The following is a 72,089-nucleotide window of genomic DNA, read 5'->3' as shown; positions in this document are numbered from 1 at the left end:
TTCAGTTCCAACGCCATAGCCGATTTGTAGAATTTCCATCTCCATTCAATAAGGGAAAAGGATATAATCATAGAATATGTGCCAATGCTTTCAATCATGGCAGAGATGCCTCATTGAGCATCACCAGAAGCAGGTTCATCATATCTCCACTTCGATTGCCAACAGGAAGTCTCTCCCAGGCATGGTCCAAAGGCTGAACCTTCATTAGCCAGTTTTCAATTACATAAAAATGACAAATCATGGACTCATCAATGTACAAATTCAGGAAATGCAAATGAATCATATTGTTTTGTTAATATTAATGATCAGAGCACCTACTAACTTTCATCTCTACACTAGATGCACCAGGTAATTCATCTTGTTCTTGACTATGCTATAGTCAGTATAATAACTTAGAATTGCCTCAAGTTAGGTTAGAGCATTTTGTCTGTTTCTTTTCAGAGCAATGAATTCATCAGTTCTCTATGATCATTATTTTTGGTAAAGGAGTTGCAATTGGCCTCATCAACATTACCAAACTCACCAAACCATAAAGTAGGTAGTCTTGAAGTAAGAAAACTTTAAAGTAAAATGTACTTGTACAAGTACCTTTGTAATCATAGGTTCCCTTACATTTCTGTGTTTCCTCAAAACCACATTAATGTTGAAATTAAAGCCTTTCTGGAAAAAGTATTTGCCTAAAATTTCAGTGGCTCAAACTTCATAATCTCCCTTTCATATAAAACCAAGAGATCATGTCATTTTCAATTTGTCACTTTGGTGTTGTCCATAGGGTTTTCTTGACAAAGATACTAGACTGCTTAGCCAATTCCTTCTCCAGTGAATCACCTTTTCTCAGAACTCTCCACTATGACTTGTCCGTCTTGGGCAACTGTGTATGGCATAACTCATAGATTCATTGTGAGCAATGGTCAATAGAATTCCTCAGAATTTCAAAGACGTTCATGTCATCAAAATGTTAATAATTCCTCCTCTACGATCTGAGGAGTCATTGGCCAACCCTCTCCCCATCTCATAGCATTTATTTTGCTTCTCATTTCCCAGAGGTAAACGATGTGACTGTTGATAGGCCAGGGGAAGTGATAGTGGTGAAACTTCACTGACAAACTGGATTAGAGATGGAAGTTTTCTTAATAAAATAGGAAAGTTGAAAGTCATGCTTGTTGTTGCATCCCCATGAGTCTATCAGAGAAATATTGTTTTAATATGATGAAAAACTGAGAGAGATCAATACCAGACAGAATGTCATTGCCTCATGTATTTAATATTGCTTTCTAATATGCTATTCACAGATTCATAAAACTTCAAAATTGAAAAGAACCTCAGACATGATCCAGTCCAAGGAGTAACTGAATTAGAATGCAGAAGATATTAGCCACATAATCAATACCATTATAAATAACAGATTTTTTTTCTCCAAGCCATCAAAACATTTACTATCTTCTGAAATAGGCAAAAGATGATTCAAGGTGACCAGCATGACCCTGTATTATGAAAACATATACAAAAAGAGTGTATGGCTCCATAAAAGCCTATTCCATTCAATTCAATAAATTTATTAACCCTTTATGGAATGCAAGGCTCTGTGCTGAGTGCTGGGGAATATGCCAAGACTCAGTAGTATGAGTGAGCAAATTAAGGTGGCATACCTTCTATTGCTGAGAAATTCCTTTTTAAAATCATTTTCCATAAGCCCTCTATAGATTAATCAATCCACCCATCAATAAAAAATTTATTTATTTTTTTTGTTTTTTTTTCCTTTTTTTCTTTTTCTTGAATTAATTTTTATTTTTAGTTTACAACAGTTGGTTCTACATAATTTTGAGTTCCAGATTTTCTCCCCTCCCTCCACCCTTCCTCCCCAAGATGGCATGGAATCTCGTGTAACTACCATGAATGACTTCACATTGAATTAATTTATACACTAGTCAAGTTGCGGAGAAGAATTATGACCAATGGAATGAATAATGAGAAAGAAGAAACAGAACCCCCCCCTCAAAAAAACCCAAAAACAAAAGAGAAGAGAAAAAGGCGAACATGAAGTGTGCCTCAATCTGCATTCAAACTTCATAGTTCTTTCTCTGGATGTAGATAGCATTCTCCATCATGAGTCCTTTGGAGTTGTGCCTGCACCTTGTGTTACTGAGAGGAGTGAAGTCTGTCAGGGTTGGTCCTCACAGAATCCAAATATCTGTGGTTGTGTACAGTGTTCTCCTGGTTCTGCTCCACTCACTCAGTAGTATGTCGTGTAGGTTTTTCCAGGTTGTTATGAAGTCCATATCATCCCCAATTCTTATGGCACAATAGTATTCCATTACCTTCATATACCATAGCTTGTTCAGCCATTCCCCAATTGATGGGCATCCCTTTGATTTCCAATTCTTGCCTACCACAAAAAGAGCCGCTATAAATGTCCTTGTACATATGGGTCCTTTTCCCACTTGTGTGATTTCTTTGGGATACAACCCTAGAAGTGGTATTGCTGGATCAAAGGGTATGAACATTCTTTTTTTAACTTATTTAACATATTTAGTTTTCGGCATTGATTTTCACAAGAGTTTGAATTACAAATTTTCTTCCCATTTCTACCCTTCCCCCCACTCCAAGATGGCGTAAATTTTTCTCGCCCTTTTCCCCAATCAGTCCTCCCCTCTGTCACCCCACTCCCCTCCCATGCCTTTTTACCTTCCTTTCTTGTAGGGCAAGATAAATTTCTACACCCCATTGCCTGGGTATCTTATTTTCTAGTTGCATGCAAAAACTATTTTTTTGTTTTTGAACATATGTTTTTAAAATTTTGAGTTCCAAATTCTCTCCCCTCTTCCCTTCCCACCCACCCTCCCTAAGAAGTCAAGCAATTCAACATAGGCCACATGTGTATCATTATGTATAATCCTTCCACAATACTCATGTTGTGAAAGACTAACTATATTTTGCTCCTTCCCAACCCATCCCTCTTTATTGAATTTTCTCCCTTGACCCTGTCCCCTTTCGATGGTATTTGTTTTTGACTACCTCCACCCCCATCAGCCCTCCCCTCTATCATCCCCCCCTTTTTTATCTTCTTCCTTCTTCTTTCCTGTGGGGTAAGATTCCCAATTGGGTATGTATGGTATTCCCTCCTTAGGCCAAATCTGATGAGAGCAAGGTTCACTCATTCCCTCCTCACCTGCCCTCTCCCCTCCTCCCACAGAACTGCTTCCTCTTGCCACCTTTACGCGAGATAATCCACCCCATTCTATCTCTCCTTATCTCCCTCTCTCAGTGTGTTCCTCTCTCATCTCTTAGTTTGATTTTATTTCTTTTAGATATCTTTCCTTCGTCTTCAACTCACCCTGTGTCCTCTCTCTCTCTCTCTCTCTCTCTCTCTCTCTCTCTCTCTCTCTCTCTCTTTCTCTCTCTCTCTCCCTCCCTCCCTTATATGTGTGCATATTCCCTTCAGCTACCCTAATACTGAGGTCTCATGAATCATACATGTCATCTTTCCATGTAGGAATGTCAACAAAACAGTTCATCTTTAGTAAGTCCCTTGCAATTTCTTTTTCTTGTTCTTTTTCTTGATTACCTTTTCATGCTTCTCTTGATTCTTGTGTTTGAAAGTCAAATTTTCTATTCAGTTCTGGTCTTTTCGTTGAGAAAGCTTGAAATTCCTCTATTTTATTGAAAGTCCATATTTTGCCTTGGAGCATGATACTCAGTTTTGCTGTGTAGGTGATTCTAGGTTTTAATCCTATCTCCATTGACCTCCAGAATATCGCATTCCAAGCCCTTCGATCTCTTAATGTAGAGGCTGCCAGATCTTGGATTATTCTGATTGTGTTTCCACAATACTCAAATTGTTTCTTTCTGGCTGCTTGCAATATTTTCTCCTTGATCTGGGAGCTCTGGAATTTGGCGACAATATTCCTGGGAGATTTCTTTTTGGGACCTATTTGAGGAGGCAATTGATGGATTCTTTCAATTTCTATTTTGCCCTGTTGCTCTAGCATATTAGGGCAGTTCTCCTTGATAATTTCTTGAAAGATGATATCTAGGCTCTTTTTTTGAACATGGCTTTCAGGTAGTCCAATAATTTTTAAATTATCTCTCCTGGATCTCTTTTCCAGGTAAGTGGTTTTTCCAATGAGATATTTGACATTGTCTTCCATTTTTTCATTCCTTTGGTTCTGTTTTATACTATCTTGATTTCTCACAAAGTCACTAGCTTCCACTTGCTCTAATCTAATTTTTAAAGTAGTATTTTCTTCAGTGGTCTTTTGGACCTCCTTTTCCATTTGGCTAATTCTGGCTTTCTTATTCTGGGGGTTGTGAGTCTAGAATTATAGCCTTCAATTTCCTGAGTTGTGGGGGAGTGGTCTGGCTCCCTGACGTCTCACTTCCTATGGTTACTCTCCAGCAATGTTGCTCTTCATCAATGGTCTCAGCTGTTTGTTGTTTGGGCTGATGTCTGGCACTTCCCCTGGGGGAGCAAGTTTATGTCTGGGATCCTGGCATTGACCCCTGTCGACTCTGCCCGTCTGGGACTAATGAACTTCTACTATTTGACCACTGACGCCTCACTACTTTCTGCTCAGTTCCAGCGTTCTTTTTTTTTCTCCCCAGGAATTCTCAGGGTGGGGAGGGGAGGGATTAGAGCCGTTTACCCCGCCATTATGTCTCCCGGAAGTTCAAGAAACCGAGTTTCTGGGCTGCAAGCATCAGGAGTTGGTATTTCTCGGCTGGTGGCATTGCGCTGCCTCTTGTCGCTTCCACAGACTGCCGTCCTGTGTCCTGTGTTGGGAGACCTGGGGATCTCCGCTGGTTTCAGGCGCCCAGCTTTCTCCCAGCCTGTCTCCCATGTGGATTTCCCGGCCGACCGTTTCCGCTTTGGTCTGGAGCAGCTTCACAGCCGAGTGCTATCCAAGCCTACAGATTCGTGCCTTCAGTCTTTCAGACTCTCCCGGCTTGGAAATTTGCCCCACTCAGACTACTCCCGGTTTCTAACTCTCTCAAATCTGCTCAAATTCAATTTTTTTTATAGGAATCTGACAGACCTTGTGAGAGAGCTCCGGTAAGACGCTGCCTTCATGCGGGCATCTTGGCTCCGCCCCCTCAAAAAATTTTATTAAGTGTGCCAGTCTGTATGATAAGTTCCGGAAATACAAAGAGAGTCAAAAGACAGCCCTTCCCCTCAAGACGCTTATAATCTAACAGAGATTGAGGGTGTGTGCTAGAAGTGTTCCTGTAGGTCTCTTTGAATTTCACAGATTCCCATACAGAACTCAGGTCAACTGATAAATGTATTTATCTTAGTAGACCTTATTTTGACCATCAAAAAAAAAAAATGAATGAGTTGGACAACATGGTCTCTGAGTTTCGTCCTCAATGGAAATCTGTGATCCTACAATCACTTGTTTTTAGCTTCTACTTCAGTATAAATCATTCTCTTCTGATTGTGCTTTTCTTTGATGATATGCCCTTTCCCATTTTTTTTTTAATTTAGGTTTTCAATGGAAATCTATTTAAGACTTCTGGTGCCCCATTACAATTCTCTATAATTTCCTGGGATACCAGAAAATTTTATTTTTAGGAAATTGTGATTTTCCTACATTTAACACATAGTTTATCATTAAAATATTAACACAAAGGACTCATTGGTCAAGAGAACTGGAGATACAGGAAAAAAAAAACGCATACATGCAAAATCCCAGACCTCAAGAGACTTACAGTCTGAAAGGAGCGAATACACAGGGTACACAAACAAAGTTGCTACAAGGTAAAGTATTAAGGGGGAAAGATCCAGACAAACCATTCTAGGAAAACTTGCAGAGTGAAAAGAAATTAGCTGAGGGACCAGGGAAGCGATTATGGAATAAGAAACATCTGAAGTGACCTTTGAAGGCAATTAAAGATACTTGTTGGTAGAGAAATTTGAGATGATTGAATTCCAACTACATGAAATCGCTTGTGCAACTGTATGGTACTGGAAGATCACAGACTGAGATCAGGAAATAGCTAAAAGTGGAATTTACCTGGAGTGTAGAGAAAGAAGGGCATTAATATTCAAGAAAGCTAAAAAAGGTAGATTGCATCTCATTTGTTGTATGTCAGGTCCAGGAAGCATGACATTGAATGTCTAGATTTTACAAGGAGAGTGCATGATGATAACAATGATTCAATGACCTGCAATTTCATCTATGTGGGTGGCCCCTATGCTGCTGATGGTTGCATCCCATCTACGGTATAAGTAATAAAAAATTGTTGCAATAGTAATGACAATGAAAAATCAATCATCAATCAGTCGAGGTCTCTCCAAACATTGGTGAGCTAATCTTCAGACGACAAATAGACAGTGAGTCACTAGACGCAGCCTTTCTAGCTATGTGAAATTGTCCAAAATCTACCTTACTCTCTTTTATTATTTGAAAATCTAAAATTACTTCCATACTACAACAAGACATCATGGTAGGACTACAATGGAGCAATAATAATATGTCACAGTTATTTTACACTTTATAGTTTTTACGTATTCATTAAACAAAAACCACCTTCGGTGGCAGGTCATGAAAATACGATTTCCATTTTATAGATGAGTAAATAGATGCTGAGAGATTAAGTACATTTCCAAATGCCATAAAGTTGATATTTGAATAGGGATTCAAATCCAATGATAACTACTCTAAGCAAGTCCCGTATCTATCAGTGCCTCACTTTTTTGCCTGTAAAAAGAGGGTGTTGAACTTGTGACCTCCAAGGTCTGTTAGCATTCTAAAACCATGATCTATGGCTCTCATTCTTGCACTCTTCCACAACACCAGAATAGCCCCAATAAGATAACAAATGGCAGGTAAAACCACCATGAGAGCAAAAGGATAGATCAGAAATCAAACGAGGTGGTATGAATCAAAATGATGTAAACTTAGAATACAAGGCAGAATACGTTAAGAGCCAGAAGAGAAGAGGAACCAAATCAGTTTCATTAATTTCTAGTTGAGGACAACAATGAAACATTCTTAGATGAATGGACATCAACCAATTCTTGATAGATGGGTAAAGTTTTGATAGGCATAGATAGGAGGCATAAGGGCAAAATGAAAGAAGGGTAGGGAGCAGTGAGTGTGCATTACAGGAAGATAAAATATAATAAGCAATGATGTAAATGCTTAAAACTGTCCATAGAATGTTTGTTTACGATCAAATTGATTATCCTCTTTGACTAGTGTCCAGAGTGGGCATAAGAAATGATAGTTTTAGAAAGGCACCCTAGAAAGATATGTGTACCAAAGAGATGGCACAGCTCAATTAATTTTTGTACCAGATTGTAAAAGGTCTTTTAATGTGAAAAAAAAAGTATTCAGATTTTGATCTCATAATTTCCTAGACCGTTGGACATTCAGGTCAGCTGGTCCAACCTCATCTTACAGATGAGGACGCAGGATTTGAAAGCTTAAGTGCTTTGTCCAAGCTCATATAGTGAATACCTTGAAGGCCTAGGTCTGGGATTTGAGCCTAGGTCATTTGTCTTCCAGTTCAGGGATTTTCGTCCCCTTCCCTCATGCATTGTACCATGTGGAACTTTCTACTGATTCAGACAATGGAGATCCAAGAGTACCTTCAGGGAATCTTTCTTCTCAACGTTAATATAAACAAGGATATTCAAAAAGGAAAAGCATACTTTGAACAAAATATGAGCTATTTTCTTTGTTTCCAATTAACATGTCATCTCTTAGCTCTGGAAAAACTCTAATTGATTCTTCGGAGAATGAAGTATGGATTTCTGAGAGATTATGTAGGAGAGTTCCCAAAGGAAGCAATAAGAGATATGCCTGAGTCCAACAGAATGCATCTCAGAGCTGAAGAGCAAGAAACAAACTGACTTTGCCCACAAGCTGTCCATTGCCAGCCTGAAGGTTAGTGGCTGGGACTAGAAATTGCTATGTTGGCACAATGTGAACGGTATCTAATTTATCAAAGATTTTAGAGTAGGAAAGAACTTTGAGATGATGTTGTCTTACATTTTACTTGAGAGAGGAGGAAACTGAATATCAGAGAGATTAGGAAGGACCTTTCTCAAGACTACATGAGTAGTAAATAGCACAACCAGGGTTCATAGTATAATAAGATCATCAGTTAATCAATGGCAAAGAACTTAGAGGTTGTTCATTCCTACCTCTTCATTTTACAGTTAAGGAATGAGTCCCAAAGATGTTAAATAACATATCCTAACTCCCCCTGGAAGTAGCAAGGTCAGGATTTAAACCCAGGTCTCATCCCTTCAAATGAAATGCTCTTTCTACTACAGTAGACTGCATCTTTAACAATAATAGACTGTTCCTGTATTATGCGATGATGGTAACTAACATTTTTCAGCTTTCCTTTCTTACAAATGGGAATACTAATTCTAGCCCTACCTTTTCTGACAGGATTATGAAGAAAAGTGCTTTCCCAACCTTAAATTGTTATTTACACACTACAATTTTTTAAATCACTTAATATCAATTTTCTCAATTATCGCAATATTGGTGGTGTTGTTCCCCTAAGCGGTTGTCCTGATTCGTGTCTCTCAATCGTCACCCTCTCAGATCCATCTTCCATAATGTTGCTAAAGTGTTTGTCCTAACACTTTGGTTTGATCATGTCAATAGCTTACTTAACCAACCCCAATGCCTTCCAACTACTTCTAAGATCCAGTATAACGTCTTCTGCATTGAATTAAAAGCACTTCATAATGTAGCCTATTATTATCTTTTCAGTCCCTTAGCACATTGATCCCACATAGTCTAAAACCTAGCCATCTTGGCATACTTTTTACTCCCTTGTCTTCCACCTTTTTGTTTCTTTCACTCTCTGTCCCCCTTATCTGCAGTGTACTTTCTCTCCTCAATTCCAGGTCTTAAGGGAAAAAAAAAGAGTTTCTTTCAATACTTAGCTGAAATACTCCCTTCTGCATGAGTTTTCTCAGTCCTTTTAGCAAACACTGACTTTTCTTCCAAATCTACTTTACATCTGCTCTGTATTTCTTTTGTGTGGATGAATTTTTCTGTTACTTCTCCCATTAGCAATGTAAGCAAGTCAGGGCAAAAACTAGGTTTTTATTTCGCTTTTACTCTGTACCTCCATCATGTAAGACAGCCCCAGTCATGTAATTAGCAATTGAAAAATGTTTGTAGAATAATTGATTAAGTAATTGATTAATTAAATGACTAATTGGCACTAAGACCATCATTTCTCCTCACTGTATCTTCAGTATATTCTGTATGCCAGAGTGCAAAAGACACTGGCTCCAGATTCACAGAATCTGACATCATATCTCATCCTTAATGCTTAGTACTACTAGTGTATAGGACCACAAAAAAGTTGTTTTAACTTTCTGGGCCATAGTTTTCTCATCTATGAAATGAGAGAGTTAGAAATGAAGAGAACCATTAAAAAGACTTTAACATCAAATGAAAGAGGTTGAGGAAAAATTAAAAAAAATAAGAACAATCCAAGAAAAAACAAGAAAAGTGTGAAAAAGAAAGTCAACCAATTCGAAAAGGAGGTCTAGAATCCTTAGGAATAAAATAATTCCTTGGAAATCAGAATTAGATAATGCGAAGGCAATGAAATTATATTAGATCAGGGAACAATAAAACAAAATAAAAGGAATAAAAATAGAACACAATGTGAAACGTCTCAAAAGAAAAAGAAGTGATGTGGAGAACAGATCAAGAGGAGAAAAAGACTGGAGAATACCAGAGGTAAAACCATGTAGGAACAGCTAAAAAGAGTATATTTGTCTTATACAAATGAAAGGTGAGAGGACAATCGAACAGAGGAATTAGCAGGGGGAGGAAGAATGGTAGTTTTGGAAACCTACTTTCACCAGGAATACGTGTGTGTGTGTGTGTGTGTGTGTGTGTGTGTGTGTGTGTGTATAGGAAAAAGTAAAACATTAAGGGGACGGGGAGTGGGGGAGAGGACAAAACAAGGATCTTTAAATGGGAGGATGAAGGAAGTGGCTAACGGGGGAATGGATGGGTATTTTGATTAGTGAGAATAAGAGAATAACGAGGGATACTGGGGGTAGCTTAAGGAATGTGAGGGCGTGGTAGGGGATAGAGGTAAAGTAGAAGAATCAGAGAGAGAGAAAATAAGAGATATGCACAAACATAAAATAAGTATCAGGAGTAGAATTTGTCAGGGGAAAAAGAGCCCGTGTGTTAATGATGATCTTGGACAAAGTAAAAGCTAAACAGATTTAACCCAAAGAGAAAAATAGGGAAGCTACAAAATGTGTCAGCCATATTTATCAACATTGTTTTATAGTATTTGAAACAACTAGACAGTGTAAGGTCAGAATATTGCTTTGATGTAGGAAATAATGAGTTGGTAGACTTGGAAAAATATGGAGAGACATGGAATTATGAAGTAAGAGATTATCCACTCTCAGAGAAATGGAGAATAAATAAGTGTAGTATGGTCTTATATAGATGAATATGAATGTATATGTTTATATATGACTATGGTTATCAATATTTAAGCATGTGTATGTATAAGTGTAGGAATGGATATATGCGTGTTATATGCATATACTTGTATCTTTGGGTGCACATGTGTATTATGAGTATACATGCACACCTATGTATGGATATGCATATATGTATGTGTATGAACTTGTGTACATATATGCACTTGTGCACATGCACATATAAAATGCATCTATTTTCACCACACATATATACATATACATAAGTATGCATATGTATGGGCATGTGTATACACGTAGATACATATATGCACATGAGCATACAGACATAAATTATATACAAACCTACACATTTGAGCCACACACATATACCTATACATATACACGCATATATCCATTCATACGCTTATACATGCACATACTTAATTACCGCTAACCATAGTCATATATGGACATATACGTTCATGTACATCTACGTAAGACCATACTGCACTTATTTATTCTCCATTTCTCTGAGGGTGCATAATCTCTTCCTTCATATATAGATACACACATACGTGTGTGCGTGCGTGCGCGCGTGTGTGTGTGAAAGTGTATCCCTGTGTTCAATTATACCTTGTGGGTAGGGGGAAGAAGAGGAGATAAGAACAAATTCAAACATGCACAGCAGAGAGGAAAAGAAAACTTACAAGGAAGAAAAGAAAGGATAGAGAGCTGAACACAGTGTTTAGTATTTACTATATTGGCTTTCTTGAAATGGAAATTTATTTCTGTATAGTTTGAATCCACTCTCATGTTCTGCTTTCACATCATAATGGTTTTATTTCTTTAATTATTTTGTGTTATTTTAGTATTTAATTTTGTTTGTTTTGCTTTTCTTATTTTGTATACGATTTTAAGATGAAAAAATACAAAAATAGGAAAGAAATGAACAGATTTTTAAGGGCCTTTCCAGCTCTTCAACCATGATTCTATGATGTATAAAATGAGAAAGTTTGAATACATGATGTCTAAGCTTCTACATCTGTCTGGCATTCTGTGTTATACTCTAAAGCCTTTTCTAACTCAGACACTCAATATTCCATACATAGATCTAATAGCCTGTGTTCTATATTCTAAGTGTCTTCAAGATCTGAAATTTTAGGATATTCCAGTTCCCCCTCCGTGAAATGATGGGAAAAACCTAGACAGTAGTTAGATGCCATTTATATGTTGCTTTCAGTTTCATGGTACCTTTCCATACACTATCTCATCTGAGTCACACAATAATCTTATGAGATGGGTGCTGTTATTACGCTGTTTTTACAGATGAGGAATCTGAGGAACAGAGAGGTTAAGTGATGTGCCCGGAGTCACACAGATGAGAAGCACCTAAGGCAGAATGTGAATTCAGTTCTTTGTAGCTTCTAGTATAAAGGTCTATACTCTGTGCCAGCCATCTGCCTCCTGGGGTCACTCCAGATCTAAATCGCGTGAACTAATCAATTCTATATCTCTATTTGATGGTTCTAGTACTCTATCAGGTTGCCACCACTATGTCTGTGGAACTGGGGAATCAGACCACCTTGACTGAATTCATCTTAATTGGCTTCTCAGCTGACCCACAGATGCAACTGGTAATCTTCACAGCTTTTCTGGCTCTTTATTTGGTAACATTGGCAGGGAACATGACTCTAATTATCTTAATCAGAATTGACTCCCGTTTGCATACACCAATGTATTTTTTCATTGCATGTCTGTCATTCTTAGATTTCTGGTATACATCTGTGTACACCCCCAAAATCCTGGCCATCTGCATTTCACAGGACAACCGTATATCCTTAGCAGGCTGTGGTGCCCAATTATACTTTTCCTGTGCTATGGCTTATAGTGAGTGTCACCTCCTTGCTTCTATGGCCTATGACCGTTATGTAGCAATCTGCAACCCCTTCTCTATGCAGCTGCCATGTCCAGGTCTCTCTGCGTTGGGCTGGTTGCTGGGTCCTATCTAGCTGGGATCTTGAATGCCACAGCCCACACTGCTAACACATTTCGCTTAAAATTTTGTGGGAAAAACATTATTGACCACTTCCTCTGTGATGCACTGCCCCTGGCAAAGATGTCCTGCACTGATACACAGGTCTATGAGAAGGTGCTCCTGGGAATGAATGGTTTCACAGTTTTGGCTAACATACTAGCCATCCTGATTTCCTACTTCAATATCCTCCGGGCCATCCTTCGGATCCGCTCAGCTTCAGGGAGGCGGAAGGCTTTCTCCACCTGTGCTTCCCACATGATCTCTGTCATGCTTTTCTATGGCTCCCTCCTCTTCATGTACTCAAGACCCAGCTCCACCTATTCCCGGGAGAAGGACAAGTTCGTTGAACTGTTCTACACAGTGGTGAATCCCTTGCTCAATCCCATGTTCTATAGTTTTAGGAACAAGGATGTGAAGGAGGCTTTCAGGAAAGCAATACAGAGAATAAAAGTACCCAGGTGATTTTTATTAATGTCCAAGATATTGTTTATCACATCCCTAAAATACGGGACAAATAAATCATGGGTTTCTGTGTATTTTGTTACAAATAATAAAATATGATGTTTCATTACATTAATTTAAGAACTGGTTGGAAGAGGCAAAGAGGCCACAAAGTATCTTCTGAAGAATCATTTACTGTAAGACATGAGAATAGAGTTCTACTCTGTATGCTACTATCAGTTCCCTGAGTATTCAAGGAAAAGGAATATAACTTTATTAGCCTTAATTTATGTATATATGAAGTGGGTATTAAAATAAATTCTGAAGTCTTGCTAAGTTCCCAAACTTAATATCATAATTCAGTTCACCTGCAAAAGTATTTATTAAAGCAGTGACAAAGTTTAGATATAACACGGTGTTTGTGAAAGTCTTCTTCTTGATGTTTTCTTCTTTCACACATGTTCAAAATTTTATGAGCCATGTGCACACCATACTAGCCAAGGCAGCAGTGCGTTATGGTAGATTGTGCCCAGATTTTCCCATGAAGACAGATCTTTGTGTACATGTGACCCTGACAAGTAAACAAGTAACCTAACTTCTGAATGCCGTTGGAAACTCTGTGACGTTTGACATATATATATACATATACATACATATATATATATATACACACATACATATATATATGCACAGACACACACACACACATATATATATACAAATATAAACATACACACACACATATATATATGCACACACACTTATACAAATATAAACACACACATATATAAACACTCACATATACATATACATACATATATACATATACATACATATACGTACACACATGCATATATGTGTGTGCATATGTATGTATGTATGTATGTATGTATGTTAAAGGTGTCCTTCAATGGTAGAGTTATGAACTTAGCTTAAAAAGGTCAAGGTCTTCCACTGCATCCTAAGACATCTCTAATTGTCCTGATCTACAGGTATATGTATAGATATACCTGGCCACTAGACCCAGATGACTCTGGAGGAATAAGCATGGCTGGTGACTTTGCACAGCTAGCCCACATTCAAATCTAATTCACTTGCAAGTCATAGTATCATCTTCCTGATCTCATGGTGTTCTTTGATGATGAAGGAGAAACAGTAATGAGGAAATATCCTCAAGAAGGAGTTCTCTGAAATAATGATATTGAAATTCTAATTCTTATTCTAGTTACATGAAAATAAAACAGAGGAAATTTTTCATACCTTTTAGTGGTAAATCATCCATCCCAAAGTCAGGCAGAGAAAATACATGGAAGGAGTGGAGATTGGGGGGTCTAAGATTTATGAGTGGAGAGAAGAGAGAGAGAGAGAGAGAGAGAGAGAGAGAGAGAGAGAGAGAGAGAGAGAGAGAGAGAGAGAGAGAGAGAGAGAGAGAGACTATTGAGAATACTGGGAACAGAGGTGGATGGTGCATTTTAAAATATAAATAATTTCGAGAAAAGGCAAACCTTTTAATGAATTGATTTGGTCAAGTGGCTGAGATCATTTGTGCCTAATAAAATTCTTTTTTAAAAATGAACGTTTTAGAAGACCTCTTCTTGAAACCCCCTAGGTGGAAACCTCAATGACAATGATTTCATTTATTCTCCAATATAAGAAACTGTCACTATAGAACTAACTTCCTAATAAAACTGAATGTCATGGTAGTGTGGACAAATAAAAAGTGAAATACTATGTACTGACCATTTCTGCATAAATGTGAGACTTATTTATGTCTAAAATTTCCATTGCTTAAAAAAATCAACATATATTCTAATCTATTCTGAGGCTCCAGTCCTTGTCAAGATAGCCAAAGAGAAGCAGAGAGGGACTGTTGTTTAGGACATCTGGGAAAGTTTGGTGGTAGCGGAGTGAAATGGAAATTGAACATTTCCCTTTAAATTAATAAGATCATTCAAATAAATAGGTTCAGTTCAATTCTCGGCCATAACCATTCCATAACCCCTGAGTGTTCTTGGCTTAGTATTCCAGGAACTAGCCATTCCTAGGTCACGTTGACCCGCAGGGTTGGCTTCCCTCCCTGTGAAACGTGATGTTATTAAAGAAAATAAATACCAAGCCTCAGGCGGATGGGACACGGCTGGGCCAGATGTGTATTGGACAAACCATGAATAAGCGCAGGCGCCAAAAACCTCTTGGCTCTAAGCCGTCTTTGTTTAGAACAGTATAAAAAAATTTACGTCCTGTAAGCCGGCTGAGCCTCACCCTCGGGAAGGACGCTTCGCCCAGGAAAACACTTTACACAATTCAAGTCTGCATGGGCTGTAACGGGGCTCCCAGCCGCTGATCTACTCTGGAGGTTCCCTTGAATTGGCGATGTGTTCTCTTCCTTTACCGATTATCTTGATTGGTGTTATGTTATTGGTTATTCTCATTATTGTATGTTTTCTATGCAAATTTAAGCTATCTTTGCCTTGCCTTTTCTAATAAATTTCTATTTTCTATTTTCCTGGTGCGTTGGGGAGTGACATTTATAGGAGCGAATCCGAACCTCATTAAATCGTATTAACACACGGAGGAAGAAGCAAACATTGTGATTTTACCAAATGAAGAAGGTCTCTAAGGAATTACAGAAACCTTGGGCTAATGGTAAAGTCTTTTCCATGAAGAATGTCACACACAGAGTTGACTATAACACTTCACTGAGGAAAACCATCTTTCAAACTACAATTAAGTATTAAACAAAGTTTTAAGGGGGAGAGATCCAGACAAACCATTCTAGGAAAACTTGCAGAGTGAAAAGAAATTAGCTGAGGGACCAGGGAAGCGATTATGGAATAAGAAACATCTGAAGTGACCTTTGAAGGCAATTAAAGATTCTCATTGGTAGAGAAATTTGAGATGAGTGAATTCTAACTACATGAAATCACTTGTGCAACTGTATGGTATTGGAAGATCACAGACTGAGATCAGGAAATAGCTAAAAGTGGAATTTACCTGGAGTGTAGAGAAAGAAGGGCATTAATATTCAAGAAAGCTAAAAAAGGTAGATTGCATCTCATTTGTTGGATGTCTGGTCCAGGAAGCATGACATTGAATGTCTAGATTTTACAAGGAGAGTGCATGATGATAACAATGATTCAATGACCTGCAATTTCATCTATGTGGGTGGCCCCTACGCTGCTGATGGTTGCATCCCATCTATGGTATAAGAAATAAAAAATTGTTGCAATAGTAATGATGATGAAAAATCAATCATCAATCAGTCAAGGTCTCTCCAAACATTGGTGAGCTAATCTTCAGACGACAAATAGACAGTGAGTCACTAGACGCAGCCTTTCTAGCTATGTGAAATTGTCCAAAATCTACCTTACTCTCTTTTATTATTTGAAAATCTAAAATTACTTCCATACTACAACAAGACATCATGGTAGGACTACAATGGAGCAATAATAATATGTCACAGTTATTTTACACTTTATAGTTTTTACGTATTCATTAAACAAAAACCAAATTCGGTGGCAGGTCATGAAAATACGATTTCCATTTTATAGATGAGTAAATAGATGCTGAGAGATTAAGTACATTTCCAAATGCCATAGAGTTGATGTTTGAATAGGGATTCAAATCAAATGATACCAACTCTAAGCAAGTCCCTTATCTATCAATGCCTCACTTTCCTTGCCTGTTAAATGAGGGTGTTGAACTTGTGACCTCCAAGGTCTGTTAGCATTCTAAAACCATGATCCTATGGCTCTCATTCTTGCACTCTTCCACAACACCAGAATAGCCCCAATATGATAACAAATGGCAGGTAAAACCACCATGAGAGCAAAAGGACAGATCAGAAATCAAACGAGGTGGTATGAATCAAAATGATGTAAACCTTAGAATACAAGGCAGAATAGGATAAGAGCCAGAAAAGAAGAGGAACCAAATCAGTTTCATTAATTTCTAGTTGAGGACAACAATGAAGCATTCTTAGATGAATGGACATCAACCAATTCTTGATAGATGGGTAAAGTTTTGATAGGCATAGATAGGAGGCATAAAGGCAAAATGAAAGAAGGGTAGGGAGCAGTGAATGTGCATTACAGGAAGATAAAATATAATAAGCAATGATGTAAATGCTTAAAACTGTCCATAGAACGTTTGTTTACGATCAAATTGATTATCCTCTTTGAGTAGTGTCCAGAGTGGGCATGAGGAATGATAGTTTTAGAAAGGCACCCTAGAAAGATATGTGTGCCAAAGAGATGGCACAGCTCAATTAATTTTTGTAACAGATTGTAAAAGGTCTTTCAATGTGAAAAAAAAAGTATTCAGATTTTGATCTCATAATTTCCTAGACTGTGGGACATTCAGGTCAGCTGGTTCAACCTCATCTTACAGATGAAGACGCAGGATTTGAGAGCTTAAGTGCTTTGTCCAAGCTCACATAGTGAATACCTTGAAGGCCTAGGTCTGGGATTTGAGCGTAGGTCATTTGTCTTCCAATTCAGGGATTTTCATCCCCTTCCCTCATGCACTGTACCATGTGGAACTTTCTACTGATTCAGACAATGGAGATCCAAGAGTACCTTCAGGGAATCTTTCTTCTCAACGTTAATATAAACAAGGATATTCACAAAGGAAAAGCATACATTGAACAAAATATGACCTATTTTCTTTGTTTCCAATTAACATGTCATCCCTTAACTCTGGAAAAACTCTAATTGATTCCCTGGAGAGTGAAGTATGGAATTCTGAGAGATTATGTAGGAGAGGTCCCAAAGGAAGCAATAAGAGATATGCCTGAGTCCAACAGAATGTGTCTCAGAGCTGAAGAGCAAGAAACAAACTGACTTTGCCCACAAGCTGTCCATTGTCAGCCTGAAGGTTAGTGGCTGGGACTAGAAATTGCTATGTTGGCACAATGTGAACGGTATCTAATTTATCAAAGATTTTAGAGTAGGAAAGAACTTTGAGATGATGTTGTCTTACATTTTACTTGAGAGAGGAAGAAAGTGAATGTCAGAGAGATTAGGAAGGACCTTTCTCAAGACTCCACGAGTAGTAAATAGCACAACCAGGGTTCATAGTATAATAAGATCATCAGTTAATCAATGGCAAAGAACTTAGAGGTTGTTCATTCCTACCTCTTCATTTTACAGTTAAGGAATGAGTCCCAAAGGTGTTAAATAACATATCCTAACTCACCTTGGAAGTAGCAGGGTCAGGATTTAAACCCAGGTCTCATCCCTTCAAATCAAATGCTCTTTCTACTACAGTAGACTGCATCTTTAACAATAATAGACTGTTCCTGTATTATGCGATGATGGTAACTAACATTTTTCAGCTTTCCTTTCTTACAAATTGGAATACTAATTCTAGCCCTACCTTTCTGATAGGATTATGAAGAAAAGTGCTTTCCCAACCTTAAATTGTTATTTACACACTACAATTTTTTTTTTAATTTATTTTTTATTTATTTTTAGTTTACCACACACGGTTCTACATAGTTTTGAGTTCCAGTTTTTCTCCCTTCCCTCCCCCCTCCCTCCCCAAGACGGCATGAAGTCTCATATAACTGTCATGTATAACTTCGCATTGAATTAATTTATGCTCTAGTCAAGTCGTGGAGAAGAATTTTGACCAATGGAATGAATCCTGAGAAAGAAGAAACAGAACCAAAAAAAAAAAAAAACAAAAAAAAAACCCCAAAACCAAAAACAAAAGAGAAGCAGAAAAGGCGAGCATGTAGTAGTGTGCCTCAGTCTGTATTCAAACTTCGCAGTTCTTTCTCTGAATGAAGATAGCATTCTCCATGGTGAGTCCCCTGGAGTTGTCCTTGCCCCTTTAGGTTGCTGAGAGAAGCGCAGTATGTCAGGGTTGGTCCTCAAGGAATCCACATATCTGTGGCTGTGCACAACGTTCTCCTGGCTCTGCTCCGCTCACTCAGCATTATGTCGTGTAGGTTTTTCCAGGTTGTTATGAAGTCTGCATCATCCCCATTTCTTATGGCACAATAGTATTCCATCACCTTCATATACCACAGCTTGTTCAGCCATTCCCCAATTGATGGGCATCCCTTTGCTTTCCAATTCTTGGCTACCACAAAGAGAGCTGCTATAAATATTCTTGTACATATGGGTCCTTTTCCCGCTTGCGTGATTTCTTTGGGATACAACCCTAGAAGTGGTATTACTGGGTCAAAGGGTATGAACATTTCTATAGCCCTTAGGGCAAGATCTGAGATCTTCCTGATCTCATGGTGTTCTTTGATGATGAAGGAGAAACAATGATGAGGAAATATCCTCAAGAAGGAGTTCTCTGAAATAATAATATTGAAATTCTAATTCTTATTCTGGTTACATGAAAATAAAACAGAGGAAATTTTTCATACCTTATAGTGGTAAATCATCCATCCCAAAGTCAGGCAGAGAAAATACATGGAAGGAGTGGAGATTGGGGGGTCTAAGATTTATGAGTGGAGAGAAGAGAGAGAGAGAGAGAGAGAGAGAGAGAGAGAGAGAGAGAGAGAGAGAGGGAGAGAGAGAGAGACTATTGAGAATACTGGGAACAGAAGTGGATGGTGCATTTTAAAATAGAAAGAATTTCAGAAAAGGCAAACCTTTTAATGAATTGATTTGGTCAAGTGCTTGAGATCATTTGTGCCTAATAATTTTTTTTAAAAAATGAACTTTTTAGAAGATGACTTCTTGAAACCCCCAGGTGGAACACACAATGACAATGATTTCATTTATTCTCCAATATAAGAAGATATCAGTATAGATCTAACTTCCTAATAAAACTGAATCTCATGGTAGTATGGACAAATAAAAAGTGAAATACTATGTACTGACCATTTCTGCATAAATGTGAGACTTATTCATTTCTAAAATTTCCATTGCTTAAAAAAATCAACATATATTCTAATCTATTCTGAGGTTCCAGTTCCTGTCAAGATAGCCACAGAGAGAAGCAGAAAGACTGCACTTTAGGAAATCTTGGAAGGTTGGGTGGTAAGGGAGGAAGAAGCAAACATTGAAATTTCACCAATTGAAGAAGGTCTCTAAGCAATTTCAGAAAACTTGGCCTCATGGTAAAGTCTTTTCCATGAAAAGTGTCACACATAGAGTTGACTATAATACTTCACTGAGGAAAACCATTTTTCAAACTATTGAGAATACATACAATTCTATTTTTCGTTCCCTCATAAAATATTTCAAAATATAGCATGAAGGTATTTGGGGACCCTAATTATGGGGAAAATTAGATTTCTGTTTTCTATTTAGGTCTTGAATTTAATTGGTAGGATTTTAAAAGTGAATGCCATATACTAACAGGCCCTCATCAGGGCACCAGGGCTCAGAAGTAAAAGAAAAATTTAAACCTATGAGTTTTCAATTTTAGGTCTATTAATCATCAGCGAATAAGCAGATTTAACCTGTGTTAGAAAATGTAAATTCAACACAGATGGGTTCTGGTAATACTCTAACAATTCAACCTCAGATAAACAGGTTGAATCGCTCGACAAAAGAGTAATTCTCCTCCCCATTATGGTTCTAGGATCAATGCAAGAGGCTAGAGGGTCTTTCTGCTACCATCGCATATGAATCCCCAATCTGATATACTTTCCTTTATATAATTCCCCCTGTTATTTTCTTTTCAATATCAACTAACAAGTAATTATTACCCCCAATGTCAATTTAAGGGATCAATATCAATTAGCTTTTATCAAGTGATATTTAATGAGAGGACACACTAAAGACTAGGGTATAAGAATACTGCCCCACCCCACAACAGGGCATTCTCTCTATATTCCTCAATAATGAGGTAGATATTTTCAGAGTATATTAAATTAAAATGTAAAATGGTTGTAATAAAATATGCTCCCCAGAAAATCAAGGTCATTTGTTACCACCTGGGCCCCAGGGGAGTGTAGGGTCAAACCTAAAGTAGTAGCTTCAAAGCATTTCTTTCACCCATTTCATTCTTTTAATATGGCATAACTGATAGGCCAGTCACTCCATTGCTGGCAGGTTATTGAGCATTAGCTGTCAAGTCAAGTCATTGCTGTGATGGGCTGAGCAGGTAACTCCTTGAGTATGTGCTCACTCCATGGGCTAGGCTGCTGTGAACCCTAAAATCTCTGCTATAAACTTCCATCATAGGGTTTTTCAGAGGTCATAATATTGTTTTATCTCCAAATCATACCAAGCAAAGACCAGGAAAGAATAAACACAACAGAAAAAAAGGAAAAAGTATGGTCAAACCACATGATATTCAGTTCCCTTAACTGCAGTTTCATGTTTCTCCTTCTTCAGGCAAAATCAAGCATGGAGAGGAAGAGAGATTTCGTCCATTTGTACTTTTTGTATTCATATTCAGTTCCAATGCAATAGCCGATTTGCAGAATTTCCATCTCCATTCAATAAGGGAAAAGGATATAATCATAGAAAATGTGCCAATGCTTTCAGTCATGGCAGAGAGGTCTCATTGCGCATCATCAGAAGCAGGTTCATCATATCTCCATTTAGATTGCCAACAGGAAGACTTTCCCAGGCATGCTCCAAATGCGGAACCTTCATTAGTCAGTTTCTAATTACATACAAATGACAAATCATGGACTCATCAATGTACAAATTCAGGAAATGCAAATGAATTATATTGTTTTGTTAATATTAATGATCAGAGCCCCTACTAACTTTCATCTCTACACTAGATGCACCAGGTAATTCATCTTGTTCTTGACTATGCTATAGTCAGTATAATAATTTAGAATAGCCTCAAATTAGGTTAGAGTATTTTGTCTCTTTCTTTTCAGGGCAATGAATTCATTAGTTCTCTATGATCATTATTTTGGGTAAAGGAGTTGCAATTGGCATCATTAACATTGCCAAACTCACCAAACCATAAAGTAGGAAGTCTTGAAGTAAGAAAACTTTAAAGTAAAATCTACTTGTAGAAATACCTTTGTAATCATAGGTTCCCTTACATTTATGTGTTTCCTCAAAACCATATTAACTTTGAAATTAAAGCCTTTCTGGAAAAGGTATTTGCCTAAAAATTCAATGGCTCAAACTTCATAATCTCCCTTTCATATAAAACAAAGAGATCATGTCATTTTCAATTTATCACTTTGGTATTGTCTATAGGGTTTTCTTGACAAAATACTAGAGTGCTTAGCCAGTTCCTTCTCCAGTGAACCAACTTTTGTCAGAACTCTCCACTATGTCTTGTCCGCCTTGGGCAACTGTGTATGGCAAGGCTCACAGATTCATTGTAAGAAATGGTCAATAGAATTGCTCAGAATTTCAAAGACGTTCATGTCATCAAAATGTTAATAATTCCTCCTCTAAGATCTGAGGTGTCATTGGCCAAGCCTCTGCCCCTCCCATAGCATTTATTTGGCTTCTCATTTCCCAGAGGTAAGCAATGTGGCTGTTGATAGTGCAGGGGAAGTGATAGTGGTGAAACTTCACTGACAAATCAGGTTAGAGATGGAGGTTTTCTTAATAAAAACCAACAAACCAAGAAAACTATTGAATTAATAAATAAAACAAAGAGCTGGTTTTATGAAAAAACCAATAAAATTGATAAAACTTTGCTCAATTTAATTAAAAAAAAGAAAGAAGAAAATCAAATTACCAGTATCAAAAATGAAAAGGGTGAGCTCACCTCTAATGAAGAGGAAATCAAAACAATAATTAGGAAGTATTTTGCCCAATTGCATTCCCATAAATGTGACAACCTTAGAGATATGAATGAATATCTACAAAAACATAAACTGCCCAGGTTCACAGAAAAAGAAGTAAAATTTCTAAATAACGCCATCTCAGAAAAAGAAATTCAGCATGCCATCAATGAACTCCCTAGGAAAAAATCTCAGGGCCAGATTGTTTTACATGTGAATTCTATCAAACATTTAAAGAACAACTAATTCCAATACTTTGTAGACTATATGGGAAAATAGGGGAAGAAGGAGTCCTATCAAATTCTTTTTATGACACAAATATGCTACTAATACCCAAACGAGGTAGAGTCAAAACAGAGAAAGAAAATTATAAACCAATTTCCCTAATGGGTATTGCTGCTAAAATTTTAAATAAAATATTAGCAAAAAGACTGCAGCAACTCATCACTAGAATAATACATTATGACCAGGTAGGATTTATTCCAGGAATGCAAGACTGGTTCAATATTAGGAAAACTATTAGCATAATTGACCATATCAACAACAAAACTAGCAGAAACCATATGATCATCTTAATAGATGCAGAAAAAGCCTTTGACAAAATACAACACCCATTCCTATTAAAAACACTAGAAAGCGTAGGAATAAATGGAGCCTTCCATAAAATTATAAATAGCATCTACCTAAAACCATCAACAAGCATTATTTGTAATGGGGATAAGCTAGATGCATGCCCAATAAGATCAGGGGTGAAACAAGGATGTCCATTATCACCCTTATTATTCAATTTGGTACTAGAAATGTTACCTGTAGCAATAAGAGAAGAAAAAGAAATTGAAGGAATTAGATTAGGAAAAGAAGAAACTAAATTATCACTTTTTGCAGATGAGATGATGATTTATTTAAAGAATCCTAGAGAACCAAGCAAGAAACTACCTGAAATAATAAACAACTTTAGCAAAGTTGCAGGATATAAAATAAACCCACATAAATCCTCAGCATTCCTATACATTGCTGACAAAGCCCAACAGCAAGTGATAGAAAGAGAAATTCCATTCAAAGTTACTGTAGACACTATAAAATATTTGGGAGTCTATTTGCCAAGAAAAACCCAGGGCCTATATGAACATAACTATGAAACACTTTTCACGCGAATAAAGTCAGATCTGAATAAATGGAAAAATATCAGTTGCTCATGGTTAGGCCGAGCTAATGTAATAAAAATATCAATTTTACCTAAAGTAATCTATCTATTCAGTGCCATACCAAATGAACTACCAAAAAATTATTTTACTGAACTGGACAAAATTATAACAAAATTCATCTGGAAAAACAAGAGGTCTAGAATATCTAGGGTATTAATGAAAAGATGTGCTAGAGAAGGTGGCCTAGGCATATCAGATATTAAACTGTACTACAGAGCAGCAGTCATCAAAACTACCTGGTACTGGCTAAGAAACAGGGGTGTGGATCAGTGGAATAGGATAGGAAGGCAAGATGGAGAAGTCAACAACTATAGCAGTCTACTCTTTGATAAACCCAAAGAGGCCAGCTTCTGGGCTAATAATTCACTATTTCACAAAAACTGTTGGGAAAATTGGAAAATGGTAGGACAGAAACTGGGCATAGACCAATATCTTACACCATATACCAAAATAAAGTCAAAATGGGTTCATGATTTAGGAGTAAAAGCTGATACTATAAGTAATTTGGGAGAGCAAGGAATAGTTTACTTATCAGATTTATGGAAAAGAAAAGAATTCATGACCCAACAAGAGACAGAGAGCATTACAAAATGCAAAATGGATAATTTTGATTATGTGAAATTGAAAGGTTTTTGTACAAAAAGCCAATGCAAAAAAAGATTAGGAGGGAAGCAGAAAACTGGGAGAAAATCTTTGCAACTAATGTCTCTGATGAAGGCCTCATTTCTAAAATATACAGGGAACTGAGCCAAACATATAGGAATACAAGCCATTCCCCAATTGAGAAATGGTCAAAGGATATGAACAGGCAGTTTTCAGAGGAAGAAATTAAAGCTATCTATAGGCATATGAAAAAATGCTCTGAATCACTACTGATTAGAGAAATGCAAATCAAAACAAGTCTTAGATATCACATCTCTCCTATCAGATTGGCTAAAATAACCAAACAGGAAAATGATAAATGCTGGAAAGGATGTGGGGAAATTGGAACATTTTTACATTGCTGGTGGAGTTGTGAGCTGATCCAGCCATTTTGGAGAGCAATTTGGAACTATGCCCAAATGGCTATAAAAATGTTCATACCCTTTGACCCAGCAATACCACTTCTAGGGTTTTGCTTCTCATTTCCCTGAGGGAAAGGATATGACTGTTGATAGTCCAGGGGAAGGGATAGTGGTGAAACTTCACTGACAAACCAGGTTAGAGATGGGAATTTTCTTAATAAAAAAAGAAAGTTGAAAGTCATCATTGTTGCTGAGTCCCCATGAGTCTACCAGAGAAATATTGTTCTAAAATGATGAAAAACTGAGAGAGATCAATACCAGACAGAATGTCATTATCTCATGTATTTAATATTGCTTTCTAATATGCTATTCACAGAATCATAGAAGTTCAAAATTCAAAAGAACCTCAGACAAAATCTAGTCCAAAGAGTAACTGAATTAGAATGCAGAAGTCAATTATCCTGATAATAAATACCCTTATAAATAACAATTTTTTTTTCTCTAAGCCATCAAAACATTTGCTATCTTCTGAAATAGGCAAAAGATGATTCAAGGTGACCAGCATGACCCTGTATTATGAAAACATATACAAAAAGAGTGTATGGCTCCATAAAAGCCTATTCCATTCAATTCAATAAATTTATTAACCCTTTATGGAATGCAAGGCTCTGTGCTGAGTGCTGGGGAATATGCCAAGACTCAGTAGTATGAGTGAGCAAATTAAGGTGGCATACCTTCTATTGCTGAGAAATACCTTTTTAAAATCATTTTCCATAAGTCCTCTATAGATTAATCAATCTACTTGTCAAGAAAAATTTATTAAGTGTGCCAGTCGGTATGATAACTTCTGGAAATACAAAGAGATTCAAAAGACAGCATTTCCACTCAAGACGCTTATAATCTGAGATTGAATGTGTGTGCTAGAAGTGTTTCTCAAGGTCTCCTTGAATTTCCTGGGTTCCCATGAAGAACTCAGGTCAACTGATAAATGTCTTTATCTTATTAGACGTTAATTTGCCCATCAAAAAAAATGAGCAGGACAACATGGCCTCTGAGGTTCCCTCTCAATGGAAATCTATGATCCTACAATTAGTCATTTTTAGCTATTACTTCAGTATAAATCATTCTCTTCTGATTGTGGTTTTCTTTGATTATATGCCCTTTCCCATTTATTTTTTCATTTAGGTTTTCAATGGCAATATAATTAAGACTTCTGGTTCCCACATTACAATTCTCCATTATATCCTGGGATATTTGAAAATTTTATTTTTAGGAAACTGTGATTTTCCAACATTTAACCCATAGTTTATCAATAACATATTAACTCAAAGGACTGAACATTCTGCATGAGAACTGGGGATACAGGAACAAAAAACACATACATGCAAAATCCCTGACCTCAAGAGACTTACAGTCTAAAAGGAGTGAATACACAGGGTACACAAATAAAGTTGCTACAAGGTAAAGTACTAAGGGGGAAAGATCCAGACAAACCTTTCTGGGAAAATTTGAAGACTGAAAAGAAATCAGCTGAGGGACCAGGGAAGAGATTATGGAATAGGAACATGTGAAGTGACCTTTGAAGTAAATTAAAGATTCTTGGTGGTAGAGAAATTTGAGATGAGTAAATTCCAACTACATGGAATAACTTCTGCAAGTATATGGTATTGGAAGATCACACACCCTGATGAGGAAATAGCTAAAGCTGTAATTTAGCTGGAATATAGAGAAAGAAGGGTATTAATGTTCACGAAAGCTAAAAAGGTAGATTGCATCTCATTTGTTGGACGTCAGGTTCAGGGAGCATGGCACTGAATGCCAAGATTTTCACAAGGAGAGTGCATAATGGCAATAAAGATTCAATGTCCTGCAGTTTCATCCACGCGGGTGGCCCCTACACTGCTGATGGTTGCATCCCATCTATGGTATAGAAAATCAAAAATTGTTGCAATAGTAATGATGATGAAAAATCAATCACCAATCAGTCGAGGTCTCTCAAAACATTGGTGAGCTAATCTTCAGATGACAGATAGACAGTGAGTCACCAGACCCAGCCTTTCTAGCTCTGTGAAATTGGCCAAAATCTACCTTACTCTCTTTTATTATTTGAAAATCTAAAATTACTTCCATACTACAACAAGACATCATGGTAGGACTACAATGGAGCAATAATAATATGTCACATTTATTTTACACTTTATAGTTTTTACGTATTCATTACACAAAAACAACCTTCGGTGGCAGGTCATGAAAATACCATTTCTATTTTGTAGAGGAGTAAATAGATGTTGAGAGATTAAGTACATTTCCAAATGCCATAAAATTAATGTTTGAATGGGGATTCACATCCAATGATACCAACTCTAAGCAAGTCCCTTATGTATCAGTGCCTCAGTTTCCTTACCTGTAAAATGAGGGTGTTGAATATGGTGACCTCCAAGGTCCATTACCATTCTAAAACCGTAATCCTTTGGCTCTCAGGTTTGCACTCTTACACAACACCAGAAGAGCCCCAATATCATGACAAATGGCAGGTAAAACCACCATAAGAGCAAAAGGACAGGTTAGAATTCAAATGGTGGTATGAATCAAAATGATGTAAAGCTCAGAATACAGGGCAGAATAGACTAAGAGCCAGAAAAGAAGAGGAACCAAATCAGTTTAATTAATTTCTAGTTGAGGACAACAATGAAGCAGTCTTGGATGAATGGACATCAACCAATTCTTGATAGGTAAAGTTTTGACAGGCATAGAGAGGATGCACAAGGGCAAAAAGAAAGAAGGGTAGGGAGCAGTGGGTGTGCATTACATGAAGATAAAATATAATAAGCAATGATATAAATTCTAAAAACTGTCCTTAGAGTGTTTGGGTTCAAATTGATTATCCTGTTTAACTAGAGTCCAGAGAGGGCATTATGAATGATAGCTTTAGAAAGGCACCCTAGAAAGGTATGTGTGCCAAACAGTTGGCACAGTTCAATTTATTTGTGTACCAGAGTTTAAAAGTTCTTTCAATGTTAAAAAAAAAGAATTCAGGTTTAGGCCTCATAATTTCCTAGACTGTGGGACATTCAGGTAAGCTGGTCCTATCTCATCTTACAGATGAGGAAACAGGATTTGAAAGCTTAAGTGCTTTGTCCAGGGGCTTCTCTTTCTTCCATCTCATACACTGTGCCATGTGGAGCTTTCTACTGAATCAAATAATGGAGATCCAGGAGTACCTTTGGGGAACCATTTTTCACAACATTAATAGAAACCAGGATATTCACAAAGGAAAATCATAATTTTAACAAAATGTGACATATTTTCTTTGTTCTCAATTAACATGTCATCCTTTAACTCTGGAAAAAAAAAACTCTAATTGATTCTTTGGAGATATGAAATGTGGATTCCTGAGAGATGATGTAGGAGAGGTCCCAAAGGAAACAATAAGAGATATACCTGAGTCCAACAGAAGGTATGCCAGAGCTGAAGAGCAAGAAACAAACTGTCTTGTCCCAGAAGCTGTCCATTACCAGACTGAAGGTAAGTGGCTGAGACTAAAAATTGGTATGTTGGCACAAAGTGAGCAGTGTCTAATTCATCAAAGATTTCAAAGCAGGAAAGAGGAACTTTGAAATTATGTTGCCTTACATTTTACTTTAGAGATGAAGAAACTGAATGTCAGAGAGGTTAGAAAGGACCTTTCTCAAGACTACACGAGTAGTAAATAGCAGAACCAGGGTTCATAGTATAATAAGATCATCAGTTAATCAATGGCAGGGAACTTAGAGGTTGTTCAGTCCTACCTCTTCATTTTACAGTTAAAGAATGAGTCCCAAAGATGTTAAATAATATATCCTAACTCACCTTGGTAGTAGCGGAGTCAGGATTTAAACCCAGGTCTCATCCCTTCAAATCAAGTGCTCTTTCTACTACAGTAGACTGCATCTTTAACAATAGTAGACTGTTCCTGTATTATGTTATGATGGTAACGAACATTTTTCAACTTCCCTGTCTTAAAACTGGGAATACTAATTCTAGCCCTACCTGTTCTGACAGGATTATGAAGAAAAGTGCTTTCCCAACTTCAAATTGTTATTTACATACTATAATTATTTAAATCATTTAAAATCAATTTTCTCATTTATGTAATCTAGATGTTGTTATTCCCCTAACTGGTTGTCCTGATTCATGTCTCTCAATCGTCACCCTCTCAGATCCATCTTCTATACTGTTGCTAAAGTGTTTGTCCTAACAGTCAGGTTTGATCATGTCAATACCTTACTCAACAAACCCTAATGCCTTCCTATTACTTCCTGGATCAAATATAAAGTCTTCTGTATGGAATTTAAATCACTTCATAATGTGGCCTATTATTATCTTTCCAATCCCTTAGCACATTGATCCCACATAATCTAAAACCTAGCCATCTTCGCATACTTTCTACTCCTCGTATACGATTCTCTGTCTTCCACTTTTTTGTTTCTTTTACTCTGTCTCCCATATCTGCAGTGGACATTCTCTCCTCACTTCCAGCTCTTAATGAAAAAAAGAGCGTCTTTTAAAACTCGGCTCAAATACTCTCTCCTGCATGAGCTTTCTCAGTCCTTTTAACTAACACTGACTTTTCTGGCAAGTCTACTTTGCTCCTGTTCTGTATTTATTTTTTATGGATGATTTTTTATTTTTGTTATTTCTCCCATTAGGAATGTAAGCAAGTCAGGGCAAAAACTAGGTTTTTATTTGTTTTTATTTTGCTTTTACTCTGTAGCTCCAGCATGTAGGACAGCACCTGGCATGTAATTAGCAATTGAAAAAGTTTATTGATTAATTGATTGATTAAGTAATTGATTAATTAAATGATTAATTGACACTAAGACAGTCATTTCTCCTCACTGTATCTTCAGTATATTCTGTATGCCAAAGTGGAAAAGACACTGGCTCTAGATTCACAGAATCTGACATCGTATCTCATCCTTGATGCTTACTGCTACTAACCTATACAACCACAAAAATGTAATTTCCTCTTTCTGGGCCATAGTTTTCTCATCTATGAAATGAGACAGTTAGAAATGAAGAGACCCCTTAAAAAGACTTTAAAATCAAATGAGATAGGGTGAGGAAAAACTCAAATAAAATAAGTACAATCCAAGAAAAAACAAGAAAAGTATGAAAAGAAAGTCAACCAATTAGAAAAGATGATCTAGAATCATAAAGAAGAAAATAACTCCTTGGAAATCAGAATTTGACAAGGGAAAGCTGGTGAAGTTATAAGAGATCAAGAAACAATAAAACAAAATATAAAGAATGAAAATAGAATACAATGTGAAACGTCTCATAAGAAAAACAACTTATCTGGAGAACAGATCAAGAAGAGAAAAGACTGGAGTATACCTGAGGTAAAACCATTTAGGAACAGCTAAAAATAGTGTACTTATCTTGCAGAAATGAGAGGTGAGAGGAAAAACCAACACAGGAATCAGTAGGGGGAAGAAGACTGGTAGTTTTGGAAATCTACTTTCATCAGGAATGGGTGTGTGTGTATGTAAATTTGGAAGGAAATGAAACATTAAGGGGATAGGGAGGGGGGAGAGGATGAGTAGGATCTTTAGATGGGAGGGTGAGGGAAGTGGCTAAAGGGGGCATAGATGGCTGCTTAGGTTAAAAAGAATGGGATAATAAAGAGGGATGGGGGGTAGGTTAAGGAATGGGAGGGCAAGGTCATGGATAGAAGTAATCAGGAGAGATAGATAATAAGAGATATGCACAAACATAAAATAAAGATCAGGATTAGAATTTTTTAGGGAAAAAAGAACAAGGGTGGTAATCATGATCTTGGACAAAGTTAAAGCTAGACAGATATAATCAAAAATAGGGAAACTACAATAAGTGTCAGCCATATTTATCAATGTTGTTTTGGAGTATTTGAAACAACTAGACAGTATAAGGTCAGAATATTGCTATGATATAGGAAAAAATGAGTTAGTAGACTTGGAAAAATATGGAAAAACTTGGAATTATGAAGGAAGAGTTTGTACACCCTCAGGCAAAAAAAGGATAAGTAAGTATAGTATAGTCTTACATAGATGCATATCAATGCATCAGTCTATATATGACTATGGTTATTGACATTTAAGTATGTGTATGTGTAAGTGTATGGATGGATATATGCTTGTATGTGCATATATGTGTATCTTTGTGTGCACATGTGTATTATGAGTATATATGCATACATATGTATGTATATGCATATATGTGTGTGTATATACATAAGTACACATGCACATATATATGAATACGTGTGTCTGTGTGTGTATCTCTGTGATTAAATATAAGCTTCTGGGGAGAGGAAGTGGGGAAAGAACAAAGTTAAAAGTGCACAGCAGAGAAAAGAATAAAACTTACAAGGAAGCAAATAAAAGCTAGACAGATAAACACAATGTGTAGCATTTATTATATAGGCTTTCTTGAAATTGAAATTTATTTCTGCATATTTGGAATCCCCTTTCATGCTCTGCTCTTCACATAGTAATGCTTTTTTATTCTTTACTTATTTTGTATTGTTTTCATTTTAAAATTTGTTTTCTTTTTACCTTTTCTCATTTCGTGTATAACTTTGAGATAAAAAAGACAAAAAAAAGAAAGAAATGAAAAGATTTTAAGGGCTTTTCCAGCTCTTCAACCATGATTCTATGATGTATAAAATGAGATAGCTTGAATGCATGATGTCCAAGCTCCTACATCTCTCTGGCATTCTTTGTTATACTCTAAAGCCCTTTCTAATTCAGACACTCAATATTCTATACAAAGATCTAATACTCTGTGTTCCATATTATAAGTCTCTTCAAGATTTTGAAATTTTAGGATATCCAGGTTTCTCTTCCCTGAAATGATGGGAAAAACCTAGAGAGTAGTTTGATAGCATTTATATTTTGCTTTCAGTTTTGTAAAGAACTTTACATACATCATCTCATCTGAGCTACATAATAACCCTGTGAGATAGGTGTTACTATACTGTTTTTACAGACGAGGAATGTGAGGGACCTAGAGGTTAAGTGATGTGCCCAGAGTCACACAGACAAGAAACACCTGAGCCAGAATGTGAACTCAGGTCTTCGTGGCCCCTAGTGTAAAGCTCTATCCTCCGTGCCACCCATCAGCTCCCTGGGTTCACTCAAGATCCAAATCAATTGAACTAATTAATTCTATATCTCTCTTTGATGCTTCTTGGATTCTATCAGGTTGCCACCACTATGTCTGTGGAAGTGGGGAATCGGACCACCTTGAGTGAATTCATCTTAATTGGCTTCTCAACTGACCCCCAGATGCAACTGGTCTTCTTCACAGCCTTTTTGGTTCTTTATTTGGTAACATTGGCAGGGAACATGACTCTAATTATCTTAATCAAAATTGACTCCAGTTTGCATATCCCAATGTATTTTTTCATTGGGTGTCTGTCATTCTTAGATTTCTGGTATACATCTGTATACACCCCCAAAATCCTGGCCACCTGCATTTCAGAAGACAAACGTATATCCTTAGCAGGCTGTGGTGCCCAATTTTTCTTTTCCTGTGTTGTGGCCTACACTGAGTGTTACCTCCTTGCTGCTATGGCCTATGACCGTTATGTAGCAATCTGCAACCCCCTCCTCTACTCAGCTGCTATGTCCAGGCCTCTTTGTGTTGGGCTGGTTGCTGGATCCTATATGGGTGGGTTCCTGAATGCCATAGCCCACACTGCTAACACATTTCGCTTGAAATTTTGTGGGAAAAACATTATTGAGCACTTCTTCTGTGATGTACAACCCCTGGTAAAGATGTCCTGCACTGATACACAGGTCTATGAGAAGGTGCTCCTGGGAATGGTGGGTTTCACAGTTTTGTCTACCATACTAGCCATCCTAATATCCTACTTCAATATTGTCCTGGCCATCCTTCGGATCCACTCAGCCTCAGGGAGGCAGAAGGCTTTCTCCACCTGTGCTTCCCACATGATCTCTGTTATGCTCTTCTATGGGTCCATTCTCTTCATGTACTCAAGACCCAGCTCCACCTATTCCCTGGAGAAGGACAAGTTGGCTTCCCTGTTCTACACAGTGGTGAATCCCTTACTCAATCCCATGATCTATAGCATCAGGAACAAGGATGTGAAGGAGGCTTTCAGGAAAGCAATACAGAGAATCAAACCACACAGGTGATTTTTATTAATGTCCAAGATATTTTTATCACATCCCTAAAATAAGGGACAAATAAATAATGTGGTTTCTGTACATTTTTATTACAATTAATTCAAATATGAAAATTAATTATATTAATTTAGGAAATGGTTGCAAGAGGCAAAGAGGCAGCAAAGTTTCTAGTGAAGAATCATTTACTAGAAGACAAGAGAATAGAGCTCCATTTTATATACTACCATCAGTTCCCTGGATATTCTAGGACAAGTAATATGATTTTATTAGCCTCAATTTCTTTATCTATAAAGTGCGGTGTCAAAGTGAATAACAAAATCCTGATGAGTTCAAAAACTTAATATTATAATTCAGTTCAATTAGAAAAATATTTATTAAAGCAGTAACAAAGTGTAGGTATAACATAGAGTTTGTGAAAGTCTTCTTCTTGATGTTTTCTTCTTTTACACACCTTCAAAAATTTATGAGCACCAGGAACTCCATGCTATCCATGGCAGCAATGTGTTATGGTAGATTTTGCCCAGATTTTCACATGAAGACAAATCTTTCCGTATATGTAACCCTGGCAAGTAACTTAACCTCTGAATGATCTTGGAAACTATGTAAGATTTTATATCTATATCTATATCTATCTATCTATATCTATCTATCTATCTATCTATCTATCTATCTATATATATATATATACATATATTCCTTAATTATAGGTACATCTATAGATATATCTGGCTACTGGACCCAGATGGCTCTGGAGGAATAAGTGAGGGTGGTGACTTTGCACAGCCATCCCTCCATCAAATCTAATTGAATTGCAATTCAAGGCATTATCTTCATGATGTCATGGTGTTCTTGGAGAATGAAGGAAAACAATAATAAGGAAATATCCTCAAGAAAGAGTTCTCTAAAATAATTAAATTGAAGTTCCAATCCTTATTCTGATCACATGAAATTAAAATGTACCCTGATCTTACTGGGTAAATATTATCTTACACATATTTTCAAATCAATTTAAAATCAAAATAAAAGTTAGCCTGATAGCTTTATTATAATTAGGAATTTGCATTAGGAACTTTTCATAGCTTGTAGTGGTAAATCATTCATACCATAGTCAGACAGGGAAGACACATGGAAGGAAGGGAGATTGAGGGGACTACTAAGGTTGATGAGGGGAGAGAGAGAGAGAGAGAGAGAGAGAGAGAGAGAGAGAGAGAGAGAGAGAGACTAATAAGAATATTGTGAACAGAGGTACCGAAGTGGATGGTGCATTTTGAAATATAAATAACTTCAGAAAAGACAAAACAATTAATGAATTGATTTGGTCAAGTGTTTAACAGCATTTGTGCCTTATGAAATTCTTTTTAAAAATGAACTTTTTAGAAGACCTACTTCTTTAAACTGCTGTGTTGAACCTTCTATGACAATGATTTCATTTGCTCTACAATATAAGAAGCTATCAGTATAGATCTAACTTCCTAATAAAACTCAATGTTGTGGTAGTGTGGATACGTAAAGGGTAAAATTCTATGTCCCCATCATTTCTACATAAATGTGAGACTTGTTCATTTCTAAAATTTCCATTGCTTAAAAAATCAAGACATATTCTAATCTATTCTGGGGCTCCAACCCTTGTCAAGATAGCCAAAGGGGAGCAGAGAGTCTATTCTTTAGGAAATGTGGGAAAGTTAGGTGGTAAGGGAGGAACAAGTAACCATTGTAATTTTACGAAATGAAGATGATCTCTAAGCAATTACAGAAACCTCATCCTTATGGTAAAGTCTTTTTCAAGAAGAATGTCACACATAGGGCCGACTCTAACCCTTCACTGATGAAAATCATCTTTCATGCTCTTGAGAATACATACAGTTCTATTTTTCATTCCGTTATTTAATGGTTCATAACACAGCACGAAATTATTTGGTGACCCTAACTATATGGAAAATTAGATTTCTGTTTTCTATTTAGGTCTTGAATTTAATTTATGGGATTTTAAAGTTGCATGTCATGTACTAACAGACCCGCATCAGGGCAACAGGACTCAGAAGTAAAAAAAAAAAAAATGGATGCTCTAAGGTTGCAATTTTAGGTCTATGAATCATCAGCAAATAAACAGACTGAAGCTGTGTTAGAAGATTCAAGTGTAACACAGATAGGCTCTGGAACTACTCTAAGAATTCATTGTCAGATAAGCAGGTTGGTTCCCTAGAAAAAAGACTAATTCTCCTGCCCATTATGGTTCTAGGATAAATGCAAGAGGGTAAAGGGTCTTTCTAGTACCATCGCACATGATTGCCCCATCTGATACACTTTCCTTTATATAATCCACCCTGTTATTTTCTTTTCAATATCATCTAATAAATATTATCCCCAATGTCAATTTAACTGATTAATATCAATTAGCTTTTACAAAGTGATAGTTAATGAGAAGACACATCAAAGACTAGAGTATAAGAATATTGCCCCACCCCACAATGGGACATTCTCTCTATATGCCTCAATAAGGAGGTAGGCATAATCAGAGTATATTGGACGAAAATGTAAAGTGGTTGTAATAAAATATCCCCCCCCAAAAAAAACAAGGTAATTTTTTTACCACTTGGGCCCCTGAGGGAGAGTAGGGTCAAACTTAAATTAGTAGCTACAAAATATTCCTTTCACCAAGTTCACTTTTGAATATGGCATAACTGATGGGCAAGTCACTCCATTGCTGGCAGGTTATTGGGTGTCAGCTCTCAGGTCAACTCATTACTGTGATGGGCTAAACAGGTTACTCCTTTGATATGTGCTCACTCCATGGGCTTGGCTGCTGTGAGTAATAAAGTCTCTGCTATGAACTCCCATCACCATCACCGGATCTTTCAAAGATCATAAATGTGTTCTATCTCCAAATCTTACCGAAAATCAGGAAAGAACAAATACAATGGAAAAAGAAGGAAAAAGTGTTTTCAAATCACATGACATTCAGCTTCCTTAGCAGAAGGTTTGTGATTCTCCTTCTTCTGCACTCAAAAGCTACCAGGGAGAGAAAGAGAGTTCATCAATTTGCTCTTTCTGTATTCATATGCAGTTCCAACTCAATAACTGATTTACAGAATTTTCATCGCCATGCAATAAGGCAAAAGGATATAATCATAGACTATGTCCCCATGCTTTCAATCATGGCAGAGATCCCTCATTGTGCATCACCAGAAGCAGGTTCACCATGTTTTCATTTAGACTGACAACGAGAAGACTATCCCAGGCATGCTCCAAAGGCTGAACCTTCATTAGCCAGTTTCCAGTTACATAAAAATGACAAATCAAGGACTCATCAATGTACAAATGCAGGAATGCAAATGAATGTTATTGTTTTGTTAATATGAATTATCAGAGTCCCTATTAAGGTTCATCTCTACTCTAGAAGCATCAGCTAATTCATGTTTCTCTTGATTATGCTGTAGTAAATATAATCAAATAGAATTGCCTAAAATTAGGCTAGAGCACTTGTCTGTTTCTTTGTTTTTTGTAACTGAAAACTTAAGAGTCCTCTTCTGGCATCTCAGTGCCTTAAAGATAACCCTTAGGTCTCTGAAGGACAAATTTTAACAAGTCTTACCAAGTTGTAACAAACCCTAATGTAAGCCCTAACATAAATTGCAAATAGATTTTCTTAGAACAAGCCTATCAACATTTGGAGAGAATCAACATCAATTTCTTTTCAGAGCAATGAATTATTCATCAATTCTCAATTTTTGTTGCAAAGGGGTTGCAATCAGCATCATCAACATTGCCAATCTCACCAAACATAAAGAAGCCATGAAGTAAGAAAATTTTAAAGTGAAAAGTACTTGTACAAGTACGTCTATCTTGTTAAGTAATATTTCTGTGTTTCCTTAAAACCATTTTAATGTTGAAATTTAAAGTCTTTCTGGAAAAGGTATTTGCCTAAAACTTAAATGACTCAAACTCTATTATCTTCATTCCATATACAACAAAATGATGATGTCATTTTCAATTTTTTTTTGAACAGTAAGCACTTCCCAGGATAACAATGACTTCGGGTGTAAATCATAGCAAAAATATAGAAAGATTTACATAAAGGACCTATGATTTTGTCAGCATTAAGAACTTATTAAATGACAGATAATTATTACCCATATATTACTTAGTAGATGACATAGAGAAGGCACTGGCAAACCACTCTAGGATCTTTGCAAAGAAAAAACTCAAATGGGGTCACAAAGAGTTGGATATAATTGAAACAACTCAACAACAGCAAGAAAAAAGGTAAGTCCCAAAGAGTTGCCTTAGAGTGCTCAAGTGAGTTTTCCAAAGCATGTCACTTCACCTCCTCAAAAACACTCCAATGACTCAATTATTACCAAAGCAAAATTTAAAGTCCTCTGTTTGGTATTTAAAGTCCTTCAAAATGGGCCTCTTTTCTACCTTTCCATTCTTTTTTATAACTTGCTCTTCTCCACATACTTTAAATTTCTGACAGACTGGAATTCTCTCTGTTACTTACACTTCATTTTCTGTATTTGTGTCTATGTACTAGCTTTCCCCCATGCCTGGAATAATTCCCCCCCCATCCTCACCTCCTACTTTCCCTGCCTCCCTTCAAGATTTGGTTCAAATCCTACCAATGGCAAAATGACAGTTAACCAAACTACTAGTGCCCTCCCCACTATGGTTACTTTCCTTATACTATGTATGTACTTATTTATTATATTATACTTATTATTATATATAATTATACTTATTATATATTATACTTATTATTTTATACTACATATATACATGCATATGTGTATATATATATATATATATATATATATATATATATATATGAAACATACATATATTCAAATGTTTTCACTGCCATTAAAATGTAACATCCTTGAGGGCAGGGAGTATTTTTACGTTTCTTCATATCTTTAGCACTTAGTTCAGTACTGGGGTACATAGTAAGACATTAATAAATGCTCACTGGCTGGAGGACTGAATGACTGTTTGAAATACATGTAGCACATTTTCACATATTGCCAGAAATAGGATCTGAACACAGATCTCCCTCATTACAAATATAGAAAAAAGTCCCTAGAACCAACTCTGCCTCTACTATGAATTAAACAATCAAAAGCATTTGATTCTACCATCATACTTTTCTTCAAATATTAATCCAAATTTGCTCTGGTAGAACTAGGATTTTATGGCACAACCTAAAATGGCTCACTTCTTATTAGTCTATTCAATACCTAAAAAAGAAAATGCATTAGAGATCAATTTTAATAGAAAATATTTGAGGGAACTCTGAGTGTTAGATGACAGTCACATCAAATATATGTATGAAGTTTTTTGGGGAAAAACCACAATGTTTTCTTCAAATTCAGGAAGTAGTCATTTTATAGACGTTCTTCAGGGCTTCTTTCACATCCTTATTCCTCATGCTGTAGATCATGGGGTTCAACATGAGGAAAACCACTGTGTAAAATGTGGAGATAATTTTGTCCCGCTCCAGGGCATAGCTGGAACTTGGGCGAGAATAAATGTAGAAAATAGAGCCATAGTATAAGGTAACAGAAATCAAGTGAGAAGAACAGGTAGAAAAGGCTTTGAGTTGGCCCTGGGCAGAGCGAATCCTCAAGATGGCAGCAATGATGAAGAGGTAGGAGGCCAGGATTAGTAGAGTAGGAGTGATGACATTGGAGGCCAAGAGGAAATAGAGCACCTCCTGGTAACTGTCTTTCACATTACATGCCAGCTTCACCAAGGGTGAGACATCACGGAAGAAGTCATCAATGATATTATCCCCACAGAAGTTCAGAGTAAATGTATTGCTAGTAAGTATGATAGCATTAACAAAACCACAGATGTAGGAGATGCCAACCAGACATATACACAACCATCGAGACATGGCCTGAGCATAGAACAGTGGATTGGAGATAACTATGTAATGGTCATATGTCATGGCAGCCAACAGGTAGCATTCACTATATGCTAGTCCAGCTGAGAAGAAGAACTGAGACACACATCCAGCAAAAGAGATGCTCTTGTCCTCAGAGACACAGGTCACCATGATTTTGGGAGTATAAACAGAGGAATACCAGAGATCCAGAAAAGACAGATTCCCAATGAAGAAATACATAGAGGTGTGCAGCTGGGAGTCTGTATAGATTAACACTATCAAAGTGATATTCCCCACCACTGTCATGGAGTATACCATGAGAAAAAGGACAAAGAGAATCAGTTGTATCATAGGGTCCTGGGTGAAACCTAGTAGGATGAATACAGTTACAGTATGGTTGTTTTTCTCCATGCCTGCAGAGGGTGTCATCTACCATGGAGAAGTGGTTCAAAAGCACCATTGATCATACCTAGGTAAAACAAATGAAAAACAAACATTGCATTATTGGGTAAACTATACAATCAACAGGCGGCAACTTGTGCCTATCACTTAATCTTGTTGATCTCTGCTTGTCATTTGGTTAACCCTCGCTGGCAGCAGAAATTTGGAATAGTTCTTATGTCATTGGAGGTGGGCTTGGGTTCTCAAAGTCTCTAAAGAGAGATCAAGCCTACTAGGCTGAAAAGGTTTCAAGTGAATGCCGAGTTACTGACTTCATGACTGCCACCCAAGGCTTAGCCCAGCTAACTTCAAGAGACTCACTACCTGCCAGTCTGAAGGGTAAAGGATATTTCAGCCACAGCTGTGTTCAACAAATGTCTACCAATCTATTGAAAATTGTTCTATGAAATGGTGGCAGGATTGTCAACAACAATGAAATCTCCACAAAATATGGAAGTATTGGATAGAGCATCATTTTTAATTATACATAGTTACACTACTAGACCATGAGACTATTCCTGCTTATGATTAATAGGATCTAATTAATCAACTCTCTCTTAACCTAGTGGATCAAGAAATTATGGAGCCATTGCTTCATCATTGAGTCCAACCTGTTTATTTTTCAGATAAGGAAACTAAGGCAGGGAGTAGGTGTAATTTATCCAAGGTCATGTGACTCCAAATTCAGTTCTCATTGCACCAAACTACAATACCTCACCTCTTTTGACTTCTTGTTGTGTTAGTATGATGCATATATGTATTTTTACAATCATCAAGAATAACAAAATCTCAGAATCAAGGGTGGAAAAGGCCTTCATGAGGCATTATCCGTGCTACTCAATCCTGGAAGGAATACTCGCTGCAACAAATCCAAGAAGTGCTTATCTAGACTTTGCTTGATGACCTCTATAATTAAATAAAATGTTTTATTATTTTAAATCAGAGTGCACATTATTATTGTACTTAGGAATAAAATGAATGAGGTTAAGTTCATCGAAGGACACTTCTGCATTCAGTAATAGAGGCTTCTATCTTATTACTATTGCCTCCCCCCAATAATTGAAAATTATTCAAACTAATGAAATTGCACCCTATCATCCTCCTCATCATCATTGTGAATGTTGGCCTGTTATGCTGGTAGACCAACTAGGTGTCAGAGTGGGAAGAATTTCAGGCCTGGTGTCAGGAAAACTCATCTTCCTAAGTTCAAATCTGGCCTCAGACCATTATAAGTAATTTAACCATATTTGTCTCAGTTTTATCATCTGTAAAAGGATCTGGAGCAGAAAATGGCAAATCCCTCCAGTATATCCATTAAGGAAACCCTTAAGGAAATCATGAAGAGTCAGACATAACCATAAAACAAGTGATTAACAACACTGTAGCAACAATGGGATCACATTTCACATCTGATACTAGAAATGTCCCTTATAGTGTGTGACTTGCCTCAGGGGGACATTACTAGTATCAGACATGGAACTTATCTGTTCTCCCATATAGTGTGAATGCTCCTACTCCTCATCTCTCACTCAGTTTCTGTGACCTCTTTCACTCCAAATCTGAACTTTTGAAGGAAGCCTTTCCTGGCCCCCCTCCCCCCAACTTCTAGGGTCTTTTACTCTCAGCTACTTTCTGTTCATTCTGTATAGATCTTTCATTTAACTAGTTATTTTTTTTAATTTATTTATTTATTTTTCATTTACCACACACGGTTCTACATAGTTTTGAGTTCCAGATTTTCTCCCCTCCCTCCCCCCTCCCTCCCCAAGACGGCATGGAATCTCATCTCATATAACTGTCATGTATAACTTCGCATTGAATTAATTTGTGCACTACTCAAGTTGTGGAGAAGAATTTTGACCAATGGAATGAATCATGAGAAAGAAGAAACAGAACCAAAAAAAAAAACCAACCCAAAAACAAAAGAGAAGCAAAAAGAGGCGAGCATGTAGTGCGCCTCGATCTGCATTCAAACTTCACAGTTCTTTCTCTGGATGAAGATAGCATTCTCCATCGTGAGTCCCTTGGAGTTGTCCTTGCCCCTTAGGTTGCTGAGAAGAGCGCAGTATGTCAGGGTTGGTCCTCACGGAATCCATATATCTGTGGCTGTGCACAACGTTCTCCTGGCTCTGCTCCACTCACTCAGCATTATGTCGTGTAGGTTTTTTCAGGTTGTTACGAAGTCTGCATCATCCCCATTTCTTATGGCACAATACTATTCCATCACCTTCATATACCACAGCTTGTTCAGCCATTCCCCAATTGATGGGCATCCCTTTGATTTCCAATTCTTGGCATAGGAATAAGTGGAAACTTCCTCAGAATTATAAATAGCATCTACCTAAAACCAATGACAAGCATTATTTGTAATGGGGATAAACTAGATGCATTCCCAATAAGATCAGGGGTGAAATAAGGATGTCCATTATCACCCCTATTATTCAATTTGGTACTAGAAACATTAGCTGTAGCAATAAGAGAAGAAAAAGAAATTGAAGGAATTAGAATAGGAAAAGAAGAAACTAAATTATCACTTTTTGCAGATGATATGATGATTTATCTAGAGAATCCTAGAGAACCAAGCAAGAAACTACCTGAAATAATAAACAACTTTAGCAAAGTTGCAGGATATAAAATAAACCCACATAAATCCTCAGCATTCCTATACATTGCTGACAAAGCCCAACAGCAAGTGATAGAAAGAGAAATTCCATTCAAAGTTACTGTAGACACTATAAAATATTTGGGAGTCTATTTGCCAAGAAAAACCCAGGGCCTATATGAACATAACTATGAAACACTTTTCACGCGAATAAAGTCAGATCTGAATAAATGGAAAAATATCAGTTGCTCATGGTTAGGCCGAGCTAATGTAATAAAAATATCAATTTTACCTAAAGTAATCTATCTATTCAGTGCCATACCAAATGAACTACCAAAAAATTATTTTACTGAACTGGACAAAATTATAACAAAATTCATCTGGAAAAACAAGAGGTCTAGAATATCTAGGGTATTAATGAAAAGACATGCTAGAGAAGGTGGCTTAGCCACACCAGATATTAAACTGTACTACACAGCAGCAGTCATCAAAACTGCCTGGTGCTGGTTAAGAAACAGGGGTGTGGATCAGTGGAATAGGATAGGTACAGAAGTAGGAGAAATCAACAAGTTTAGCAATCTACTCTGTGATAAACCCAAACAGGCCAGCTTCTGGGCTAATAATTTACTATTTCACAAACACTGTTGGGAAAATTGGAAAATGGTAGGGCAAAAACTGGGCATAGACCAATATCTTACACCATATACCAAAATAAAGTCAAAATGGGTTCATGATTTAGGAGTAAAAGCTGATACTATAAGTAATTTGGGAAAGCAAGGAATAATTTACTTATCAGATTTGTGGAAAAGTGAAGAATTCATGACTCAACAAGAGATAGAGAGCATTACAAAATGCAAAATGGATAATTTTGATTATGTCAAATTGAAATGTTTTTGTACAAAAAAAGCCAATGCAACAAGAATTAAGAGGGAAGCAGAAAATTGGGAGAAAATCTTTGCAACTAGTATCTCTGATAAAGGCCTCATTTCTAAAATATACAGGGTGCTGAGCCAAATATATAGGAATACAAGCCATTCCCCAATTGAGAAATGGTCAAAGGATATGAACAGGCAGTTTTCAGAGGAAGAAATTAAAGCTATCTACAGGCATATGAAAAAATGCTCTGGATCACTACTGATTAGAGAAATGCAAATCAAAACAACTCTTAGATACCACATCTCTCCTGTCAGATTGGGTAAAATAACAAAACAGGAAAATGATAAATGCTGGAAAGGATGTGGGGAAATTGGAACATTGTTGCATTGCTGGTGGAGTTGTGAGCTGATCCAGCCATTTTGGAGAGCAGTTTGGAACTATGCCCAAAAGGCTATAGAAATGTTCATACCCTTTGACCCAGCAATACCACTTCTAGGGTTGTATCCCAAAGAAATCACACAAGCGGGAAAAGGTCCCATATGTACAAAAATATTTAGCTAGTTATTTACATCTTTTCCCCCACTAGATTATGAGCACATTGAAGATAGGATCTGTCTTTACCTTTGTAGCCTCAACACTTACCGTAGCAACTAACGTGCTTCAACGCTAATTGCAACTCTGGATGGGTAGAGGGAATTCTCATTCCAGGAGTTCCACATATTACTGAAATCCTTCCTGTATTTTCAATCTTAGTAATAGCTCTTCCCAAATAAAGCTTTTGTTTTTTTACATAGGCGATTTCATTTTGTCCGCACTACAGCTCCACAGTGGGGGTGATGAATTTACAGGGAGATGTTTCAAATAACATACTACTTTTGGGGAAGAAAAGGCATTTACTCAGGCTTTCCAATGGCCCTTTTAAACAGGCATGAAGATGTTCAGGAAGATATGTTGCAGACTGTAGTTCATAAGCCCTACATTCAAATTCCATCTCAGACACTCAACAGCTATGTGAACTTGGGTAAGTGACTTATCCTCTCTCCCTGCCTCATTCTCCTTATTTGTAAATGAGAGAGATTAGACTAAGTGTCCAATCGAGATCCTGGAGGTGTTCTTCAAGCTCCCTTTCAGATCTAAATCTTTGATTTGATGATTCTATAAGTATGTGACAAGGTTGAACTAAAGGCAATTCCAACAAGCAAACAAAAGTGCCTGGTACTGGAAGCTCTGGACAAGGGAGCACAAGCAAGATATGACACTATTTTAATCCAAGTATAAGTTTTCCTATGCATTTTTGCATCGAATTTGCAGAAGTCATAAACAGATAGACCATACTCTTACTGGGCAATGAATCAGGCTTTGGGCCTATAAAGCAGATGACAAATGCAGCCGTCATGTGACTAAGGTATAGAGCCCATGTTAATAGCTGGATTCCCCTCTCTTCTGATAGATTATCAAACTCATTAGTAATCTGTGCTAGTCAATCTCTAAGGGATGCAAGGGATTATGGAGACAGGACTCTGCACTTTCTCATAGGAAATAGAGAATAATAAGTGTAGTCTTCTAGACCAGTTATCTATTCTAACTTGTTATTTTTCTGTCATTTCAGTCATGTTCAACTTTGTGTGATCCCATTGTGGGGTTTTCTTTGCAAACACATGAGAGCAGTTTGCCATTTTCTTCTCCAGGTCATTTTACAGATGACTCAGAAAACTGAGGCAAAAAAGCATTATGTGACTTATCCAGGGTCATATAGTAAGTGTTTGAGGCTTAATTTGAATAAAGGTCTTCCTAACTCCAGGCCCAGCACTATCCACTGTGCCATCCAGCTGCCACCTTAACGCACACATTTCTAAAGGTCAGAACAATTTCTGTAAATAGTGAATTACAAAGTGTTTTACACCCACAATCTCCTTTATTCTTCACAATGACTGTATGAGGTAGGTAGCATTAGCGTTTTGAATGTCAATCAACATATGAGGAAACAGACACCTGAAAGTGAAGTGACTTGCCTGGTCTCACACAGGTAGAATCAATGGGGACAGTGGGGACAATGCATATTTCCATTTGTGTAGTAGAAAAAATTCTGGGCATGGAGACAGAAAGCTGGGGTTCAAATCCCAACTCAGTTATCTTAGCTCCCCTGGTGAACTTCGGCAAGTCACTCAACCTCTCTGTTCATCATTTCTCTCATCTGTAAAGTACTCAGATATCCTCTGAGGCCCTCCAAATATAGATCTCTGATCTGATGGTTGTTGTAATATCCTTCTAATAGGTTTGCCAGCCTGAATTTCTCCCCTCCCTTGAAATACATTTTCCTTTTTCATTTTTATATTTAGCAAAAATCAATTTTCTCTTCCTCCTACCACTAAAAAAAGGAAAAAAAAGACCTTGTCATAGATAGGAAAGTAAAACAGATTTTTGTGGGTTTTGTTTGTTTGTTTAGTCATTTTTCAGGTGTTTCTAAATCTTCTCAACCCCTTTTGGGATTTTCTTGGCAAAGATACTAGAGTAGTTTTCCTTTTCCTTCTCCAGCTCATTTTACTGATGATGAAACTGAGGCAAACATGCTAAAGTGACTTGCCCAGGGTCACATGTCTACTAAGTGTCTGAGACCAGATTTGAACTCAAGGAGATGAGTCTTCCTGATTCCAAGCCCAGTGCTCTATCCACTGAGCAACATAGCTTGCCCAATTTCTACATTGGTCATGTCCAAATATAAAACTCTCATCATATAGCCTGATTCTATCTATAATCTGTCTGTTAGGAAAAAAGTTGGAATGTTTCTTCATCTGTCCTCTAATTCAGTATTCTCAGCCAGAATAATCTTGCTCATACAGTGGCTTGGTCATGTGACTCCTCTGATTACCAATATTCCATAGCTCCTTCCTTCTTCTAATGTCTAAACTTCTCTGTGTGGCATTCAGAGTCTTTCACAATGTGAGATGACCTTACCATCTGACCTTCCCTCTTCCCTCCCCCCCTACACTCTAAGTTACAGACAAGCCATGGAGAGTTCTGCTCCCTAACACTCACTACCATCTCACCCCTGTGTCTTTGGCTTTTTATCTGTCCTTGGAATGTCCTCCCTTCCTCTGACCTCCTGCTGAATTCCTGCCCTTCCTTTAAAGTCTAATTCATATGCCACCTTTTCCCGTAAATCCTTCCCTGACATCCCAGGCTATTAGGATTCACTTTATTTTGTTATATCCTAAAATACTGATGTTGTGACACTATCTGTCATGATAACCTGTGTTAGTGTTTTGTCTTACTAGATAAGCCTGTAAGTCCTCTGAAGATAAACACCTAGCCTTAATCTATAATATGTCTCTTCCCAAGTGGCTAGCCCAGTGCTCCGCAGCGGATAGAGAATTAATAACGATGGGCTATATTTCATTTGTTCTATTTTATAGCCAGATCTTTGGAGCTAGGAGAGACAATACTAAATGATGAACAAGGACTGGATTTGGAGTCAGAAAAATGTGGATTCAGGTTCCACCTTTGACCCATACTAGCTGTACAACCCTGGGCAAGTTGCTTAGCCTTTTAGGTCAAATATCTAAGACTATAAGGCCTAAAAGTGTGGCCAATCTGTATGAAGAAAGGAAGTTCCCACACTGGGAGTTTGTGGAATGAATTAAACCAAAGATGATGCAGACCATCCCCTGCACCCCACCCCATCACACCCCCCCCAAAAAATAATAAGGCTTACAAAGTTAAGGCATCTGGTACAGATTTTTTACTATAGTATACATTTTTTCCATTATTTCCTTTGATATTCCTGACTTTTTTCCCAATTAATTTTGTTACTATTTTTTTTCTAATTCAGTAATATAATTTTTTGGTCGTTTAATTGGGATGGCATTGATGGGGACGACAAAAGTAAAAAAGGAAATGATGATTCCTTCATAATTTCATTATATATTTTAAAGAAAGAGCAAGTAGTGCATAGGTGGCTTGAGGACTCATGTGCAAACATCTTTTTTGTAGTGTTATGGGAATGCTTGGTGTATTCCATAAATTAAAAATAAAATAAATTTTAAAAAAACAAATTAAAAATATGTTTACTTAGGCAAAAAAGTTTGAGTTGCTATAATCACTTTCCTTCCCAACTGATCCTAGAACAGACAAAAGCAATCATTCACAAGCCTAGAAGAAAAGCATCTATCTTTCTCTCCTTTTTTGTATGTAAGGGCACCTGGTGAATTCCCCTCCCCTCCCAGTGGGGCCACATATAAAATGTATTGTCTCTGAAGAGAGTCTGCTTGCCTCTGGCTATGGCAAAAAGGAGGATGCCTGAAGTAACAGACATTTCCACTTGGGGACAATGGGGCAAGGAACTCATTCTGTATGATTGTTTCTGGCACCATATGCTGTCCCAATTTAAAATGTGGCTCTTTGTTTGTCTTTTCTTTACAGAGCTTTTGTTGAATCAAATTGAAAAACTGTTCTGGGCACAACATATTACACATGGAGACAGCAATGGTTTATGATTTCAAGACCAGCCTTTACAAAGCCATTTGATTCAAGAGACTCCCCTCCAACAGTTGGTTCTAGTTCAACTCCTATCGCCTGCATTAGACACTTCTAACTCCCTTCTTTCCCCATTAGTGATTTCACTCTGAAATTACCTCCCACTTACACTGTATCTATCTTCTATGTACAGTTAGTTTTATGGCTGTCTCTTTTGTTGGAGTATGACCTTCCTGGGGGAGCAGAGGCTATATTTCTTTCTTTGTACCTCCAAATCTTAGCACGTCTGGAACATCTTTTGTTGTTGTGTAGTCATTTCAGGTGTCTCTTTGTGACCCCAATGGACCTCTGTTCATGGGATTTTCCTGGCAAAGAAACTCAAGTGGTTTATCATTTACTTCTTCAGTGGCAAACAAACGTTAAGGGACTTCCCAAGGTCACACAGCTAGGAAGTTTCTCAAGGCTGTTTTAGAACTCAAGTCTTAATGACTCCAAGTTCAGAGATCTATCCACTAATCCACCTAGCGGCGCTTTATTGCTTAACAAATGTTTGTTTATTTACTAGACCAAATGTCTAGGATTCATTTTCTTCTCTCTTATTAGAGGATTTCTGCTTTATAGCAGCATTTAGCATGGTGCCTGGCCCATAGTAAATGCTAAATAGGTACACATAAATTAAACTGTTTCGGGTTTCCAGATATCATATTAGAGAATCTCTGCTTAATGGCAGCATTTAGTATAATGCCTGAAACAGTATAGGTGCTTAATGAATATTCTTGGACTTCATTTGACTTAATTTAATAGTTATAAGGAAGAAATAAGAAATAGTCCTAAGAGCTTGTGAAGTGGTACTGAGTCCCTTAGAGAGGCACAAAGCTTGTCCTCCTCTTTCTTTGAGTCCTTCACATTCTTGGGACCTTCCTAGCTTGGAAATGAACTCAAGCTCTTAAGATGAAAACCTCACCTTCATACAAACGCTGGTAGGAAAAGGTCTGGAATAAAGGTAGGAACAGAAGAATGGAATTCCACAATTATAGTTCTGTGTCTGCTACTAAATGGCTGTGTGATCTTGAGAGAGTAACTATTCCTCTCTGGTCAAAGAATCCTGATGTGTAAAGAGTAACTATTCCTCTTTTGTCAAAGAATCCTGATGTGCAAAATAACACAGTTAGATTAGATTGGAGGTTCTTAATTTTTACACAAGAAATGTGTAATGGAACCTCAATTCTGCTGCTCAGGGGGAACTTCTGAATCCTTCTTCCATAGGGTTTTTTAATGTATATAATACATAGGATTAAAAAGGAAGTAAATTATATGAAAATAACAGTTTTCAAAGGATTTTAAAAGCAATATTTTAATATATGTAGCAGTAAGTCTAACAAGTATAATGGTTTTGAGGAAAGGTTGAATGTAAATGGTATTTTGAGGCACTTGTAACAACTGTAATGAAATATGAAAATATCTATGATTTCCATTGGGGACAAAATCACAGATATTACTAATGTTACTGTATACTGTTGTCTAAAGACATAACTGAAGGGAATGCAAAATCAGTATCATGTTAGTGAAACTAAATATGTATTTTTTTCTATTCAAATTCATAAAACCTTGAAATCTTTCCACAGATACCAAGTTAAGAATACAGAACTTTCTGTTCCCTAAGATCTCCTCTAGTTATGAAATTCTGTATTCTATGGGACAGTGGATAGAGGGCCGGGCCAGGAGTCAGAAGGACCTGAGTTCAAAGCCAGCCTCAGACATGTACTACCTGGGTGACCCTGGACAAGTCACTTAACCCTGTTCCCCTCAATTCCTCATCTGTAAAATGAGCTGGAGAAGGAAAAGGCAAACCACTCCAATGTTCTACCAGGAAATCCCCAAATAGGGACATGAAGAGTCAGACATGACTGAAACTACTGAACAACAAGAACATGCTTCAAAGTAGCTTTGTTTTCTAATATTTAGTGATATAAAGACCCTTCTAGCTCCAAATTACATGGTGTAGGGTACCTTTAATCTCTAACATCTTATTTTCCAAGGTCCTTACCATTTTAAACATTCGATATTCTATACGCTAAGTGACATTCCTAATTGTAACATTCTTTTCTGTTTCTATTGACATCTGTCTGCTGCCCTGTAGGGGTCCTACTTTGGGCATTTTAAGTTCTCAGATCCAGTCCTAGTAAGATATTATGTGTTCTCAGATTCAAGCAAGATACGGCATTCTGTGTCATATGTATTCATGCATGTATTTGTGCATGTATGTATATATATATATATATATGTATATATACATATACATACAAAATTTCACTATTAATATAAATATACAACTTTGTGAGGAGGGTGCCAATTAAGCTGAGTAAGGTTTCTTTTCCCTTGAATAAATAATCCAAATTAATAGGATTTGTGTGTTTCCTTTCTTTCACATAGTTTTATTGTTTTTCCTTCTTTCATTCCTTCCTTCCTTCTTTCCTTCCTTTGTTCCTTCCTTTCTTCCTTCCTTCCTTCCAGCTTTTATTGTTATATTTTCTGAGTATTCTAATTGCTCTCCTTATTTCTCATCACTGTGAATGTAAAGTAAAAAAAAATATCCTTTCTTGTTGTCATTTGCTGGCACCATTCCATTTTCTATTTTTAACCTCCTCTGGGTTGTGAAACCGAATACTTAAAGCAGGTGTAAACTGGTTCAAGTACTGTCAGAGCTGGGACATGAGAGCATTAATGCACAGGTTGATGCAGATAGTTCAGCCCTTAAGACCCCCTTTCCCCAATCTCCTGAGCTTATAACATGCTTGACAACCCACAATTCTGATGCTAGAAAAAGGAATGGACTTGTAGGATTTTCTTTTCAACCAAATCTTTTGGGAGTAGACAAATGGAAAGAATAATGCTTCTGAAATCAGAAGAACCAAGTTTGAATCCTTACTTGGCTGCTTACTTGTTGTTTGACCCAATTTTCCTATCTGTAAAACCAAAGGCTTAGATGAGATGGCTTCCAAGTTCCCTTGCAGATGGAATCTCAAGAATCTACTAGATATGATACCTGAACACAAAAGGAAAGATGGTACTTAAAGGATTTCAAGCATTGTATCAGGACTTCTCAAGAGACAGCTGTTTGGGAACTGAGCTGACACCTCAGCTGGAACATCACGTCAAACTTCATAAGCAGTTGCATTTATCCTTCACCAAACAGACTATCAAGTTCTGTTGCAAGAACAAAGGAAATTCTATTGCATCTCCACCCATGGATGATACCATTTTCCAAAAAACTGACCCGAGTGTCAACCCACTGGATCTTTATTCTGCTGATAATGGAATCTTTTATACTGCTTTTGGGCTCTCTAGGCCCTCAGGTCCCACTCTAGTAACACTCTTGGCCTGGGAGCTACTGGATATGACAATTAAACCAAATTTCCTGTTTATTGTGTTGGTTTCATTTAATTCCACAGGAAGATGGGCATTCACACCAGGGAATCATGCTCTCCAAAGTTAATTCATCCATGACTCTCTTCTTTAATGAGACCTAGATAATAAAGGAAAATAAAAATAACAATGCACTACCATTGCACCAAAGCCCAATAGAATTTGTAAACTGGTTTTGAGATAGGGGAGACTTCTACTCAAATGCAGAGGACACAGCTTCTCAAACTATTGTAGGGGACTGTAAATTCCCTAAATTTATTTCCATGACTAACAGAAAGGGGGAAAATTAAATTGTAGAAAAGAGAAGGAACAAGGTGAAATATTTTGATTCATTTGAAAGCTACATGCCCTCTCTCTGGTAGACTAATTGTCCATAATTAATGCATAAGAGTTGCTAAAGCAACAATATTCATTTCTATCACTCTTTAATGTTTCTAGTGTATTTTCAATTCAATTCCTCACATATATTAGGGCTTACTACATGCTAAGCACTATATAAGGAAACCATGAAAATTAAGAGGCCGAGTTGGGGGGGGGATAATCATTTCAGTGCCCACAATGTGCCAGGAACTATGCTAATCACTTTACAGATATTATTTCAATCAATCATCACAATAACCTTGTGAAGTAAATTTTATTATAGTCTCCATACCTGCAAGGTAGAGACTACTATGATCCCCATCTTACAGCCAAGGAAACTGAAGCAAGAAATGATTACTTTGCCCAGCACCACATAGTTAGTAGGTATCTGAGACTGGATTTTGGATTTGACTCAGGTATTCCTGACTCTAGGCCCACTGCTTTATCCACTGTATCACTTAGCTGATATACACTGCGCTGAAAGAGGCTGTAAGTTTTTCCCATTCTATAAAGTTCTCCAAAAAAACATAATGGGCTAATTTGAGTGGAAGGGTGGGGTTGGGGACAGAATTAGTGAATTGCTCTCACTGAAGTCTTCAAGAAAAGACTTGGACGTTGATCATTGTTCAGTTCTGTGGGCTGAACTAGATATCTTCTGAAGTCATTTCCAAATCTGGAATTCTAACAAGCATCTAAATCTGGGACTGTATCAGGAGGGCCGAGTTTATAATCTCAAAGAGGATCATAAACATGTCTGAAAGGTTCGGAATCGCTGGATAGAAGAAACTCTCAAAGTAGAAGGCAGAAGAATCAAAACATTTATTTAGGCTCAACAGTAACCAACCCATGAACCAGCAACCCCATTTTGATATATTGATCAAAAGCTTCCAGGCCCAATAAGTACGCCTTGAAAGAGTAACCAGGAGGCTACAGAGAAGCATGATTGCATAAAGCAAAATCATACTTCCCCCTCTATGGTAAAAAGATTACCCACTGGCCTGAAGTCTTTGTTCAGCTTCCTCCCGTAGGTCAGCTCTGCTACTGGCAGCTCCTGCTTCGGCTGTGGCTATAGCTATAGCAGCCTCTGGCTCCAACAGGAGCTGCTTTTAACCATCCGGCTTTTGCGGGGGTGTAAGGTACGCCGGGGAAAGCACAGGTTCTTTCAATCTGCTTAAGCAAGGTGAAGGGGTTGACCGGGAAAGCACAGGTCCTTTCCATCAGCTTAAGCAAGGGAAGCAAGGTGAAGGGGCCGACAAGCTTACTCCAGTCCAACATACAAACAGTATTCAGTTCAGGGGAAAAAGCCAAACTAGTCAAGGGCACTTGTTGACTAAGTGCTAAGGAGCCCATTTTTGGTTGCCAACACACTTCTCCACCCCTTGTTATAGGATACATAATCTAATCAGCCATGTATCCTAGAACATACATTGTGATCCAATTACAAAGGAAACTAAAACATATCATTCATAATAAAGCAAAACATATCATTTGGTGGCATTCCTAAATATTGGTTTATGATTCAAATGTGATCCACCCCTAGGTCCCATAATATCATAACAATAAAACAACACAGCAAGGATAACACAAAATAAGTAAACAGAACACTCTCATCATTCCCACCCCCCTTGAACGATTGGGGCTCAAAATCTTGGGGCAAGGGGTGAAGATCTCATTTTCCATAGCTTCTTCATGCTGAAATTGGATGTAGAGATGGCCCTGCCCCCAAAAAGTCCCATTCCAGAGGTCAGTTCTTTAAGGAGCTGGCAGGAATTCCAAGAATGCTATGTGCTTAGGCAGTCACCAGAAAGTGCAGGGTGCTTAAGCCTAAAGGAAACAAAACTAGCAACAAGGTTAGCCAAAACAAAGGACAAAAAGAGTAGACAAGTATGGACTATTATTCTTCAAATAAAATCATCTCAAGTTTGGTTGAGATTTCAGTTATGCAAAGATCCAACATCAGAGCCAAACTCAGGTGGGAAATGTTTCTTTTCAAAAGGAACATAATGAGGAAGCCAAGAGGATCCCACCCTAGATAGAGACTAAGATTGTCCTCTCAGCCTTTCCCCAGATGTACAAGGAAACACAATGGGAAAATTAAACTAAGAGGATCCCATCCTAGATAGAGACTAGGATTGTCCTCCCAGCCTTTCCCCAAATGTACAAGTTTTCATCCGTTAATCACACAAGGTTACCTTTCCTCTGAGTGGCTTATGGCATTTACCAGCATCAGCCATACCTGTGGAGTCTGTGAATCTATTATTATAACCTATTCACGGTAAAATATATGGTTCAGGGGTACGATTTGGTAATTATTTTCCCCTGAATAGACAACTGTTACAGTGTTGTCCTTCCCATGGGCTATAACTTCTGCAGCCTTTGGAATATCATCTGGCTTCCGTTTTACCCATACCTTAGCTCCTGACTTTATTCTATCAATGGAGCAAGACCCTTTTGCCCCTCTAGTAGTTATTTTGGGAGGAGGGTCAGTTTTCACAAAGGGTATTTTTTCACAGGGGATAATAATCACTTGAACCATCCTATCATTTCTACAAAATTGTACAGGTTTTTTACCCATATTCTGGAGTGTCACAACAATTTCTTTTTGATAATTAGAATCTATCACTCCAGCCAATACATGTATTCCTTGAGCCGCTAATCCTGGTTTAGGTAATATCCATCCAAGATGATTCTTGGGGATTCTCATACATACTCCAGTAGGGGTTTTTCTTATCTCTTTCCTATTTAACCTAAAATTCTCTATACAATGTAAATCATATCCTGCTGAACCAGGTGTTCCTGGACTTGGTAGTGGGACATCTTCCCTCACAGTCCAAAATTCAATGTTTTGGATCTCACATGTTTGCTGTTCTCTGATCTGCAGATTTGGGGTCATCATTCTGGCTAGAGGTGTACTCCCCCCTAAGGGCCTATTATTCAAATTACGTAAGGCAATAGACAAATTATCCTTCCAATGTCGATATGAATTATTTGAGCTTAATTTTCTCAGCTGTTCTTTCAACAATCCATTCATTCTTTCAATTAGCCCAGATGCTTGTGGGTAATATGGAATATGATATATCCATTCTATATTATTCAACACACAATATCTTTTCACTTCTTTGCCCTTGAAATGTGACCCATTGTCACTTTGAATCTGCATTGGGGTTCCATAATATAAACTTACAATATCTAGAGTTTTACAGGTGTTTTTCTGAGTTGCGTCTTTATAAGGACAAGCCACTAGTACACCTGAATAGGTGTCAACACACGTACATACATATTTACATCCTTTATCCTGTTCGTGACGCCAAATGTATCAGGAGGGCCGAGTTTATAATCTCAAAGAGGATCATAAACATGTCTGAAAGGTTCGGAATCGCCGGATAGAAGAAACTCTCAAAGTAGAAGGCAGAAGAATCAAAACATTTATTTAGGCTCAACAGTAACCAACCCATGAACCAGCAACCCCATTTTGATATATTGATCAAAAGCTTCCAGGCCCAATAAGTACGCCTTGAAAGAGTAACCAGGAGGCTACAGAGAAGCATGATTGCATAAAGCAAAATCATACTTCCCCCTCTATGGTAAAAAGATTACCCACTGGCCTGAAGTCTTTGTTCAGCTTCCTCCCGTAGGTCAGCTCTGCTACTGGCAGCTCCTGCTTCGGCTGTGGCTATAGCTATAGCAGCCTCTGGCTCCAACAGGAGCTGCTTTTAACCATCCGGCTTTTGCGGGGGTGTAAGGTACGCCGGGGAAAGCACAGGTTCTTTCAATCTGCTTAAGCAAGGTGAAGGGGTTGACCGGGAAAGCACAGGTTCTTTCCATCAGCTTAAGCAAGGGAAGCAAGGTGAAGGGGCCGACAAGCTTACTCCAGTCCAACATACAAACAGTATTCAGTTCAGGGGAAAAAGCCAAACTAGTCAAGGGCACTTGTTGACTAAGTGCTAAGGAGCCCATTTTTGGTTGCCAACACAGGGACTTGGGCCATAGGACAATAGACAGTGCTAAAGTCTATCTTCTGCATCTTCTGAAAGTCATTGTTTTCATGGTTAGAGGTGTTCATCACACTGACCTGTATCACTGTCCTTTCATAAATGAGTACACTGGCCTTCTGCAGATGAGTCTTATTATACTTAAGCTGGTTAGTCTTTGGACAATAGATATACAGCCAGGAAAAAATAGTCGAAGTCTTTCTGGCTTGTTTATTTCATTTATTTTAATTAAGATATTTTATTTTCAGTTTACAACGCTCAGTTCGACATGATTTTGAGTTCCAGATTTTCCTCCCCACCCCCCTTCCCAAGACCGCATGGAATCTGATATATCTTCTACATATAAATTCGCATTGAGCTTATTTACACAATAGTCAAGTAGCAAAGAAGAATTATAACCAATGGAATGAGTGATGAGAAAGAGGAAACAAAACCAAAGAAAAAAGAGAAAGAAAACAAAGGGAAAAAAGGGAGAGTAAACAGGGTGCCCCAATCTGCATTCAGACTCCATAGTTCTTTCTCTGACTGTAGATAGCTCTCTCCATCATGAGTCCTTTGGAGTTGTCTTTGCAACACGTGTTGCTGAGAAGAGTGAAGTCTATCAGGGTTAGCCATCAAGAATCCATGTATCTGTGGTTGTGTATAATGTTCTCTTGGTTTAGCTATGCTCACTCAGCATTATATCATGTAGAATATTCCAGGTTATAATGAAGTTTGTATCTTCCCCATTTCTTATAGCACAATAGTGTGCCATTGTATTCATATACCACAACTTGTTCAGCCATTCCCCAATTGATGGAGATCCCCTTGATTTCCAATTCTTTGCTCCTACAAAAAGAGCCACTATAAATATTTTTGTACATATGGGTCCTTTTCCCACTTGTGTGATCTCTTTGGTATACAGCCCTAGAAGTGGTATTGCTGGGTCAAAGCGTATGAACATGTTTCTAAACCTTTGGGCATAGTTCCAAATTGCTCTCCAGAATGGCTGAATCAATTCACAACTCCACCAGCAATGTAACAGTGTTCCAATTTCCCCACATCCTCCCCAGAATTTATCATTTTCCTATTTTGTCATTTTAGCCAAACTGACAGGAGAGATGTGGAACCTAAGAGTTGTCTTGATTTGCATTTCTATAATCAGTAGTGATTTAGATCATTTTTATATGACTATAGATATGTTTAATTTCTTCCTCTGAAAACTACCTGTTCATATCCTTTGACCATTTCTCAAATGGGGAATGACTTGTATTTCTATAAATTTGGCTCAGTTACCTTTATGTTTTAGAGATGAGGCCTTTGTCAGAGACATTAGTTGTAAAGATTTTCTCCCAACTTTCTGCTTCCCTCCTAATCGTTGCTGCATTGTTTTTTTTAATCCAAAAACATTTCAATGTAACATAATCAAAATTATCCATTTTGCATTTTGTAATGTTCTCTATCACTTGCTGTGTAATAACTTTTGCTTTCCCATAAATATGAGAGGTTAACTATTCCTTGCTCTCCCAAATTGCTTATAGTATCAGCCTTTACTCCTAAATCAGGAACCCATTTTGATTTTATTTTGGTATATGGTGTAAGATACTGACCTATGTCCATTTTCTGCCCTACCTTTTTTTTTTCCAATTTTCCCAGCAGTTTTTGTGAAGTAGTGAATTCTTGACCCAGGAGCTGGATTCTTTGGGTTTATCAAAGAGTACATTGCTATAATCATTGAGGACTTCATCTTGTGTACCTATCCTATTCCACTGATCCATGACTCTGTTTCTTAGCCAGTGCCAGGTAGTTTTGATGACTGCTACTTTATAGTACAGTTTAATATCTGGCATGGCTAGTCCAAGTCCCCTATCATTTCTTTTCATTAATTCCCTAGATATTCTAGACCTCTTGTTTTTCCATATAAATTTTATTATTATTTTGACCAGTTCTATAAAATAATTTTTAGTAGTTCAATTGGTGTGGCACTGAATAAATAAATTAATTTAGGTAAAATTGTCATTTTTATTATATTATCTCAGCCTAACCATGAGCAAGTGATATTTTTCCTTTTATTTACATTCGATTTTTTTCACGTGAAAAGTGTTTCATAATTACGTTCATATACTCCTTGGGTTTGTCTTGGCAGATAGACTCCCAAATATTTTATAGGGTCTACAGTAACTTTGAATGGAATTTCCCTTTCTATCTCTTGCTGTTGGGCTTTGTTAGTAACGTACAGGAATCCCGAGGATTTATGTGAGTTTATTTTATATCCTGCAACTTTGGTAAAGTTGTACATTACTTCAAGTACATATTTGTTCCTTGATTCTCTAGGATTCTCTAAGTAAATCATCATATCATCTGCAAAAAGTGATAATTTAGTTTCTTCTTTGCCTATTCTAATTCCTTCAATTTCTTTTTCTTCTCTTATTGCTACAGCTAACATTTCTAGTACCAAATTGAATAATGGGAGTGATATTGGACATCCTTGTTTCACCCCTGGTCTTATTGGGAATGCATCTAGCTTATCCCATTACAAATAATGCTTGTTCATGGTTTTAGGTAGGTGCTATTTTTAATGTCTCTCTTGAGTTTTGTATTTGGAGATCAAATTTTCCATTGAATTCTGGCCTTTTCATCAGGAAGGTAAGGAATTCCCTTATTTCGTTGAATGTCCATCTCCTTGCCTGAAAAATTATGCTTAGTTTTGCTGTTTTGCTGGGTAGTTGATCCTTGGTTGTAGTCCCAGCTCCTTTGCCCTTCGGAATATCATATTCCAATTTCTCCTGTCTTTTAAGGTGGAAGCTGAGAGATCCTGCGTGATCCTCACTGTAGTTCCACAATATTTGAATTGCTTCTTTTTGGATGCTTGCAGTATTTTCTCCTTGAGTTAATAGTTCTGAAATTTGGCTATAATATTTCTTGGTGTTTTCAGTTTGGGATCTCTTTCAGGGGGTGATCGATGAATTCTTTCAATGACTATTTTGCCCTCTGGTTCTAGGACTTCTGGGCAGTTGTCTTTGATAATTTCTTCGAAGATACTGTCAAGGCTCTTTTTTTCATCGTGGATTTCCGGTAGACCAATAACTCTTAAATTGTCTCTCCTGGATCTATTTTCCAGGTCAGTTGTTTTCCCAATTAGATATTTCACATTGTTTTCTATTTTTTCATTCTTTACTTTTTGTTTTACTACTTCTTGGTGCCTCATAGATTCATTAGCTTCCACTTGCTCAACTCTAATTTTTAATAAGTTAGTGTTTTCATTTTGCTTTTGAGTCTCCTTTTCCAATTGGTTGATTTTACCTCTCAGGGTGTCATTTTCTCTATTTAGATTCTGAATCTCCGTGGCCATTTCACCATTCATATTCTTTAGGGACTTTTCCAGTTTTCCATGTTTTCTTTTACCTCCCTAATTTGGTTTTTAAAATCCTCCTTTAGCTCTTCCAGCAATGCTTTTTGGACTGAAGACCAGTTCACGTTATCTTTTGAGGTATCAGATGGATCTATAGTGTCATTGCTGTCCTCTTCCAAATTGGTATTTTCATCATCCCTGTCTCCATAAAAAGAATATATTGTCCTCGGGTTTTTTGTGTTCTTCATGTTGGTTTGCCTTTTCCTGGCTTTACAACAAATTTCTGCCTTTGGGGCTCAGGGCTCTCTGTCCCAGCTTTCTTGTTCTGGGGATTGTGAGTCTAGAATTACAGCCTTCAGTTTCCTGAGGTGTGGGGGAGGGGTCTGGGTCCCTGACGTCTCACTCCCTATGGGTGCTCTCCAGCACTGTTGCTCTTCAGCAATGGTCTCTGCTCTTTGTTGTTTGAGATGATGTCTGGCACTTCCCCTGGGGGACCATGATTACATCTGGGCTCCTGGTGTTGACCCCTGCCAGCTCTGGAGGGGCTCATCATCTGATGCCATCTCTTATATCATTTTAGTATTATTCATGGGTTTTCTTGGCATAGATACTAGATTAGTTTGCTAATTCCTTCTCCAGTGGATCACCTATTGCCAGAACTTTCCATTATAACCTATCTATCTTGGGCAACCCTGTATGGCATGCCTTAGTTTGATTGAGCTACACAAATCCCTCTGCTATAGCAAGGCAGGAATCGAGGAGATGAATACATCTCCTAGTTTCATTAATTCATTTTGCTCTTTCACCTTTAATAACATCTTTCTTGAAGTTTGGGCAACTAGGTAGCATAGTGGTAGGACTGCTGGTTCTGGAAGCAGGGAGACCAGATTTTGAATTTGGCCTCAGATACTTATTAGTTGAGTGACCTTAGGGAAGTCATTTAACTCCTGTATACTTTAGTTTTCTCATCTCTAAAATCATGATAGTAATAGCACCTATCTCCCAGGATTGTTGTGAGAATAAGAAGAATTAAAACATTTTGCAAACTTTAAAGTGTTATTTAAACACTGACTATTATTATTATTAGAATGCAATATTTTTGAGAAGAGTTAATTATTTGCTATTCACATAATCACAGAAATTCAGAGTTGAAAACAACCTCAGGTTATCTAGTCCAAAGAGTAAATGAATTAGTGTGCAGAAGTGAATTAGTCAGATAACCAATAGTCTGATAAATACCATTTTTTCTCCAAGCCATTAAAATCATTCCTACCTTCTGATATAAGCATAAAAATGGTTCAAGGTGACCAGCATGATTATGCATTTTGTGAGTATACACAAAAGAGTGTAAGGTTACCTAAGAACCTATTTCACTCAATTCAGTAAATTTGTTGAGGCTTTGTGGAATTCAATGCTCTATTCTGGGTGCTGGGGGAATATATCAAGAATTCCGTTGAATTAGTAAGCTACTTAATGTGTCAGTTCTCTCCACAGATGCAGATTGCAACCCAAGCATGCCTTGTTTATCATTTTTCCATAAAGCCTCTATAGATCAATCGATCTACCCATCCATAAACATTTATTAAGTCCCTGCTATGCGCCAATCCCTGTGCTAAGTGCTGGGAATAGAAAGAGTCAAAAGTCTGTCCCTATCATCAAGGAGCTTACAGCTAATGGAGATTGAGTGTTTGTGCTGGAGGTTATGTGCTAGGTCTCTTTAAAGTTCTTGGGTATTCATGCAGGACTCAGGTCAAGTGAGAAATGGACCTCAGGTAAAGTCACTTCATTGGACCTTGAATTACCCATGTGAAAAATGACTGACTAAGCCAAGGTCGCCTTTGAGGTCCCTTCTCAGTGGAAAACTCTGATTCCACAATTAGTTGTTTTTAGCTTTTGCTTCGGTGTAAATAAATCTCTTTCTAATTGTGCTTTTCTTTGATGATATTCTGTAATAGTAATTAATGTGGGACTTTTTGCTGTTGATCTTTAATGATTCTGACCTTTGTTTGAATGGGGCAGATAAAGTGGATTGTTTTTTTTTTTGTATTTCTCAGCACTGAGACAATTGGGAGTCATTGTTTTGTATCTGATGTGATATTGGGGGTGGGGAAATTTTCCACACCCAGGCTGGGTGAGGTTGGGGACATCGGGGCCCTCAACAGGATATATAAGTGCAGAGGTTAGTGTTCTCTGTCGGAGCTCCAAGACACAACAGGAGTAGCGTGTGACTCTGTGACAGCCAGTGTAAAGAGCTCCCTGGATGAATATTCAGATGTATAACTCTGAATCGTATTTGGTCTGTAATTCATGGTGCTGTTTTTTCCCCCTGAACTAAGTAAATGATATTTGTATGCTGGATTAAAGCAAGATTGTTAACCCCTTAACCTTGCTTTCTTTAATAAAGCAGATCAGAAGGACCAAGGTTTGCAGCATTCTGTGTGCTGGTTGTTGTTGGTTTTACACCCAGACAGCAGCTGCTACCTGCGTTGTTGATACAGATGCCTTTTTCCATTTATTTCATATAGGACACCAATGGAAATATATTTAAGATTTTTGGTGCCAACAATACCCTTCTCCATTATATGTTGGGATAAATGAAATGTTTATTTTTAGGAAACTGTGATTTTTCCAAGATTTACCCCATATTGTATGATTGAAAGAACAGCTTTTCCTTAATGCACTCAGCCTCAATGCAACTACAAAAATGCAATCTAGTGCATTTTATTCTTCTTATCCAGCTCTGGGTCTCATCTATTGTCACTTTGTATCATTTATTTCAGGTATATAAATTAAAATACTAATTCAAAGGACTGGACATTCTCAGCGAGAACAGTAGATACAGCAACAAACAAAATGAAACACACACATACAGCATCCCTGACCTCAAGAAGTGTACAGCGTAAATGGTAGTAATACACCAGGTATAAAAATGAGATTTCTGAAAAGTGAAGTGTCAAGGGGGAAAGATCCAGACAAATCATCCTAGGAAAACTTGAAAAGTGAAAAAAATAAATGAGAGACCAGGGAAGAGATTGTGAAATAGGAAACAGGTGAGCTTTGAAGGAAGTTAGGGATTCTAAGTGGCAAAAAAAGTTGAGATGATTGACTTCCAAGCACATGGAATAGCTTGAGCAAGTGTATGGTATTGAAAGATCACAGATTGAGATCAGGAAACAGCTAAATGTGGAATTTAACTGGAATATAGAGAAAGAAGGGCACTAATGAGGAAGAAGGCTAAAAAGGTAGATTGCAGCTCACTTATTTGATGTCACGTTCAGGAATCATGACATTGAATACCAAGATTTTCACAAGGAGAGTGTATAATGACAATAATGATTCAATGACCTGAAATTTCATCTGTGAGGGTGGCCTCTACACTGCTGATGATTGCATTCCATCTATGGTGTAGAAAATCAAAAATGTTTTTCAATAGTAATGATGAAAAATCAGTTGTTAACCAGTTGAGGTCTCTCCAAACATTGGTGAGCTAATTTTCAGATGAAAAATATAAAATGTGTCACCAGACACAGCCTTTCTAGCTCTGTAAAATTGCCAAAATCTACCTTACACTCCTTTATTATTTGAAAATCTAAAATTACTTCCATACTACAAGACATCATGGTAGGACTACAATGGAGCAATAATAATATCTCCCATTTATTTTACACTTTGAAGTTTTTACATTTCCATTACACAAAAAACCTTCTGTGTCAGGTCATAAAAACACCATTTCCATTTTATAGATGATAAGATAGATACTTAGAGAGTAATTAAACTTTCAAAGGCCTTGAAATTAATCTTTGAACAGAGATTCAAACCCAAGGATAACAACTCTGGGCAAGTCCCTTATCTATCAGTGCCTCAGTTTCCTTACCTATAAAATGAATGGGTGGGACTTGGTGACCTTAATGGTCCCTTACCATTCTAAAGCCATGATCCTATGACTCTAAGGCTTGCACTCTTCCACAACACCAGAATAGCCCCAATATGATAACAAAGGGAAATTAAAACCACCATGAGAGCAAAAGGACAGATTACAAATCAGATAAGGTGGTATGATTCAAAAGGATGTAAAGCTCAGAATACAAGGCAGAATATGCCAAGAGCCAGAAGGGAAGAGGACCAAAGCAATGCCCTTAATTTCTAGTTGAGGAGAACAATGAAGCCTTCTTGGATGAATGGACATGACCCAATCCTTGAAAGATAAATGGAGTTTTGTTAGGCATATAGAGGAGGCATAAGGGCAAAATGAAAGAAGGGCAGGGAGCACTGGGTGTGCATTACAGGAAGAGAAATCATAATAAGCAATGACATAAATGCTAAAAAATATCTGTAGAATTCGTTTGGGACCAAATTGATTATCCTGTTTGGCTAGAGTCCAGAGTGCGCATAAGGAGTGATAGCTTTAGAAAGGTACCCTAGAAAGATATGTATGCCAAATCGGTGGTAGAGATCTATTTTTGTGTATACCAGATTGTAAATGGTCTTTCAATTAAAAAAAGAAATTAGATTTTGGTCTCATAATTTCCTAGACTCTGGGACCTCCAGGTCTGCTGGTTCATTCTCATCTTACAGGTGAGGGAACAGGATTTAAAAGGTTAAGTGTTTGGTCCAAGGTCACATAGTTAATACTTAGAAAGCCTAGGTCTAGGACTTCAGCCTAGGTCATTTGCCTTCAAACTCAGGGCTTCTCCTGACCCTCTCTCATGCATTGTACCATGTAGAGCTTTCCACAGAATCAAATAATGGAAATTCAGGACAGCCTTTGGGGAATAATTCTTCTCAACATTAAAATAAACAAGGATATTCTCAAAGGAAAAGTATACTTTGAACAAAATACGACATTTCCTTAGTTCCCAATTAGCATGTCATCCCCAAACTCTGAAACAACTCTAATTGATTCTTTGGAGAATGAAGTGTGGGTTTCTTAGAGACTATGTAGGAGAATTACCAAAGGAAGCAATAGGAGATATGCATGAGTCAAACAGAAGGTATTTCATTGCTGAAGAGCAAGAAACAGACTGTCTTGTCCCACAAGCTGTCCTCTGCCAGACTAAAGGTAAGTGGCTGGGACTAGAAATTTCTATAGCAGCACCAAGTGAGCAGTGTCTAATTTTAATCTTAGGGCCATAGGATCAAAGATTTCAGAGCAGGAAAGAAAAACTTCAAGATCTCTCTCTCACTTTAGAGATGAAGAAACTGAATCTCAGAGAGATTTGAAGGGAACTTTGTCAAGACTACATAAGTAGTAAATAGCAGAACCAGGGTTCACAGAATAATAAGATCATTTGCTTATACATTGAAGGGGAACCTAGAGGGTCCTCAGTCTTATCTCCTCATTGTACAGTTAAAGAATGAGTCTCAAAGAGGTCCAATAACATATCCCAACTCATATCCCAAATTGGTAGTAGCAGAGTCAGGATTTAAACCCAGATCTCATCCCTTCAAATAAAGGGCTCTTTTTACTACAACAGACTGCATCTTTAAAAATAATAAATTGTTCCTGTACTTTGTGATGATGGCAACTAACATTCTTCAGCTTTCCCTTCTTTGATATAGGAATACTAATTCTAGCCCTATAGGTTTTGACAGAATTATGAAGAAAAGTGCTTTCCCAACCTTAAATGTTATTTATATACTATAATAATTTAAATAATTTAATTTGAATTTTATCATTTATGGTAATATTGGAGTTGGTATTCCTATTTATCAGATGACTAGATCAAGGTTCAAAGAAGTAAAATGAATAATCTCGTATTGTAATGAAATGAGTTGGGTAGCATTTGATCTAGGTTCATTCTGGCTTAAAGTCCAGTGTCATTTCCACTATATGCTTTATCCCACTTAAATTCAGGACATGTGAAGAAACTTCCCACCATGTTTTCTTCTTACTGTAGTATTGAAGTTAACAGTATATCTTCTCTCATTACATGTAACTCTGTGTCTCCTTTCTTCCTTTACATGCAATTTCCTTTGAAGTCTTTAGTTTTTACTTTGTCAGCATTGTACACTATTTAAAAAGCTAGATGTTCTTATGTGATTCTGTGTTTTCTGATATCATCACTTATTTGGGGTTTGGCATTTCCCCTTCTTTCTGGTCACTACAGTAGTTATGTGTATTCCCCCAGAAGTTGGGAGAAAGGCTGATGAGAACAAGAACATTAGGTCTGAAGGATTACCCTCCATTTGAGAAGGGTTGAATACTTGAGAGATGCCGGTCATTCCCTCTAGCCAAGCTGACCTATAGTGGACACGCAAATGGCCACAGTGTACACTTTCCAGTATGTGAATCTTTTCCTCATTATGCATTATAGGATTAAAAAGTTTTAGACATGATCTTGTCCATTCATATAATTTGACAGATGAAGTAATGTTCCAGAGAAGGATAGAGACTTTCTCAAGACAATAATTTCCTAAAGTAGCAAACGTGCTTTTACTTTTATTTAACAATCTGTGACTTCCATGCTTCAATAAAGACCTTTCTCTGTTCTTTAAACATATTCTATTACTGAAAAAAGCACTGGACCAGAAAACAGGAGAACTCATTACTAATCCTGCCTGTGCCATTAGATAGATTCATGAACACGGGAAAGTCAGATGTCCATTCCGGTCTTCAGTTCATTTTCTATAAAATAAAAGGTTTGGGCTAAATAATATTTTCTGTCACTCATACCTCTCATAATCTAGGCTCTCAGGGTCTTCCCAGCTTGAATCCTCTAGGAATCAATTATTATGCAACTACTTTCACTGTGTTCACTGAAGAAAACATCCTTTCTTAGGGATGGACTGGGGATATAGATTATGGAAAGTTTGTAAAATTTCTCCTGTAGGCTCTATAATTTGGATGTTCCAAGGCACCTTGCTTCTTATTGCAGTTACAAAGAAAAAAAAAAACATGCAGTGCTAATCTTCAAAGAACATACGGGAAAGTTTCCATTGTACAACAGATTACTCAAATATCTATTTTTCCAGTCTCCTTCTCTAACCCAAATTTCATAAGGCAATTGTCAATTATTGGGCATTTCCAGTTGAATTCCCCATAAGCATCTCCAAACTCAACATACAAAAAGAGAATTGTTTCTTTCCCCCCAAAGCCACCCCTGTTCTGAATTTCACCATTACTGTCGCAGACACCATCATTCTTCCAGTTACACAGTTTCACAATGTTTGTTGCTGTCATCCTCAGTTCCCCATTAATTATTCATTCCGCATAGTCAATCAACTACTAAATAAAATTATTGCTACTTCCACAACATTTTTCACATTCAGCACCTTCTCTCCATCCACAAATTACTTTAGTTTAAGTCCTTGGTATTTTTCACCAGAACTACTACAACAATTCCCTAGTAGGTTGTTCTGCTTCATGTCTCAATACCCATCCTCTCAGATCCATCTTCCACAGTGTTGCCAAAATGTTTGTACTAACATCAGGTCTTATCATGTCAATACCTTACTCAGCAAACTCCAATGCCTCTCTATTTCTTCTAGGATTAAATATAAAATCTTCTAAATAGATTTTAAAGCACTTCGTAATGTGTCTTGGTATTATCTTTCCAGTCCCCCAGCACACTGATCCCCCATAATCTAAAATCTAGCCATACTGCCCTACTTGGTACTCCTCACACAAGATGCTCTGTCTTCCACCTTTGTGTTTTTGCACTCTCTGTCCCCCATGTCTGCAACACACTTTCTCTCTAACTTCTAGCTCTTAAGGAAGAAAAAAAAACATTCATTTAAGACTTAGCTCAAATATTTCCTCCAACATGAGCTTTCTCAGTCCTTTCAGCTATCAGCTATTTTCCTTCTAAGGCTACTTTCCATTCATTCTGTATTTTGAATGTTTGCATTTTTATATTTCTTGTCTCTCTCATTATGAATGTAAGTAATTTAAGGCAAAGACTAGGTTTTTGTTTCTTTGTTTGCTTTTCTTAATAGTTTGCTTTTACTCTATAGCTCCAGCACCTAGGACAGCACCTGTCATGTAATAAACAATTGAAAATTGCTTGTTGATTAATTGAACAATTAAGTGATTGATTAACGGAATGATTGATTGAGACCTAAAAAGTCATTTTGCCTCACTTCATCGCCAGTATATTCAGTATGTCAGAGTGCAAAGGACACTGGCTTCAGATTCTCAACATCTGACATCATATCTCACCCCCAATGCTTACTGGTACACCTGTATGAGCACCAAAAAAGTCATTTCACCTTTTTGTAATTAATGTTTTTATGATTTGTGAAATGAGATAATTAGGAATGAAGAGACCCCTTTAAAAAGACTTTAAAGATCAGATGAGAGAGGCTGAGGAAAAACATAAAAAAGAAGAACAATCCAAGAAAAAAAAAGAAAATTATGAAAAGGGAGTCAACTAATTAGAAAAAAAAAGAGATGCAGAATCCTAAGGAAGAAATTGACTACTTGAAAATCAGAACTCGGCAAGAAGAAGCCAGTGAAATTATAAGAGATCAAGAAATAATGAAATAAAATACAAAGAATGTAAAATAGATTGGAATGTGAAACATCTCTTAAGAAAACAACTGATCTAGAGAACAAATCAGGAAGAGAAAAAGATTGGGGTGTATCTGAGTATGATTTTTTTAAAGGTAAAACTGTTTAGGAACACCTAAAAAGATTGATTATAATATACAAATGATATGTAAGAGAAGAACTGAGACAGAGAAATTAGGTGGGATAGGAGGGCTGGTAGTTCTGGAAACCCACTTTCATTGGAAATTGGTTCAAGAGGAAAGTATAAATATGTGTGTGTGTGTGTGTGTGTGTATACACATGTGTATATATATGTGTGTGTGTGTGCGTGTATACACATGTGTATATATATGTATGTGTGTGTGAGTGTGTGTATATATAATATATATATATAGATATAGATATATATATAGGTGCTGTTATTATACTTTTTTGTATTAAAAAAAACAATTAAAAAAAGGAAAGAAATGAAGAGACTTTTGAGGGCTTTTCCAGGTCTTCAACCATAATGATGTATAAAATGAGAAAGCTTGAGTACATGATCTCAAAGCTCCTGTATCTCTCTGGCATTCTGTGTTATACTCTAAAGCCCTTTCTAATTCAGACACTCAATATTCTATACATAGATTAATAGTCTGTGTTGTATATTCTAAGGTCTCTTCAAGGTCTGACATTTTAAAATGTCCAGGTTCTTCCTCCATAAAATGTTGTGAAAAGCCTAGTAGCATTTGTACAGTGCTTTATGTTTTACCAATCACTTTACATACATTATCCCTTCAGAGCCTCACAATAATCCTGTGAGATGAGTGCTGTTATTATACTGTTTTTACAGATGAGGAACCTGAGGGACACAGTAGTTAAGTGATATGCCCAGAGTCACACAGACAATGAGTACTTGAGGCAGAATGTGAACTCAATTCTTTGCAGCCCCTAGTATAAAGCTCTATCCTCTGTGCCACCCATCTGCCCCCAGGGTCACTCCAGATCTGAATCACAGGAACTAATAAATTCTATATTTCTCTTTGATGCTTCTTGGATTCTATCAGGTTACCACCACTATGTCTGTGGAAGTGGGGAATCGGACCACGTTGACTGAATTCATTTTAATTGGCTTCTCAGCTGACCCCCAGATGCAACTGGTCTTCTTTGGAGCTTTTTTGGCTCTTTATTTGGTAACATTGGCAGGGAACATGACTCTAGTTATCTTAATCAGGATTGACTCCCGCTTGCATACCCCAATGTACTTTTTCATTGGGAATCTCTCATTCTTAGATTTCTGGTATACATCTGTGTACACCCCCAAAATCCTGGCCATCTGCATTTCAGAGGACAAACGTATATCCTTAGCAGGCTGTGGTGCCCAACTTTTCTCTTCTTGTGTTGTGGCCTACACTGAGTGTTACCTCCTTGCCGCTATGGCCTATGATCGTTATGTAGCAATCTGCAACCCCCTTCTCTATTCAGCTGCCATGTCCAGGCCTCTTTGTGTTGGGTTGGTTGCTGGGTCCTATGTAGGTGGGTTCTTGAATGCCATAGCCCACACTGCTAACACATTTCGCCTGAAATTTTGTGGGCAAAACATCATTGACCACTTCTTCTGTGATGCACCACCTCTGGTAAAGATGTCCTGCACTGACACACACATCTATGAGAAGGTGCTGCTGGGAGTGGTGGGTTTCACAGTTTTGTCTAGCATACTAGCCATCCTGATATCGTACTTCAATATCCTCCTGGCCATCCTTCGGATCCGCTCAGCTTCAGGGAGGTGGAAGGCTTTCTCTACCTGTGCCTCCCACATGATCTCTGTCATGCTCTTCTATGGGTCCCTCCTCTTCATGTATTCAAGACCCAGCTCCACCTATTCCCTGGAAAAGGACAAGTTGGCTGCCCTGTTCTACACAGTGGTGAATCCCTTGCTCAATCCCATGATCTATAGCTTCAGGAACAAGGATGTGAAAGAGGCCTTCAGGAAAGCAATACAGAGAATTAAAATACCAAGATGATTTTTACTGATTCCTAAGCTATTTTTATCACCTCCTTAAATAGGGGACAAATAAATCATGTGTTTCTCAGTGTATTCTTGTTGAAATTCATTCAAATGCAGTAGTTTATTATATTGATTTAGGAAGTGGATGCAAAAGGTAAAGAGGCAACAGATTTTCAAGCAAAGAATGATTTCCTAGAAGACAAGAGAAGAGAACTCTTCTATGTCTACTCAGATCCCTGGGTAATCTAGGGCAAGTAACATAACTTTATTAGCCTCATTTTTTTATCCATTAAATGGGGTGTTGAAATGAATTCTGAAGTCCTGAATCCAAAAAGTATTCATTAAAGCAGTAACAAAGTTTGGACATAATATGGTGTTTGTGAAACTTCTCTTCTTAATGATTTTTTCTTTTACACATATTGAAAAGTCCATGAGCACCCTGAACTCCATACTAGCTATTGTAGCAGTATGTAGATTCTCACCAGTTTTTCACATGAAGACAGATCTTTCTGGCCATGTGATCCTGACCAGTAACTTGACCTCTGAGTGCTCTTGGAAATTCTGTAAGAGTATAAATTGAAAAGAAAGATGCCCTTCAGTGTTAAAGGAAATATCCACAAGAAAGAGTTCTGTAAAATAATGCAATTGAAGTTCCAAACCTTATCCTGATCACATGAAACTAAAATGTACATTGATCTTGCTATCTTGCTGGGTAAATCTTATCTCACTCATACATATCTTGAAATTATTTAAAAATCAAAATAAAAGTTACCCCAATAATGACTTTTTATTAGGAACTTTGAGTAGGAACTTTCCATCCCTTCTAGTTATAAATCACAAAACATGGCCAGATAGAAAAGACACATGGATTTAAGGGAGACTGAGAAGACTAAGGTTCATGAGAAGAAAAAGAAGAGGGAGAGAGAGAGAGAGCGCTATTTGGAACAGAAGTGGATGGTGCATTTTGAAATAGAAGCAACTTCAGGAAAAACAAAACAATTGTGAAGGCAAAAAGAATGTGGCTTTATGTTTTTCTCTATTGTAATGAGTGGATGCATTATAAAATTAGCTTCATTTTAGGGTAGAATTTCAGAGGCGACTCAGCAGTGCAGCACAGAGAATGCTGGATGAGAAGTCTGGACAGATCTGTGTTCAAATCTGTCTTTGATACTTACTCGCTGTGTGACTCTGGGGAAGTAACTTTACTTCTCCCTGCCTAAGTTTTCCCACTTGTAAAAATAGGGATAGTGAGAGCATCTATGCCCCAGAGTTATTTTGAGAATAAAATGAAGTATTTTCATTGTTGCTATTTAGACATTTAGTCATGACAACTCTTCATGACAGTGTCATGAAGATCCATGAGGTTTTCTTGGCAGAAACACCATATTGATTTGCCATTTCCCTATCCACTGAATTAAGACTAAAAGCAGCAAAGTGATTTGCCCAATTTCACATAGCAAGTGTCTGAGACTGGATTTGAACTCAAGACATTCTGACTCCAGGTCCAATGTTCTATCCCCTGATCAATCTAGCTGCCTCAGTATTTGCATAGCACTGTGCAAAATTTAAAGTGCTATATAAATTCTATCATTATTTTTATCATCATCATCATCATCATCATAATCATCATCATTATTATTATTATTATTATTATTATTTTAAGGTTCCTGTAGCAGAGCTTACCATTAGTCTAATTTTCTATGTAAGACTAAGCGCATTTATTGTCCCAAATGGTTCTAATGGGAAAAAAATTGTTTTCCTCTTTTACAAGGATAACTTTAGAGTAAATAAGTCACTTTTTTCTATTTACAATAACACTATGGATTAGAGTAAAATAAAAAAATGCATACCTTTATATATTAAAAATATATTCTATTGACTGTATTGGGTGGGCGGAGGGGACTTCTCACTGAACTCCCCACATCCATACTTCTATATCTTGGTAGGACCCCTCTTTAGACTCCTTCATACAAAAAATAGTAAGTATGGGGTGGGATATAATTCCTTTTGCACTGCTTGACATCAGTATGTGTCCCAATTCAGTCAGCATTATATTATAACCTCTTCTAATAGTCATATTGAATAAATATCTTTCTGATATAAAACTCCAATCTTCTTGTTGATTGGTATGAATTTAAATTACACTATACAGATATCATTTCTTGAGTTCTTTTGGGCTGTTTTTGCTAGAGTGTTTTAAAATACATCAAAAGGCAGGAAGCAAAAGAGAAGGGGGAAAGGAAGGGCAAAAGAGTAAGGTAAAAGAAAGAGAAAAAGAAAGAGGGAAGGAAGGGAGCAAAGAAGGAAGGAAGGAAGCAAAAGAATGAGGGAGGTAGGAAGTTCCTAAGATGATTGGTTGAAAGAACTGGGGATGTGTAACCTAGAGAACAGAGTGCTCAGGGCTGAAGGTGGCATAAAAGCTGCCCTATAGCATTTGAGGGGTTGTCAAAGGAAATTCAAAGAGGAATTGGACATGGTCTATTTGGGTCCACAATGCAGATGCTTATGGAATGGTAAAACACGTAAAGCATCAAAATTAGACTCAATATCAAGGAAAAAATGTCCTAACAACAAAAACTCCCTCAAAGTGGAATGGGATGTCTCAAGAGACACCGGATTCCTCCTCCTTATAGGTCTTCAAGTGAGGTTGGTTGACCATTTATTGGATATATTATAGTAGAGATTACTTTCACATATGTATTGAAATAGTTGGATCCTAGGTAAACACCACCAAAGTTCCTCTCAACTCTCAAATTTCTAGGATTATAAGGAGTTTTGGTATGGAAATTATATAATTTTCTGCAGTAATCTCCCTGCCCTATGGTTCTTATAAACTGCTTTAATTTTTGGTAAAGTTTAGATCCCAATTTATCAGACTCTGCAGTCAAGCCATCAGCTTGATTTAAGGGGAAGGGAGAACAAAACCAACAAGACCTATAAAGAAATCCTTTCACTACATCCTTGGGGAAGATTTTTAATTATTCTCACTGCCCCTGTGCACTCACCTGGTCCATATTTAATATTCATCTATGGCATAGAGAACCATTTGTATGACTTGAATGTATCTTCCATAACACTCCAGCAAGTAGCCTGTCAGTGACTTTTCCTATTTTCATGGAGCTTAAAGTCTCTAGAAAACTCTCTCTCAGTCTCTCTGTTTCTCTCTCCATGTCTCTCTGTCTCTCTGTCTCTGTCTCTCTGTCTCTCTGTCTCTCTCTCTCTCTGTGTATGTCTCCTCTTTCACACACACACACACACACACACACAC

The 72,089-nt window shown here is 37.3% G+C and overlaps 3 protein-coding genes and 1 pseudogene across 3 annotated transcripts; 3 read left to right on the top strand and 1 right to left on the bottom strand.

The window, feature by feature from the left end:
- The first annotated feature begins 11,949 nt into the window (after positions 1-11,949).
- On the top strand, positions 11,950-12,926 carry LOC118855182 (annotated as a pseudogene).
- A 13,669-nt stretch (positions 12,927-26,595) lies between these two features.
- On the top strand, positions 26,596-32,970 carry LOC118855181 (olfactory receptor 9G4-like). Its single transcript, XM_036765273.1, has 2 exons — positions 26,596-26,715; positions 32,014-32,970. The coding sequence occupies exons 1-2, from the start codon at positions 26,596-26,598 to the stop codon at positions 32,968-32,970; spliced, it is 1,077 nt and encodes a 358-aa protein (XP_036621168.1).
- Positions 32,971-38,326: 5,356 nt separating this feature from the next.
- On the bottom strand, positions 38,327-39,256 carry LOC118854520 (olfactory receptor 1013-like). Its single transcript, XM_036764886.1, has one exon. It carries the CDS (start codon positions 39,254-39,256, stop codon positions 38,327-38,329), a length of 930 nt encoding a protein of 309 aa, XP_036620781.1.
- Positions 39,257-63,321: 24,065 nt separating this feature from the next.
- On the top strand, positions 63,322-68,837 carry LOC118855180 (olfactory receptor 9G4-like). Its single transcript, XM_036765271.1, has 2 exons — positions 63,322-63,405; positions 67,881-68,837. Exons 1-2 carry the CDS (start codon positions 63,322-63,324, stop codon positions 68,835-68,837), a joined length of 1,041 nt encoding a protein of 346 aa, XP_036621166.1.
- The last annotated feature ends 3,252 nt before the right edge of the window (positions 68,838-72,089 follow it).

This window comes from Trichosurus vulpecula, chromosome 6, assembly GCF_011100635.1.
Source record: "Trichosurus vulpecula isolate mTriVul1 chromosome 6, mTriVul1.pri, whole genome shotgun sequence".
Classification (NCBI taxonomy): Eukaryota; Metazoa; Chordata; class Mammalia; order Diprotodontia; family Phalangeridae; genus Trichosurus; species Trichosurus vulpecula.
Note: the sequence above shows the minus strand (reverse complement) of the source record. Positions and strands in the feature narration are given on the sequence as shown.

What these genes read in the sequence shown, in the direction of transcription:
- LOC118855181 (XM_036765273.1), top strand. Translation starts at nt 26,596, where the DNA reads ATGGCACTGAATGCCAAGATTTTCACAAGGAGAGTGCATAATGGCAAT. An exon ending in ATGGTTGCATCCCATCTATG is followed by an intron (nt 26,716 to 32,013) that starts GTATAGAAAATC and finishes GGATTCTATCAG; the next exon opens with GTTGCCACCACTATGTCTGT.
- LOC118854520 (XM_036764886.1), bottom strand. Translation starts at nt 39,256, where the DNA reads ATGGAGAAAAACAACCATACTGTAACTGTATTCATCCTACTAGGTTTC.
- LOC118855180 (XM_036765271.1), top strand. Translation starts at nt 63,322, where the DNA reads ATGAGTCAAACAGAAGGTATTTCATTGCTGAAGAGCAAGAAACAGACT. An exon ending in TGTCCTCTGCCAGACTAAAG is followed by an intron (nt 63,406 to 67,880) that starts GTAAGTGGCTGG and finishes GGATTCTATCAG; the next exon opens with GTTACCACCACTATGTCTGT.